Genomic DNA, 72089 nt, shown 5'->3' on the forward strand with positions numbered 1-72089 from the left:
TGATTTTACTCATTTGTGGATTATAAAAAAACAAAAACAACCTGTAGACTCTGACAATAGAATACCAGTGAGAAAGAATAATGGATAATAATGGGTAATGGATAGAAAGCATATATTCCTTAGTCACTGATGATGAGTGGACATTGGATGATGGGCGTGGTGAGAAAATGTAACCTGGCAGCCTATATAGCATTGTTGTAAACTGTTACCGCGATTTAAAAAAAGAGCAAAAGTAAGAACAAAAATGAGTGAACACACAAAACCCTAGCTCCCCACCCTGGAATTCTAATTAAGACATAGCCCCATGCCACCACTCTCCCTCTCTTCCTGCTACTTGGAGTGTCATATACCCTCCAGGAGAGGTGAATAATAAATCTTGTTTATTAAAGGTCCCTGACAGAAGGTGGAAGACAAGTACCAAATGAGTTCACTCATACGTGGAATATAGGGAAACAAAACAAAGGAACAGATAAAATTAAATCAAAATAAACCCTAGAAATCTAACTATAGAATTAAGCTACCAGAGGGGAAGAACAAAGTGTAGAGTTGGACTGGTAGATGATGGTGGAGGACTGTGGGTGGCTTGATGGTAGTGGAAATGTACATCTGAAGAGGTGTGAACCTGTACCTCTGAATCATATATATATATATATATATATGTGTATATATATATATATATATATAGCATATATGTAACATTGGTGTTATATACCAAAGCTATTTCAATAAAAATAATACACATTAAAGAAAAATTTTAAAGTTCTCTGATGATTTTTTTTTGCTGAGGTGTGTTCTACAAACATAATAAGAAACACAAAGGTATATCCAAACTCTAGTTGGAGAAATGCCTGTGGGATTTGCAAGTAGTACCAGCAGAGTTGAGTGTTTCGAGCCTTCCTAAACAACAGCATCACTATCAATAGGCTGAGACAGATGACAGTCACTGATGCTTAATTATTCTGATAGACACAATGCATACAAAATACTGATTTTTGTATTTTCTATAAACAAGATAATTTCATATATACTTTTGTGTCTGGTTTCTTTCACTCAATTTTATGTTTATATAACTTATAATTTTGTGCATTATAATTCATCTATTTTCCTTGCTGTATAATATTCCAATTTGACTAAACCTCGACTACTTATCCATTTTATTATTGATGGAGTGTTGGGTTGCTTACAGTTTGGAGCTTTCTCCTTCCCATCCTGCCATTTCTCCAGTCACTCCTGTAATATATTTTCCAAAATATAATAGGATTTTTAATATGTACTGAATGTAATTTTTTTTTAATTTTAATTTTGGGGTTATATGTTTGTTCTTCCATGCACATTTAATTGGATTTAAAAGAGGAGATGATGAAGGTTTACCTACACGCTTATGCATTTTTTCTGGAATATTATCTTCAATGAACTCATTTTATCAAATTTATCTTTTAATTGTGACACATGTAAATGATAAAATTTTGTAAAAATATGCAGTATTTGTTGTTCTGATAGCATAATTATTTTACCTTTTAAACCAAGTTAATAAGTTGACTAACATTAATATTACATACAATATTCAGCAAAGTAGGCACTATCATTATCACCATTTACAGATGAGAACACTAGACATGGAGGCAGCCACTCTGCTGCTAGTGATGTATCCAGAAGTCAACTCAGATGTGCAGACACCATGGCTGTGCTTTCAAATACTAAATTTCTTAACTGAGAACAATCATGAGGAGAAAGGCAAAATTCATAGTTCTAATGAGATTATGTTTGCAAATCATATATTTAGTTCTGATGAAAAACCAACATGCCTATTAAGCCACAATAACCTACATCAGGAAAAAAGTCTTGTTAGGTGGGTGCCTATGCAACTTGTCAGGACTCTTTTTAAAAATATTTTTATTTATTTATGCATACAAGAACTGGAATATAGGCCAGAGTTGAGGGAGGTGAGAGGATTCACCAGAGACAGAGTGGGGAGCAGAACAGGCAGACTGACTGAAATGCACTGCTGAGGGGAGCAGCAGGTAAGGCAGGAGAGGTCTGCTGTGCCATGTGGGTAGCTCCCTGGCTAGGGATCGAACTCAGGCCACAGTGGCTGGTGATAGCTTGATAGCACTGAGACTTAACCCCTGCACCACCAGGGAGGTCCAGGACTTTTCATTTTGTTCTCCTCCTGGACTGAGTGCTGCACAGGTAGTGGGGTCCAGGGAGATGACCTCACCCACACGCACAGGAGTGGAGCTGCAGTCTATACCCAGGATTCCCCAACTGTGGAATAGTCATTTCAGACTTGAACACAGGAAAAAAGCAAAGACAACCTAAGCAGAGGCATTTCATTTCATACAAAATCTTCAGTGCCTTCATCAGCCTGTCACCAACACTCAAGAAACGCCTGGTGAATGAGCTAGAAGATACAACACTGGCTTGATGAAACTGATTCCTCCGGTGGTTTGTGAGAATAATTAGAACGGCAGTCTGAACAAAACTGATTTTCCTGCTTCCCTCCTCTTTTATTCTTTGCAGCCTGAGGTGGGCATGTTATAAAGAGGGGGAACATGGAGATCCCTTCCAGAGACTGTTGTACAGTTGTACTGACGCAGGTGGAACCTATAGTACTGTTTCCTTGTATCCAAAAGCAAAGACAGTCAATTAAATCCTTGATTTATTTATGTAATTCCTCTCTTTCCTTCAGTTGAGTATTTGTTCAGAAGAATTCTGTTAATATGACTTATCACAATAAACAGCATGCTTCCTGCTTTAATTGATTTATCTTTTTCTCTGTGTACAATTTTCCCTGTATCTCTGTTCTGCACCAAATTTTATTGTTCTCACTCACCCAGCCCCCATCTTTGTTGACTTTGATAATGTCTACAGTGAATAGATTTGTTTTGTACAGTCTGCATTTTAAATCATTCATTTCCTCATTTTTAAAGTGCTGACTATAATCATTCCTTACATCTACTGAAATTAGTATGGGTTTTAAACCATTAGTCAAAAAAAGAAGAGGTTTAAAAAAAGCTCCCTGCTATTCTTTGAGGATGAAACAGTTGACGTTTTGTTAAGAGATTTTAATTTGACTTTAATTCTTCTGCTTTAATGTATTCTTAACAGTTATAAATGGAATGGTTTATCTTAAATGGAAGTGTATCTATGGTAGCATACTTACATCCAGTCTTTAAAATGGATCATTTCACTTCACACATGCTATAGAATCTTAAATTTCACCTTTACTCAACTCAATTTCTTTATTTAAAATGACTCTGTTGCTCCAAATTCCTGTATCAATGGCTTGAATATGCCATATGTAGTAGTAACTGTTCATAAATACATAATTTATAACATATACTAATAGAGTAATGAAATATATTGCAATAACAATATGCTCTGCCTGATAGAATTTCATCATGAAACTCCATTAACACATTCAGCTGGTATCAGCTTATAAAAATGCCTTTCATTGTGGTGGAAGGGAAATACTCTGTATAAGTCAATGGAGATGATGGAGTTCAAATTGGAATTCCTAGCAAGGGTGGATGGAAAACCCACAGCAGCATGAATGAATGCTGACCAGGCATATTTGACAGTGCTTGAAATTCTAGATGCTCATAACACCCCAGCCTTTCACCCTTTCCAGAGCAGCTGCTACCCTCTTGCCTGAACAACACTACTTTTGTAAGGTCACCAACAGGCTGCTACTGGTACCTCCTCTGATATCTTGCATATTGTATACATGGCCATACTGCAGTCTTCTTTTTCATGCAGGCATCAGCTCTTCTTTACTCCAGTTTCCCTCTTCTCTTGACCTTTTTGAGACTGGTCTGCTACCTCTCTGAATGATCCTTTTCTTTAAAAAAAAAAAAAAAGATTTATTTATTTATGCACAGAAGACCTGGGGTGCAGGCTAGAGATGCAGGGGTGGGGGGTGAGAGGATTCACCAGAGACAGAGTGGGGAGCAGAACAAGCAGATCTACTGAAATACACTGCTGAGGGGAGCAGTGGGCAAGATAGGAGAGGTCTGCTGTGCCATGTGGGTCACCTCCCTGGCCAGGGATCAAATCTGTGCTGCAGAGGCTGCCAATAGCTTCATAGTGCTGCCTCTTAAATACTTGTGCCATCATGGGGTCCCTGAATGATCCTTTTCAAGCACTGTTCTCCATGCTGCATAGCCCTGACTCTTCCCAGGTTCTGTCTGTGCCTCTGTTGTCACACTTCTTTGCTCTCTTTCCCTGGGAGTTCCTCTGCCCTTGCTTCTTCTCCACTCCCAAGATCCGTTTCTCCACTCCATGCCAATGCTGTAAAATGTAGACACCTCAAACTCAACTTGTCCAAAACTAGACAATATTTCATTGCTCCCCAATGAGGGCCAGCTGCCTTTGCTTTTTTGCTCAGGTCTGCCTTGATCTCTTCAATCAACACCCTGCTCGAGTCACTGAGTCTCCTGTCAACAAGTCTTCTGCTTTTGTTCCTGGCATTTCATTCTAGAGTTCAGTCCTCCTCATTTCTACTCTTGGAATATTGGGAGAGTCCTGAATTGTTTCCTGGATTCCGTTCTCTTCTCTGATTCATTATGGTCAGTACTGGAAATTGGTTCTGTTAACATGTCCTCAGCCCAAACTCCTATTAAAAACATATCCAGTGATTCTCAAAGGTCTGTGAATTAGAGTTTATTCAAGTTTCTCTATAACCATGTTTCTCATCCTATACTTATTTCCCACTATTTGTGGTAAATATTCTCTGTACTTATGCTACACATAATTGCTTGTGAACATAAATAATAGTTAATATTATCCCTACTAACTCCCAGCTGCTGCAAATATATCTACATATAAATGACTAAACAGAGTAAGAGGAACCACTTAATCCAGTAAGTCTTCACTTAAGTCCTTGATATGTTCTTAAAAACTGCAACTTTAAATGAAACAACATATAATGAATTAATTTTACCATAGGACTATTGATATAAACAAGAGTTAAGTTCCTCTGGCATATTTGTGGTCACAAAACATCTGCAAACTTCTAAATACCCAAAAACTTTTAAAATTAAACAATAATTTGTTCAATTTTTAAATGCATTGTACATCTTAAAAACCCTGAGCCAGGGCCTCCCTGGTGGCACAGGCGGTTGAGCGCTGCACTGTGAAGCTGTCCATAGCCTCTGTAGCACGAGTTCGTTCCCAGCCGGCCTGCGAGAATCCCACATGGTGAAGCAGACCTCTCCTGTTTCACCCGTTGCTCCCCTCAGCAGTGTATTTCTTCAGTCTGCCTGTTCTGTTCCTCACTCTGTCTCCGGTGAATCCTCTCACCCTCCTGCGCATCTGGTCTGTACCTTGCTTCTTGTATAAAAATAAATAAATCTTTAAAAAATAATTCTTAAAAAAAAAAACAACAATGAGCCAGAAACCCCAGCTAAGTCATTTCTATATTTCTGACCACAGAAGCCATCAGATAGTAAATATTGTTTTAAATCATTAATTTTAGGAATATCTTTTAATGTGGCAATAGTTATACAGTGCATAAAGATTTTAATGGTAGTGATGGTTCATCAACTAGTGAATGAATAAGCAAATTGTGGCATATCCATACAATGGAATGCTACTTAGCAATGTAAAGGAACAAGCAACTGATACATAGAACACAAACACCCTCAATAGCATCACGACAGGTAAGAGAATCCAGACATAAATTCTGGCTGATTTCAATTACGTAAAATTCTACAAAAGACAAAACTATGGTGATAGAAATCAGATCAGTGATTAACCTGAGTCATGTGTGGGAGGAAGAGATTGTCTAAGAATGGATACAAGGACATTTGGGAGATAATAGAAACACTCGATATTAAGATTGTAGTGATGGTTATGCAACTTATGCATTTGTCAAGGCTCATTGAACTTTGAGAGCACTTATTGCACATAAAGTGTAGCTTGATAAAACTGCTTAAAAGAGAAAAAAAATTAAGTGGCCATATAGCATAAAGAAGTAAAGTAATTCAAGTTCTATTTCATGTCTTTACAATCATAGTGTAATCATTGTTTATATTGAATCTATTGTTTAAATGCAAGAATAGGGCCTCCCCTGGTGGCACAGCAGTTGGGCGCTGGGCTGTGAAGCTGCCTGCAGCCTCCACAGTGCCGGTTTGATCATCAGCCACTGGCGAGGGTCCCACATGGTGCAACAGACCTCTCCTGATGTGCCCACTGCTCCCATCAGCAGTGTATTTCGTCCGTCTGCGTGTTCTGTTCCCCGCTCTGGCTCTGGTGAATTCTCTCACCCTCCCACGCTTCTGACTGCATCCAGTGCTTATATAAATAAATAAATAAATCTTAAAAAAAAAAAAAATGCAAGAATATGTAGGACCACAGTAGTTGGGATGCTAGCTGATACTGTGGGTAGGGAGTTGTCTGAATTACTTTCTGTAGTGCCAGCAGGCAGCAGGGCAGAGCTGGAAGGGAAGAGTCCTGGAGCCCACAGTGGCTTTTTCAGGCTTTTTATCATCTTTCTACACCATTTGCAGTGAGGTAACAGGGGGACTCTCCAGGCCCTCTGGGCTCATGTTCCTTACTCATCCCTCGAGGACAGATTCCTCAGCACCTCACCCTTGTTCAGACAGTGAACAAGACATCACACACAGATTATTTTAAGAGGCTCACCTGCCCTCTTTAGCATCCTTTGGCTGCTTAATCATGCAGGGCTTCCAAACCTTGGCACCAGCTTTTGCCTTGTCTAATGTGGCTTTTCTGTTACATCTCCTCTGCCTGGCTGCAGAGAACTCCACACAAGGCTTCTTAGGGTCACTGAGGCCCACTGGCCACCCTTTGATTCTCATTTCCTGGGGTGTACAAATGATACCATCACCCCCAGGTCTCATAGACATAATACCAACCAAAATTTCTCCTGCCTTCTGGTGGAACCGTCAGTCCCCCATCTATTTTTTTCCTTGCGTCAGCACTGGGCAAGCTCTGAATGACAAATGATGAATCGTGATCCTCTTTCATCCTCTGCGACTCTGCTGCCTCAGGGGTCATGGGCCAGTCAACTTGTATTATTGATCACCTACCACAGACTAGTGATTACTAGTAAGGTACTAGTAATTTCAGGTAAATGGTCACTGATATCGAAGACTTTTAAATTCTGATGATGTCATTTGACATTATGAAGGCAATCAACATAATCTCCAAAAGGTTAAAGCAGAAAGCTCCCTAAGTTACAGGTTGTCCTCTGTTCCCCTTTGATTATTTTCCTCATACTCCTCATAAACTTCAGGTGCAGGGCTCAGAAGCGAGAGCTGACAAGTGGGACCTTCTACATCATCTTAGATCTTTCCATGTGTCCTTCTTATGGGCTTATAACATTCATCTGCCAATGAACTCTTCAAAGCCTCTGTTGGATCCAAAGTGCTTCTGAGATTCTTGATGCAGGGATGCAGCTCAGAATCCAAAGCAGCCTCCTTAATATTCTGCACCACTAGCAAAGACTTAACAGCAAATATCCAAAAAAAAAAGTGATATTAAAAGTGCATGCAAGCAATTGAAAGGGATCAAAGCCCCACTGTGGAAACAATGGGAAGGTTTGTGCAGGCTCAGTCAGGAGTATCCAAATCTGTTCCCTAGAAGGCTACCCTATTGTTCCCTTCTATTTCTGTCTTTTTTTTTAAGTCTACTTAAAATTCATATAACTGTAAAGCTACATACAGTATAGGAGTCAGGGCCAAGATTTACAGAGGTCATAAAGCTTCTTTATGATCAGGTGAAAGAACCCCGCAAGGTCAGACTGGCTTTTCCAGTCAGAAGAGTGGACTACCCATCCTCCTTGACCCTCCCAAGGAAAAGTCAGCTGGGCTATCAGAACCAGTACTGGGAGTTTTACAAATGTTCTGACAACTTTTATATTTTTATGTTAATATTTGCAGAGAGAAAAATCATCCTCATCATTATTGAGTGATATTTTTGTTTCTGGTAATAATATAGCATCTTCCTTTCCTAGCAATGTCAGCATGCCCACTGTCAAGCAACTTTATATTCTATCTCAGCTCACTCCTTTTATGAGCCTGAGAAAGTTATTGGCTAATTTGAATGAGACAATGGAGATGAATATTTTGAAAATGCATTTTTATTTTGACTTTGTGTGCACATTGATTTTTAACACCCCCCCAAAAAAACGCTGGTGATGGAAAGAACTATTATATATAATTAATGCAGTAGTATATCATTTATATTATGATCTAACTAGTGTCATCTTATTTTTTGCTCCTTTGTATTAGTTGTGTGTTTACTTAACTCATTAAGGTCATAGCAATGTAAGGTTGAGATCAGTTCTTGGGACTATTTATTGTCCTGTTGCAAGTGTATCTGTTACCTATGTCAAGGTCAGTTACAGTTGTTTAGAAAGAACCCAGCTGTGGCAGGCTAATAAGTCCAAGTTTTAAGAAAAAACAAAGGGATTGAATCAGGCAAGAACTAGAAGACTTGGAGCCAACTTGAATGCTCTTGCATAATGGGGAAGAGAAGGAAGGATGTGGAAATTCATGGTCTAGTTGCTGCTGAGATGACATAGTTCTGGAAGCACAGCATGCTCAGGGTTAACTCTGTGTTTGTTTGTGTATTTTCAATATGTGTGGTGGGTGGGTTGCAGGGAATGGTCACCCCATGACAACTGGCAGCCTTTTTAAAAAAAAAAAAAAATTATTTATTTATGCATACAAGACCTGGGGTATAGGCCATTGATGCGGGGGTGGGGGGAGATGATTCACCAGAGACAGAGTGGGGAACAGAAAAGGCAGATTGACTGAAATACACTGCTAAGGGGAGCAGTGGGCGAGTCAGGAGAGGTCTGCTGCACCATGTGGGGCTGCTCCCTGGCCGGCCAGGAATCAAACTCGTGCTGCAGAAGCTGAGGATTGCTTCATAGTGTGTTGCTTAACCCCTGCGCCACCAGGGAGGCCCTCTGATGCCTTTTCCCCCTTTCATTGGTGATTCTAATTTGAAAGAAGCTTTTACTTTGAAAGTTTCAAAGACATTTTACTCCACAAATTGTATGTGCAGTGAAAGACTTATTTATTGTTAGTGCCATTGCTCTTAAACCTTCAACTTGTTCTTGCTAGTAAAATTTATGTGAACGGGGAGAAATTATTTCTTGGAGCATGGGGTTTGTATTATTCATTATCATTTAACAAATACGCACTAAGTACTCACTAGATGCTAGAATACAAAGGCAAACTGCCTGTTCACAGCATGTACAAAGCCTCACTTGCTGAGATATCGGAGCCCTGCACTCTGAGCCCTGAGTGGACCCACAGACACAGGTACTGCTGTAGGCCAGGTTCTCGTCATGGCAGAAGCCTTCCGGCGGATGGGTGTTTGAGGAGCTACCTTGGCGGAGGCTCTCTTCGTTGACTCTCTAAGCACAGCAGCACATGCCAAGACTTCCTGTTGAGTAATATAGCCTGGTGGAGAGAAATGAAACAGCAAAGTCAACAATTGTGTAAAACCAAAAAGCAGACAACCCTGCAAAGAGTCACATATTGATGAGGGAGGGTAGGATAGAAGCAATTGTGTTCAGCACACCTAGGTTGTATGATCTTTAAAGACAGGAGGGATATTTTCCTCTTTTGCATTTATCACTAATCAGTTCATGATGCAGAGTCAATGGTTGACATGACAAATCTTTGGTGAGGGACTTTGGCAATGGGAAACCTGTGTAAGAACTGCTTATATTCATTGGCAAAACTTCCTTCAAACCAGAAACATATATTCATTCTATTGTAGTGCTTTGAAAATGTAGTCTGCAGTCCACCTACTACAGAATTATCTGAGCATGGTCACATTTAACATATACATTTCTTTAATGCGGATTTTTGGCCCTACTCCAAAGACATTTTGAATTAGAAACTCAGGAATTTTTGGCCTGGAAACGTGCATCTTAATAGCCTACAGGGGCAAACTCTGAATATGCCTATTCTAAATGGGTTCTGCCATTCGCTGCATCAACACAAAACATATGAGACTTTAATGGGAAGGAACTTTAATAAAACTAGGAAACAATACAGGTAAGGCAAAGAGTCTAGTTTCTAAATGAAGCACCTAGAGTTACCCGTCCCCTCGTGGGTAAAACTCCATCCATATGGGATTGGCCCAGAGAAAGGCCCCAAAGCCTGCTACAAGTCTAAAGCACCTTCCAGTGGGGACCCACAGAAAAGGGTCAGAAACAACCAGACAAGCCCGGAAGGAAAAGAGCAAAATCAACATCAAGATAAAAGCTGCCGTTGTCACCTCCCCACGGGTCTCACCCACATCTGTGTCACCCAGTCCACGGCCAAAAGACAAGTGCAGTTTCTTTCCGTGTCTCTAGCTCCATGCGCCTCCTCCAGGTCTCCTGGCTCCATCCTGCTTCCTTCCTCAGTCTCTTCTGCAGCTTCTCCTCTCCCTGCTCAGCTCCACCCTCCCTTGGGTGGGGCAGGGAACCTGGAACTTCCCCCTTTCCTGGGGACCACCCTGTTACAGTTTCATTGGCCTCAAGCAACTTTACATTATCAGTGAAGCTACTAGATAAGGCAGCTGCAATTCTTCAATCATGGAGACCAGACAGAATCCCAGCCTCACTATTTACTATTTGCAGAACCTGGTCAAGTTATTTAACTGATCCATGTCTCAAGTTCTTTTCTGTAAAATGGGAGTTGTAAAGGCACCTGTAGAGGTGTTTGAAGGTTAAATAAGACAGAACATGCATAGTGCTTACAACACTGCCTGACACAGAGGAGGTTCTACTAAAAGATAACTATTGCTATTTTTGGTTTTATTAAACCACCTGCAAAAACCATGTCTCTCTTTTGTACAAATACAGGCACACAGTATGAAGTAGATGGGCTAATGCCAAGTGAATGGTTTATTAAAAAAAAAAAAAAGAGTCAGGACAACGGAGAAGGGAGCTGGAGACTGAAAACATTTCCTAGAAGAAAAGGGATTTAATAATAATTACATCTTCACTAGGCTGCTGCTTACATGTCATGAGGGTTTTGAACCATTATTTCCTTTGTACTTAAAATCCCATGAAGATGGTAGGAGAAGAGAAACATCATAGGAATCTGTACAATATTTGGAGCTTGATATCCCAACTGGCATTTACCACCTATATAATTTTATCCAGGTATCTCCCCTGCCTGAGCTGTAGTTTCCACAACTGTAAAGTAGGAGGAAAATGAGATATTATATATAAAGCTACTAGCACACTGTCTGGAAGATGGTAAACACTCCATAAATATAACTGTTATTGTTGTGAGTAAATCAAGCCTCTGAGTTTATACAACCAGCAACCGGCTGAGCTGACTTGAGCCCAGATCACCTGCCTAAACCCATTGCCATATCTACTAGGTCAAGTTCCTGGACAGCTTGGAGCAGTGCTGTTAACATTTTTTAACAATCCATACTCTGATTTCTTTAAAGAATTTACCCATAAGACTTCACTTTCTATTATTGAAAGGGAACTGCTAAGCAAATAAAATCTTTCCTGCTTCTTGCTAAAGAGTCATAGGCCTGGTAATGCAAAGTAAGTGTAAATAACAAGTTTGGTTCCTTAATAAGCATTATCTAAACAAGGTCTGGCAGCCAGTTAGGCTGATAGATCACCCAGGCCTTCCTCAAATATCTATATCTTTCTGCTTTTGCGAAGATTTGTATGCTAACTGACCAATGTTATCAATGTAAAATGGTTATGTAGAAAGAAACCCTTTGTCTCTAGACGGGTGCTCATGTAACAGGGTGGTCCCCAGGAAAGGGGGAAGTTCCAGGTTCCCTGCCCCACCCAAGGGAGGGTGGAGCTGAGGAGGAAGAGGAGAAGCTGCAGAAGAGACTGAGGAAGGAAGCAGGATGGAGCCAGGAGACCTGGAGGAGGCGCATGGAGCCTAGAGACATGTGAAGAAACTGCGCTTGTCTTTTGATTGTGGACTGGGTGACACAGATGTGGGTGAGACCCGTGGGGAGGTGACAATGGCAGTTTTTATCTTGATGTTGATTTTGCTCTTTTCCTTCCGGGCTTGTCTGGTTGTTTCTGGCCCTTTTCTGTGGGTCCCCACTGGAAGATGCTTTAGACTTGTGGCAGGCTTTGGGGCCTTGCTCTGGGCCAGTCCCATTTGGATGTACGTTTACCCACAAGGGGACGGATAACTTTGGGTGCTTCATTTAGAAACTAGACTCTGCCTTACCTGTATTGTTTCCTAGTTTTATTAAAGTTCCTTCCCCTTAAAGTCTCCTATGTTTTCTGTTGATGCGGCGGATGGCAGAACCCATTTAGAATAGGCAGGTTTGCGGGATTTGGGCTGCCCCTCTCCCTGTCCTATAACAGATTTGGCGTCCAACGTGATTTAGGACATAGCCATCCGTGGTTAGTCAGCCCCATGGGGAAATTGGGCTTCCCTATGGCACTGGCTACCATAAGCGCAAATGTGATTTTTGGTTTCTCCAGTGTGTTTGTTTCATATGTCGATTTGCTGTTGAAAAACTGGCTTGGGCTTTGTGAAGATTCTGTGTGTTTGTGTGTAATTTGTTTGTCGTGACTAGCTAAGACATTTTAATTTGTGGAAATTTTTTTCTGTGCCAGTTTTACTCAAAAGATAAGGCAGTACATTGGACCATGTGGCCAGATCAAACATGGCGTCTGAGGCACTTGGCGTGCTCTTGTAAAATTCAAAGGTTCTTGTTGCTAGTACTTTGGAACTTTTTTCTTTCTTTCTTTTTGCAATCTCTGCTGTCTCATTAGCATTTCTAAAGGCAATAATGGCTCTTCAGTGGTATGTTGCTTTGTCTTTGGCTACTTCCTGCTCTCTGCCTGATGGATTTTGCCAGCCAATTGTGGAGCAGTGGTGTTTAAATTAGCAAATGTATGCCTGGGTGTTAAGGAAAGAGTAGCCTTAAGCAGTAACTGGTAATTGCTGGTAGCCTTGATGGATTCTTGGAGATAACTTGAATTTTTGCAAAGCCTGGATCAGAAAAGTTAATAAGATTTTGTCTGAGTCTGAAAGGATTTGCTACTGTGAATTTTGTCTACACAATTTGTTTTGGGCATGTTTGCCATTTTGAATACTGGATTTGTTCAATTGCTGGTGTAAGACAAGATTCTAAGTTTCTGCTTCCTACTGAGGAAGGTCTGTTATGGAAAGCACTCTTTAGGGTGCATCATATAACTACCAGGTTTTCATACCTGTGTTGTTGCTGTCCCTCCCTAGTGTGGGGGAGGAGTAATCTGTGCTTAGATGTTTAATCTGCTCTTTCAGCTTCTGTCCCAGAGTGGCTAACAGAAGTAAGGAGATGACTCCTTTTAATTGAAAGTTAATTACTGATATTTTGATTTTGCTTTTTCAGGTTCTATTCCAGGAAACCCAAGGAGTGCCTGCTTGGTGGCTAACAAGAGATGACTCCTTTTGCTTAAAAGTTAACTTTTATTCTTTCAGTTGCTGTACAGAATACCCCAGGATTGACTTCTAATAAAAAGTCTTCAACACTGAAAACCCTAAGGTGATAAACAAGGTCATGTAACTCTTGTGATTAATAAAACTTTTCCTTCCTATTTCCAAAGTCTTAGGTTTGTAGGATGACAACTGGAAATTTTTCTGCCAGCAACACTCCACATTTTTTTTTGGACTTTGACGTTTTTTTTTCTGAGCCTATGGAGTAAAACTGCAGTTACATAACATATTCTACGTGGCATAACTAAAAAAAAAAAACTGTCTTTGTCTATATGTTGTATGTCTGTATGTCCTTGTGTCTAGCGGTCTTGACCTCCAGTGATTGACAAATTGGTATACATGGTGCCCATAGACATTAAAAAAAAAAAAAGAGTCTCCAGTTATGAGAAAAACAAAAGGTTATGGTTTGATTGTCAACATTGTGCTACTAAACTAAGCCGGTGCCTTCATAGAGATTGAACATTGTTGTTTCTGTTATTTTTCTGATATTTATGGCAAAGCTTCCCAGAAATCTAAATTCAAGTACAAATTTGGTAGCCTGTCATTTGGCTGATGCAAGGAAATTTTGTGGAACCTCAGTAGAGCTCCTGAGACACTCCACGAAGTTTCTCCCTTTCCTCCTGGGAAGGCATTAGATGAATTTGTTCTATTTGGATTTTACCTAATGAAGTAAAACTGGAAGGGAAGCATTGTCACTTGGGAAAATGGTAAAACTTTGGTATGTACAAAATGTTAACAGTGGTTCTCTATAATGTGTATAAAAAAAAAACCTCTCAGTATCTGGTATGTATGTAAATTGTCAATGGTGATTGTCACCTTGTAATAGTGTATAATTAAATTGTTTCACATCTACAGAAATTGTTTCTGGAAATATAGGGAGAAAAGGTCTCAACATATTCCTATTGATGGAACTGTTGAGAGTAAAAAACTTTCCTACAAAGGACTGAATAGACTTGGAAATACACCTCATATTTACTAAGTTTTCCTTGACATAATAATACTGATGATTTTTTTGAATTTTGCTCTAAATCCACAAAGTTTTCTTGTTTTGGTGACCAGGATCTGCAGCAAGGTTGTAATTTTTTTCCCCAACAAAGCTAACTTGTGTTTGCATTTTCTCTCCCCTTGATACCAACACAGCATAAAAATAGTGGTAGTAATCTTTTACTACTTATCTCAGAGTCTGTTTTTGCATAACTTCCATAGGAATTTTGTTTAAACTGAAAAAAATTGGACATAAGTTTCATTGTGTGGCTTTGTGTGGAGCTCCTCCAGAAAGTTGAAACAGAGCTGAACCAAGAAGAGGAGAACCTGTTTGCTTTGTTCGTAGTGTTCCACAGACCTCCAAAGAAGGTGAGGAAGCTTGCCTCCATTGGCAGGACTGGACAACCCGGCCAACGAAAATGCCCTGGTACTCTCGAGAAGAGGAAAGCGCAGGTGGAGTCTGATGAGACCAACTTTGTACCTGAAGCCTACATCGACTGGATGCCAATGGTTCGCTCTAATCCTGTATGGAGTATTTCAACAAAGCCAGCTAAAAATTGCTGTTACTTATTTCTGCCCTGTGATTTTATGCAAAAATAGAAAAAATGGTTTAAAAGTAGATTTAATTTGCAAACTTTTGCTATGCTGTTAAAAAGTTTGGGATCAAGGTTGAGAGAATTCGTTTTTGCATAAGTTGAACCAATTTTAAGATTTTTTTTCCCTGTGATTTTGATATATTTGCTGTCTTGTTTTAGCCAATGCTCCAGATTTTTTTTTCTTTTGGCTTGGATAATGGGCTCTTTTCAAGTAATGGAAAACTGTCATACTGGACATTCATGGACAATGCTGCTGACTAATTGTTGCTTCTCTTATACACATTGTAATCCTGAAAAAAAGACTGTCTCCTAAGATTACACCATGACATCTGTGCCACCATAGATATGGTGGAATAAAAATTAAAAGGGGGGATTGTAACAGGGTGGTCCCCAGGAAAGGGGGAAGTTCCAGGTTCCCTGCCCCACCCAAGGGAGGGTGGAGCTAAGGAGGAAGAGGAGAAGCTGCAGAAGAGACTGAGGAAGGAAGCAGGATGGAGCCAGGAGACCTGGAGGAGGCGCATGGAGCCTAGAGACATGTGAAGAAACTGCGCTTGTCTTTTGATTGTGGACTGGGTGACACAGATGTGGGTGAGACCCGTGGGGAGGTGACAATGGCAGCTTTTATCTTGATGTTGATTTTGCTCTTTTCCTTCCGGGCTTGTCTGGTTGTTTCTGGCCCTTTTCTGTGGGTCCCCACTGGAAGATGCTTTAGACTTGTGGCAGGCTTTGGGGCCTTGCTCTGGGCCAGTCCCATTTGGATGTACGTTTACCCACGAGGGGACGGGTAACTTTGGGTGCTTCATTTAGAAACTAGACTCTGCCTTACCTGTATTGTTTCCTAGTTTTATTAAAGTTCCTTCCCCTTAAAGTCTCCTATGTTTTCTGTTGATGCGGCGGATGGCAGAACCCATTTAGAATAGGCAGGTTTGCGGGGTTTGGGCTGCCCCTCTCCCTGTCCTATAACACTCAGACCTTATGGGGCTACCCAGGTCTGAGACCTCATGCATGAGTAATAAAACTTCTCCTGACCTCACCATTTCTGAAGTACCGCTTATTCTTCCCTTGCCTGGGTAAAAGGCTAGAATTTATTTCTGCAACATTATCAGGTATAATAATTTCCAAACTTGGTCTGTCAACTAGGTTGATAAATAGCACACTGGCAGAGGCCATTCTGCTTGAACCATTTATCTGAAAACTTGACTTCCAGATGCAGCTCACGTGTGTTCCTGAGATCCTGGTTTAGGTCAGGTAGTTAAAACTCACCCAGTTGCTGCTGGTGCAGAAGGGTGTGAACATAGCGGGCCTGCAGGGCCTCCCACTGGGGAGTGGGGTTGTAAATCCTCATGATGCTGTAGAAGTAGCGCTGCTGCCCTGGGGTAAGGTCCTGTCAGAGCACAGTAGGGAATTTTGATGGGTTGGTGGAATTGCTGGGGATGGAGAGACAAATTCCCCTCCTTTTCCCCCTCCCTCATCCTTGCTGACCTGTGTGATTATGAATGGGTAAATATAAAGATTCTTGGTAACTAGGTAAAAATATTGGGCTGAAGTATCCCAAGGATTTCCAATATCTTATAATTTTATTGATCCATTATAATTCTGAAAGGTCCATACAGGAGGCCGGAATGCAAAAACCCACCAGGAAGCCCACCTGGGAACAGGAATGCAGAAGCCTGCCTAGAGGATTCAGACAATGAACCTCCCCCGCCCTACAAATCTTTTCTCAGACAAAGAAACTCCCCCTCCCATAAACTTTTTCCCGCCATTGCAACCCAGTCTCCCACCTGATCTCTCCTCACCCTATAAAAGCCTGCATCCCCCTGACAATGTACACGGCTCCACTGACCCCTACCTTGGGTCTGTGAGGTCCACCCAGGGTGCAATAAATTTTCTCTTCCTTTGAGAAATTTAGCCTGGCTCTCCTTTTCTTTATCACGCCGAACCTTTCAAATTCTTCTTGAGAAATGTGGGCTATGAAAATCTACACAGTACCTAAAGTCTGCCAGACTTCTGAAGGGGTAAAAGACAGTTCTCCCTTAGCAGGGGAGATAGATAGATGAATAGATGGGTAATGTAAAAAGGGCTATGCTGGACACTGCAGTCAAGAAAGGTTTCCTAAAGGAGATGATCAATGTATCTGAATATTAAGTGCCAGGAGGAAGTCCTGAAGGGACTAGAATACTGATCTTGAAGGGTATTAGCACCTCCAGGGAACCTTTTAGAAATGCAAATTCCTAACAAGGGCTGTGGGGAGGGACCACAGTCCATTGTGCAGTATTTTGGGTGCTTTGCTGGTAACTGAGACCACACCTTAGGGATGGAAGTCCTATACCTACACTAACAAGGATGTAAACCAATAGTTTTTCAAAGGAAAAAAAAAACACTAAAACTTAAATAAGAAAAGAAATGCAAATTCCTTGCCCCACCCCAAACTGTTAAGGGGAAAAGTCCAGAAACTGAGAAATTCTGGGCAGTGGGAGTGGTCTGGGTTTTGATAAGCATTCTGGGTGGTTTTGATACATGCACACTAAATTTGAGAGCCACTGGATTAGAAGAAAAATAATAGCTTATTAAAGGAAGAAAGTGGCACAAACTTTCTTGTGTGGTACCCAATATCTAGATATACTGGAAACCAGACTTTTAAAAAACTTCCACCAGAACTTAGAGGCTGAACTGGAAAAGGATATAGTTTGGCAGAGGAACATCATGGAAGCTTTTATATGGTAAGAATTTAAAGATTACCTTTTATATAAGGAGTCATTGAAGGTCTTTATTTAAGACAGTGATTCTCAACAGGAGTGATTTTTAACCCTCAAAGGACATTTGGCAGTATCGGGAGAAATGTTTGTCGCAAATGATGGGAAGGAGGAGGAGAGCTATTTGCCTTCCATAGGAAGAGGCCAGGGATGCTGCTGAACATCCTATAGTGTGGAAGACAGATTCCCAGTCCCTTACAATGAAAATACCCAACCCAAAGAGTCATAACTTAACTGACCAGATTTCCATTTTAGAAAGCTCATTCTGGCCCCGCTGTGGAAAAGGGCTCAGGAGAAGACAGACCATTGGTAGGGAGAACATTTAGAAGCCTACCTGCCAATGTTATAGAGGAACAAGAAGGGTAACAACTGCTATTATGTACCTAATATATCTTAAGTGGCTATGTTAGGGGGAAAAGGATAGTATATGCAGATGGGGAAACTGACATAGTGGCATCAACCTTCTAGAAACATCAAGATAAAATGAGTTCACTAAAGTTAAAAAATTCAAAATTAGAATTTTCAAAGCTACTTGATAACCACATAATAAAAACTAAATTTTGATAATTACACCAAAGAGTAGAGAGACTTTTTTTCTGTTAGAAATTTTGTGGAATTGAAATCTGTGAGTCAGATTATTTTTTGATTTCTAAAAACCTTAAGCTTGATAGCATATATCCAGAGTGAAAGCAGCAAAACTCAAAACTTCAGTTTAAGATATTTCAGTTTTATAATTTCTGAATTGAATGTTTAAAAAGATATATCTGAAAAAGGAACTAGATTCCTAATTAAGTCTCTTCAAAAGATTGAGAACAATCTTCAAAAGTAAACTTCCAAAAGTAAAGCTCTAAAGTGCAATGGAAGTTTGCACGATATAAGATAAAATATTAAAAAATGTGGTTCTATTTCACAAGGAAAAAATGTCTACTTATTTTCCTTCACCAAGCTCTCAACTTTCTAAATGAGAAGTATGACTAATATTCTTATCCTGTTGTCATTCCATGTAGAAATGAAAGAGAAGGGAAATTTATACAGCATATGTATGAGATGGTGTTAACTGACTTTGCCAGAAAGGAGTTAACTTAAGCCTTTGGCAGAGGGCCACAGTGTGTCAGTCACTGAGTTTGCCACCACTGGTAGTGGGTCAGCAAAGAAGAGACAACCACCTACTGGAGCTCCTAAATGGTTCAGGGTAGGATGAGATAGTCCTTGCTTGTTTGTTGTTTACTTGATCAATTGCTTGCTCACTCACTCACTCACTCACTCACTCACTCACTCACAAACTCCTTGAACATGCACTGAATATCTATGTTGGAACTATTGTTCTCCCTGTTACTGGGTAAACAAAGATATTAAAAAGAGTTTCCGAGCCTTGAAAGAGAAAAGTCCCTTCATCTGTGAATGATGTGCTGTACCTTTAGTAATGAAGTGTTTGCAGCTGAGTGAGGGACTCGAATGCAAGGAATATGGGGGACATTCCGAAGCTTTTGTTGTCGTTTCTGTTTTTCTCCCATTCTTTATCCTAGACTCCAAGGAACAAAAAACATAGGCTAAAATTTCATTTCATTCAACCAGTTTGGGGATCTTACTGTGCATAACTGCTGTTGGCATTTGATTAGTTTCCTTTCATTTTTCTTTTTTCCCCTATGGGCATTATATGTGATTTTAGAAAAGAGAGATCATACTATTTCTGTTGTGCACTTTCCCAAATTATTAAATATCTCTTGGAAATATCATTTTAGCTGCAACATAGTAGACCTTACACCATTCTCCTTGTTTTAGATATTTAAATTTGCAGTTTTACAGTATTGTACTCTAAAAGGGTTAAACTTGCCCATTTCTTGCACTTGCTGGACAAAGATAGAAAATGAAGGAGCAGGCATCCCTGCTATGAGCAAGTCTCTTTTCCATGTGATCAAGGGTTTAAATCTGAAGTTCAAATAATAATAATAATAAAGTGAACAATCAAGAGTAAAAAGGCATATTGAGAATAAACATACAGGGTGGTAAAGGCACAGAGCAGAACCTCCAAGAATTTCAGCCTCCACGCAATCCTTTGCCCTTGTCAACATTAATCATTTGCTAAGCTGAGATCATGAATATAGGTTGTTCTCACTTCATGCCAGTTCCTTCTCTCTCTCCTCTGTTGTATGCTCTTGCACGCACACGCACAAAGTGCACATGCTTCAGAAGTACTTTAACGTGAGAAGACTCGTTCTGAGTTCACAGATCTAAGTTCACAGATCTAACTTCCAAAGGAGAAATTTATTAGGAAAACATCAGTCAACCTCTCTGTGTGTCCTGTTTTCACTACATAAATGAATATATTAAACTGTAAATATTTTATTTAACTGTTTTTCTTCAATGTGCACTCCAGAAACCACACCAACCAAAACACACTCTTTGAATATTCTATGTGACAGAAGCCTACATTGCACTGTACTCATATGGACCCAATACCCCTCCTCCCATTTTCTAGATCTGTGGAGCAGAGCATAAATATTCTTCAAAACTGAAAAGATTTCTTTCCTTCTCAAATAGCATAAAGAAATGACTGATGATCTTTTTTTATGGCAACAATTCCTATGTGTGCTTTTCTTGGGCTATTGCTGAGGAAATCTATCTCACCTATTCAAGTGATAAAGTTTATCACCTATACCTGATAAAGTTTGATTAAAATGCTTGGGGAATCCAGGGGGGGGGGAAGTCTACAAAGTAACTTATATCTGCAACTAAAAGACAGTTTTACTTAAAAGGAACTTACCCTGTATTGTAGTCTCCCCATTTTGAAAAGCTGGTTTTCACGTTCAATATAGTGTTCTTGCCAGTTCTCTTTCTTCAAGCTATGGCAGTGGCAGAAATTCAGTCTGTTGATAAGTTGATATCCAAGCAACATCATGTGATGAAACACAGAGCTGGGGAAACTTGGCTGCATGCCCTTCCCTGCTTTTGGACAACATTCAAGTGCACAATTTAATCTTTTTTTTTTTCCTCCCAAATTTGTGTCTATGGTCCATGTCTATACCATATCTACATGATATGCAGGATGGGGGATAAATGTGCATGGAGACAGAATATTAATGGTCAAGAAATCCAGTCCATCCCATGAATATTTCCCAGATTTGGAGTCAGTAATCCCCACTCTCATATACTCGGAGTGACAAAGGCATAATTCTTACTATACAGATATGGGCATGAATTTGTCTGTAGTCACCTATGGAATTGATCATAGGTCAAGATAATGTTGCTTTTTTTTTTAATTTTTAGAGGAGTAAGATACTCTCTAGTTTTGATCTTGGGTAGAGGTTACATATGATGATAATGAACCCAAGACAAGAAGATTAAGATCTCATCAGTATAAGCCTGACTCTTGAAAACAATCTTATCCTTTCCTGTGCTAATTTATTACTATAGAGTTCCTTTTTTTTCTTGAGAATCCCCCTTCTGAATGCTAGCTTATCTGCAAAGATGAAGCATTCCTGGAGAAATGGAAGAAGAAACAGCAAAAGAAAACCACAGATTCTTAGGAGACTCAGAGGAAGATAAAAACAGGGAGATAAGATTGATGAACTATGTGGCTTAAAGAAGAAAGAAAGGACAACTCAACAGACACAAAATGTTTGTTTTATTCTCTAATTTAAACACAGACTATCTGGGGAATAAATGTGGCACAAACAAGACTATAAATGCCAATGAATACCACAAAATCTCACAATGTTTCTGAGCTTGGTGGTTCTCTACTGAGAGATAAAGAACAGTCGTCTGCAGAATTGACATTTTCAGTTGACTCTTCCTTGAAAGCTTTCCCAGGAAATGATAAAATGCCATCTAGGGCATCTGCGGACTGTCACGGGCACAGTCATCTATACACTTTCCTCCCCCACATCTGCATATAACACAAATGCAGTAGGCTTAGAAGTTGAAACTTGACTAGACACAAAGTGTTGAAGAAAAAAGATTAATCCACGCAGTTGGATGTTGTACAGAGGCGGGGAAAAGCATGAGGGAAATTCACCTAGCTCTGTTTCATGAACATGGTGTTATTAGCTTATCAGCAGACTGAATTTCCACCATCACTACATACAGTATGAAGAGACCCTGCAAGAAAATTTGCAGAAACCTGGGAAATCCCTGATTTATAACAATGTTCATTAGTCCTTCCCAATCAGGAAAACAGAAATAGATCTAGGTGCATGACAGAAAGGAAATATGATGCATGAGATCAATTACAAAAGTATTGGAATGGGTTAGAAGAGTGAAACAAGAAAGACTAGTTTATCTAAAGACTGGTGGTCACACATCACTGGAGACAGAAGGGAAAATGACCTCACCTCCAGTGCACAAGCACTAGCACTGAGGTGCTCTGCTGAAACACTGCTTCCTGAGCCCGGCCTTGGACCTCACTCCCCAGCCAGCCTTGCTTTTATGTGCTTCTCTCAACTGCTACTATCTCTCATGTAATCGCCATTGCTGCCACTGCGCAGATGCCAGCAGAAGCTGTGAAAATTGCTTCTCCTTTTTTCTAGCCTTCCATTTCCTGCTTCCCATTGGATGCCAGTTGGCAAGGGATTCTGCCAAATTTATTTTGCAATGTCCCCACTACTCTGGTAAGGAAAAAAGTATAGATGGGTAAGTACTAAGCTGAGAAATAGTGGACACCATCCTACACATGGGAATACCATTGACAAAAACATAAGAGGCACTTAGGGAATCTATGAAGCCAGGCAGAGGCTGAATAACTTAGACATGCAATCAATGTTTGGTAATATGACGAAAATTTGGAATTTCTAAGAAAAACCAAAACGAGATACTTAGCTCTATAGATCATGTCAAAGAATGAAATAAGAATTTTTGGACAAGGATTTAAGACTGAAGAATAATGAAAAATGTGTATCACCAATTATGAATTAAAGATTATTTTTCCAAAGACTAACGACTTTTCCAGGGGAAATAAAACTGACTACAAAAAAAGAAAAAATAGAAACACCATAATCTAATCAGAGAATATAATGTTGACTCTTCGTAGTAAATATGCATACAATTTCATAGTTGAAACATTCATACAATGGGATAGTGCTCACATTAAATTGCTTATATATCAATGTTTAGAATGTGTGTAGTAAAGTGTTTTCATAGAATAGCAGAGTAATCGTGACCTCAGTGGCAGATATGACTACTTTCCTCCAAAGCACACAGATAACCCCCTTGGCTACCCCAAGCCCAAGTAACTTGCCTTTCCCCACTCTGAGTCTGTCTACCACCTGGACTGAGTATCTCTACTCAGTTTTACCCAGTCTTTGCTTTTACCCAGTCTGGCTTTGCTTTGTCATAGGGCTGCATAGTTCATTGAGCGCAATCTGGTCCAGTGGGAGTTGGGGTATGGGTTGATTATTTATGTTATCTTGGTTTTTTTTCCTCCAGTAGTCACAGAAAACTCCAAGATTGCAAAACAAAAGTAGGGAATCCAGTTTAGACACCCCGTAGGGAATCCAGTTTAAAGTAAAAGAGCCACTTACAATGAGTGAAAGCTATTTGGGACATTTATAAGCAGAGCTTATCAGTAACAGAAAAGCTGTATATAGTCATATATGTACTAAGGATTAAACAAATTCAGAAAGTTCAGAAACAAACCCTAAAATGGAATCTAACTAAAAAAGGGAAAATGTCCATAATTTAATTATTTACTATGTGGTTTTTAATTAATACTGGTTTACAACACTGTGTCTTATTTGCAGGTGTAAATTTATACCTCACCAGATGAATGTTACCATTCCACACCCACCGCCAAAGTACCCATAATGCATAGCTTATAGGCCTCCTTCCCCCTTTGCTCTCCACTTCCCTCCACCCTCCTGCTCTGGTAGCCTCAATTCCACAGATTTCTTGCATTTATTTTAGTATAATTTTGTCTGTTCCTATGTTTTGTTTATCTATATTCAACATATGGGTGAAGTCATATGCTATTTCTTTTTCCCTGACTTACTTCAGTTAGCATAATCCCCTTTAGTTTCTGTCCATCTTGTCACAAATAGTAAGATTTCATCTTTTTTCTAATAGCTGTGTAGTGCCAGCAAGCACTGGGAAGATTCTCTGTCAGTTTGAGCAGACGGGTAAAGAAGAGTCCTGGAGCCCCCAGTGGCTTTTTCAGGCTTTGATGCTCTTTCTACACCAACTGTGGTGCAGAAAGCCTGTAAGCTGGCAAGGCAAGGAGGCCTCCCCATCCTGGGAGAATCTTTACTCTTTCTCTTTGAGCTCTCTCTGGCATTCTTTCTTGGTTTCTTCCTCTCATCGCCGTTCTTCAGCAGCTATCCCTACAGCCTCAGCCTCCAGGCTCAGGTGTGCCCACTTACACATACCCACACTACACTCCAGGTGCCCACCATAAGGCATGCGTACCCCAAGCCCACGCTCCTAAATGCCTCCTGCATTCAAGGCTGCAGGAAGTATCTCATTGTGTATATATATACATCACATTTTCTTTTTTTATTTAGTAATAGTGGATTACAACGTTGTATATGCTTCAGAGATAAGTTTATACTTCTTCAGATGTTGTCACCATACCACACCCACCCCCCCCACCCCTCCAAAAAGAATCCTCTATGGAAGAAAGCAGTAATATAGTAAAAAGAAAACTAATGTATGTGGGATCCTGCAGACAATTCTAGATGTGTGACCAGGTTATTTTCTTAACATGTAAGACTTTATAAAAAAGTGTTCTCTAGGGAATAGCGATGGTCCTCTTAAAATAGATCCTCTGCCAGAGATTTTTAGTGAGCCAGGACTCAAACCCATGGTTACCTAGAGTTTGTGATGTTTCCCTTGGAAGCTGGAACTTAATGGGAATCCAAACAACACACATTGCTATAATAGAAAATCACCCCTCCTACCCAGCCATTATGCACAGACAAAATTCGTGCATCTTGATTCTTTCTGTCCTTGGGGTATATTCCATTCCCTTCTGGAATGTTACTTGGTTAAATAAGGGGAAGCTTCAGTTTCATTAAGACTTATGGTAATAATTATGCAATAGGATATTAGTCTTATTATAGCAAGTCATATGCCTTCTAATAAGACTCCTGGGAAGGAGTCCAGTAGACCAGTCTCATCAATCCTAAAACCTACCCAAGTAATTCTGAACTCACTTTGGATATGGATGTGAAGCTTAGGTCATTGTGCACACAAATGCTCTCCATCTTTATTCTTTTTTAGAAAGTGGATTGAATAAAAATACTGTCTACCACTTGCAATAGATTAGCAAAGCAACTTTATAAATATTTAAAAGATGAATACTGACAGTTATATATTTTCAGACAATGTCACTTCCTTTTGTTGTTACTGTTATTGAGGGTTGGGGCTTTTAGGTGTTATAGACCTGGTGTTTCTGCATTTGACTAGGTGCCTTGTGAAGTCCTCATAGATAGATGAGTACAATTTGAAAATTGCTAAAAATTTATAACAAAGGGTGCTTACTATGGGATCTGTGACAGGCTGTTGGTGGCATGCCTGATTTATCCCCCAGTTTGACCAAGGACTTGAGTGAAGGCATGGTAGACAAGTTTATTATGTTTTCAGATGACCTCCATCTAGGTAGGTGGGATGGAAAACACGGTGGGTAGCAGAATCGGGATACTAAAAGAACTTGAGAAGTTAAGGTGGTGGACTGCATCTAATACAATAAAAGTAAGATTCTGCAACAGAGCTTCAATTCTAATCAGACAAATACAGAAAGGGAATTTGGGGTTAGTAGCAGTTCAGACACAGGGGAAGTAAATGCAGAATGAGTTAACGAGGCTGCCAACAGGATTCACAAGTGCGTAGGCTGGCCTCCAGAAGAATAATTTCTAAAACCAGAGAAAAACCAGGAAAGTTCTGTGAGTTTTGTGCTGCAGTGTTATGTCCACACAAGGGGCATAGGCAAACCAGGGCATGGCTAAGACAGAGGTGCTATGTTGTAGCATAAGTGGCCATCTTCATAAAAGCTATTAATTCTGGAAAAGATCTATGGCAGAAGGTGGCAGGGATGGACAAGAATGCTTCACAAGATATTTGAATGGCTTACACATTTAAAGATTTATTTATTTATACAATAGCTGGGGTATAGGCCAGAGGCACAGGAGGGTGAGAAGATTCACCAGATACAGAGTAGGGAACAGAACAGGCAGACTGACTGAAATATACTGTTGAGGGGAGCAGCGGGCAAGAGAGGAGAGGTCTGCCATGCCATGGCTTACATATTTAAGAGAGACTAGAATTACTCTGAATATTCCTAAAAAGTAAAAATTAGGGTCAAAAAGTAGAAGATACTGGGATATAAATTTCCAATGAATTGAAAAACAAGTAGGAAAAAATGAATACTCCATTCTAGAAATCTTTAGGGAAAAAAAAACCACACTTGATGAGAATGTTGTGCAGTGTATTTAAGTGTAACATTGGGTTACTGACCCTATAATTTTATTATGTCAAATGCCATGGGCTAGTCAAAAATGTCACATCTTGCCAGCACCATCCTGCCCTTTCTTGATGCTGACCATCCTTCTCCATGAATTTCAGCTTTCTGTACTTGATAGGAAAAAAATTGGCCAATTCTTTCATCACTGATGCTAACTCTGCTCCATTCTAGGGACTTTGTATGCATAAATCCGTATAAACTCGTAATGTACTATGTACTACTTATGTTCTATGTACATAATAAACATGTACTGTGTATACTATGCACTATGATCACCTCCATTCTGCCCACAAGGATTAAATAACCTTCCCATATTCCCACAGTTGGCAGGTGACAGAACTGGAACTGAACTCAGGCATTCTCGCTCCAGCATCTGTGCCTTCGGTAGCACTAGTTTAGTTGTAAAATGAGGAGTCAACGGAAAAGGTTTGGCTCACCTACTCTTGCCTTTTGACTGAAACCTCACTTTTATATTTCCCTGGCCCAGATATGTTAAAAGACAGGAAGGATGATGAGAGTCTTTGGGAATGACAATTCAAAGTTTCCAGAAGAAGCTTCTGCTGCACATGGGTTGTTTCAGTGTGAAAAGGCACCCCCTGAGCATGAAGAAGGGCTCTCTGCAGGGAATGAAACTTTGTACCCTTGAAAGCAGTTCAGGTGCTACAGTTCTCCTGAAGGACAACTATATGCATGCCTATCCAGTGAATGTGTTGGCAATATTGACAGAATGCGCCAGTGAAGCCACAAATATGACACTGACCACAAACTAGAAATAATTCTGGGGATTACCAAATACGTCAGTTTATGTTATAAAAACTAAACATCTTAGGTAAGTCATTCTGGGTTTTAGTATTTACATGTATCACCTTGGATACATTCAGTTGCAGATAACAGAAGGACCAAACAAACCATATTTTAAACAAATAGAAATTTATTCTTGTCACTTTGCAGTAAGGGAAGCAAGATCATTGGTGAGACTAGTTCTGTGATTCCAGGCAGTGTCTGATTCTCCTGACCTCGTCCTCATGGTCTGAGCTGGCTACGTCAAAGTCAAGATGTGGCACTGAGCAGAGAGTTCATGTTCATGTTCCTTTTTCTTTCTTATCAGAAAGGAAAACTTCCCAGAAAAATCTCAGCCATTTTACCTAACATCTAAAAAAGCAGGTCTATGAATCAGCTCTAATTATTACACAAAACAACCACAGGATCATCTCAGGGACACACAACGTCATTGCATTCTCTCTCATGTGTGTCAGGCTCTTGGGCCATGCCCTGGGCTGCTAGTTGCCAGGATAGCCATGGCAGCTGCTATGGGATTTTTCTGTCTTAGGAAGGGCAACAACTCCTGGCAGAGGTCAGAAGCTCTTTAGAAGTAAGCCTAGGCTTGATATGGGTACACACTTTTGTAAAATTTCATGAGGCACAAAAAAAAAAAAAAAAATACTCTTCTTAGAAATGTCATGAGAGATAGTGAATCTTTCCTGAGAATTTATATATTTGCCCCAAAGGACTAGATTTAGGCCAACAATAATGAAATGAAGTGAAATGAACCCACCACTGCAGGGGTAGGAAAGAGGGGGGCCCATGACATCCGCCTCCCTCAGGGCTAAGTGGGGCCTCCTCTTGCTTTAGTGTAGTGAGGCAACCAGGCACAAGACAGGCAGGGTGGCCAGGGGCCCGGGAGGCTGACAGGCCTCTTTGCTCTTTGGGCTTTCTCTAGCATCGCGTCATGGTCCTACCTCTCTGTAGTCACTCATCCTCTCGTAGCCTTCATAGCTGTCCCGTTGTGGTAGCTGTCCTTGCAGCCTCAGCCTCCAGGCTCAGGTGTGCGCATGTGCACACCATTCTCCAGGTGTCTACCATCAGGCATGTGTACCTGGAGCCCACACTCTGAAGCCATCCTGCATTCAAGGCCGCAGGTGATAGCCATAGAGGCCAGCGGCGTAAAGGCCTGAGCAATCATCATTTACCCTACACTAAGGGAGCCCCCACATAAGACTAGGGCAGGGTTCAAAAATGAGCCCAACACTGAGGCTTGGCTTGGGGCGGGGCTCCCCTGCTTAGGGGAGCCCACACACAGGGTGGGCAGGAGCTATCAAATGTTTGTGACCTTAATTCCCATTTAATTTAAGATGTAAGTGAAACTAAGACAGGTATTGTAAATAGCTACCAACTGATACTGATTTAGTTTCTACTGGAAACATTTTTAATTCTTCTGGTGGGGAAAGGAAATTGAAAGTCTTTACCTGAATTTTTTAAACCCAGCAAGGATAGATTTGTATTTACTTTTTTTTTTTTTTTAAAGATTTATTTATTTATTTATACAAGCACTGGGTACAGCCAGAAGTACAGGAGGGTGAGAGAATTCACCAGAGCCAGAGCAGGGAGCAGAGCAGGCAGAAGGACCGAAATACACTGCTGAGGGGAGCAGCGGGCGGCAGGAGAGGTCTGCACGCCATGTGGGACCCTCCTCCGGTGGCCGAGGAGCAGCCAGGGATCGAACCGGCGCTGCAGAGGCTGCGGGCAGCTTCGCAACCCAGCGCTCAACCGCTGCGCCACCGGGGAGGCCCGATTTGTATTTACTTCTAAGGATTAAAGACAATTACTTTAACCTCAGTTTAGTATGTTCACTCTTCTTGCTAGCTTCATGAGAATATTAAACACCTGTGATGAAGCACAAGGTTAATGGAGAAATAGCAATCACTTGCCAATTGCAGTGGGCCTTTCTATAGGGCTCAATCCTGTTACCAGTGCTTCTGTCAATAAAAATAGATGATCTCTTAAATATATGAGGTGTTCCTAAGTAATATTCTAAATAACTTGAAGTTGTTCTTAGAAGAAATATTACAACATATAATATTAAGCAGGAAAGAAAAGTAAGTTGAATTGTGAAATCCCTTCTTAGAGGCTATAGGCAATTTACCCATAGATTATTCTGTGAGAATATCTGGGGATTTTTAAAGATCATTTTTAAAATAATGTCATTTTATCTGATTGGGTTTTATTTTAGCCATAATGCAAGTTCATGAGGATTTCTTCCATTATAAGACAGCAATATATAGACACATTACCAGTATACACGGAGAATTAGAAAAGTATCAAGACCTTCTGACACATGCCAGTCAAACTGGGTAAGAATAAAATACCTTCACTTAATGTCTTTTGAAATTAAATCTGAAAATAAGTGTATTTAGTACATTCTGGTACCAGAATTCTCCTTTGTATGAGAGATTCGGATATGAAATAAAAATTACCTAAGCCGGGCCTCCCTGGTGGCGCAGCGGTTGAGCGCTGGGTTGCGAAGCTGCCCGCAGCCTCTGCGGCGCCGGTTCGATCCCCGGCTGCTCCCCGGCCACCAGAGGAGGATCCCACATGGCGCGCAGACCTCTCCTGCCGCCCGCTGCTCCCCTCAGCAGTGTACCTCGGTCCTTCTGCCTGCTCTGCTCCCGGCTCTGGCTCTGGTGAATTCTCTCACCCTCCCGCGCTTCTGACTGTACCCAGTGCATGTATAAACGAAACAAACGAACAAATAAATAAATAAAACATGCCTCTATAAAAGAAAAAAAAAAAAAAAAAAAAAAAAATTACCTAAGCCATCACACTTTTTGGTAATTATTTTAAAGTCCAATAAGGATTGCTCAACTTACTGTGTAAGATGATCGTTTCCTGTCTCTCACTTGTGATTGCTTCCTTAGTATTTGCTCTGAGGGAAGGGAAATGTATTTTTGGAATATCTTCTGTGTATGGCGTATCAGGGGAAGGATACAAATTCAAGATGTATTACAATTTGGGAAGAAGGTTTTGAATGGAATTACAAATGCTAGCAATTAAGTAGGAATAGAAGGTAGAGTCACCTTCAATTCCATGTAAGACTGTTTTTTATATTTCTGTGAGAATTGTGTCATTTACATTGATCAAATTTGTGAGTAAAATGCATTCATCTCTGCAAGGGAAAGGGACAGATTCAAAATTTAGTTATATTTCCAGATTAAGTAATTTCACAAATAGACCCTATTCAGAAAGACAGTGTGATCATCAGACACTTACCGTGCCGCCTTCTTGATCTCATTGAGACTATGCCCAACCTTCAAGCTCTTTCTCATGTCTTACTCCAAGTCAAACAAAATGTGGTCATAAATTATTCTTTCTATTTTCCATCCCAAGCCCTGACTTTTCTCAATGCCGTCATTCCTGTTGAAAGTGTCTTTCACCTCTTAATTCTGTTGAATCTGCACAAAACCCAGCTCACCTACAACCAAACTCTCTCTCTTTACTAATCTTTGAAACCCTCCGAATTTATTCTAAGATATATAGACAAGTTATTCTCTTGATGTCTCTTTAATAATCACTCCTTTATTTTAAATACTCCAATATTTCAATTGGGAACTTGTCACATTTCATTTTTATCTTAGATTAACTACTGATATCTAACTTGCACTGATTTAAGGGATGTGAAAATATGTGTATCAAAGAATTGAAATAGATGGCATTTTGTGTTAGTATAGGATATTGAAAAACAACAGAAAACAATGTATAGCTAACTTCACCATCCAGAGATAACCTCTCAAACTTTTAGAGTATTTTTATATATCTCCACATAGATAGCTGTAGGGCTAGAGAAAAAAAACACAGTTTCTCAGGCTATTTTGCACCGTGACCTTCCAGCACAGGTCACCTAGCAGATAACATGTAACCTTGAGATGTCTGCATGAAGGAAAAGAATAAATAACATATAACCTTTCTTGCACCAATACATATTTATGTAACCTAAGGATAAATCAGCCCTGTGCCAGCCTTGTCCTTGAACAATATAAAAAAACAGGCGGGGGAGTCCCCCTGTGCCCCTGCACCGCCAGCACCACATGCCCTCAGCTGCTGCCACTGCATCCTCTGCTGAGTGTTCACCACTGCTGCCTGTGACCTTGTCTCCTGCTGCTTCAGTAAAGTATATCAGGCTTTTTTTGGTCATAGTTTCCCCAGATCCAGAATAAACCTGCATGGCACAAAATGCATGCCCAACTATAGCTTTATCTAGATAGATAAGTAGATGTATGTCACAGGAAAATGAGATGCTGAAGTATTGAAAATTTTATGGAAAGGAAACTTTTGGTAAAGTTTTCATGAGCAGCATTGTTTTAGTCAGTCTCAGTCTATGGGTAGTGATGCTATTGGGGAGAAAGAGCTGGGCACTCACCTGTGCCCCTACTAGGTATATCACTCACAGGTCCTAGAGGATATGCAACATGGCAGGGACCACAAAGTAAGAGGGGCAGTGGTGGAGAGAGAGAATATCAGGAAGCTGGGACTGTGTTTTTGATATGGTGTAGGGATAAGGTGGCTAGAGTTTGTCAGGCTAGCCATTTATTGGTGAATTTAGAACACAGGAATGGTAATTAAAGCACAGAAACAGAAAACAAATGGTCAAATGAAATGGTCAGTGTGTGTGTGTGTGTGTGTGTGTGTGTGTATCTCCCTTCAAATTAATGTTTTTGTATTCTATTATTCTTCAGGTAGATACTTAGGAGCAGAATTGCTGAGTCATGGCATTAGGCTTTGGCCCCGCCATCTTTAGGCTTTAGCAGGCACTATTACTCTCAGCCCCGTGTGTCATTAGCTTTGGAACCATGTATCATTACACCTCAGCCTGGGTGTCTTTAGACTTAGACTGGGGCATTATTTGGTTTAGGTCCCAGTGCTGTAAGCTCATGCCAGGGTGTTAGGCTTAGGACATAGCACCTTTAGTCTTATGCCTGGGAATCATTAAGCTTAGGCCTGGACATTACTAACTAGGCCTAGGCATTTTTAGGTTTGGTTACAGGCATCATTTTGCATAGGCTTGGGCATTATTAGGCTAGTCCCAGACATTAGCACATTTAGGCCTTGGTATTATAAGTCTTTGGCCCAGGCATTCTAAATCTTCAGCCCAGACATTATTTGTCTTAAGCCCAGGCAGCATTACACATAAGCTAGATATTATGTTTAATCCCAGGCATTAGGCTATATATAGTCCGTGCATCTTTAGGCACAGACCTGAGAATTAATAGGTTAAGGCCCAGACATTAGCAGGCTTATTCATGGGTATTTTAGGCTTAGATCTAGGCAGAAAACTTAGGCTTGGGCATTGTTAGGTTTAGGTCTGGGCATTAGGCCTGGCCATATTAGGTATCCCAGGGGATTTGGGTTAGGACTAGGCTTATTTTCAAAAAGTCTGAAGGTCAAAGGAATCTATGATTAGAAGAAGTAAGAGTAGTTGTGATACCTGGCTTGTATTCTCTGTACTCTGGTGTCTTTGGCATAGTGTGGGTATAATAGGGAGCCTTCAGGTCTTATTTGTCATCATCACAGCAGCCCCAAAGTAAGGGCTTACCTGCTAACAGTCTCCAGTGGAAATGAACCCACCACTGGGGTCTAGTGGGTCTTCCCCTGCCTTGGGGAGCCCAACTCAAGCCCAGGCAGGTGGTGGGGGGTGCCCAGGACAACCCTGGCCTACAGGAGCTCCCACTTGGGCCAGCATGGGTTCATATGCCATCATGCACATCCATTCTACTACTGATGCTTCCGTAGGGGTTCAACTTACTGGAAGCCATAGGGTATTTATCCAATTTTAAACAAATGTGAGTCACTACTTTCTGGGAATGGAGAGGCAAATGATTCTATCGGTGGGGTCTGTCACAATGTGGGGATTCACGCAGGAGGAATTTTTATAGTGCTAGCCACATCTTACCTACCTACTTTTAAGATATGGTGTTTTTAAGGGAATAATTTCTGTTATTGTTTTACATCTTCCAGGACAGGAAAGGAGATGAGGAAGGGAAGTGCCATTTATGTCTCTAATACATGCCAGAAACTGCACTAGGAGCTGAAGATAGATTTTTAATTTTTTTTCTTCCCAATACTGTTTCATTAATATTATAATAGCTTTATGGAGAAAAACTAATACTGAGAAGTATCTTGACTATTTCTACATATCATGTAAGCCAGGATTTATGCTACGATTTGTCTGCACTAAGCCTTTTATTCCTTCCATCATATCTTATTGTCTTTACTACATTTTGTCCAATTTGCTTAAGCTATTTTCTAGAACATTCTATATGAACTCTCATCAGAGCAACTTAATTATCCTCAAACAGGATATCCCTTTATATGTGTGAAATCAATAACTGTGTAAGTCATTTCTTAGTGTCAACTGCTAAATAATCATTTCTTGGCAATAGTGGGCACCTAGCAAATTTCATTAAATAAATCAATACATGCACAAAGGTTGCTAGATAATAATATAAGATTGTGGAATAACTAATAGTCAGTTTTAAAATATCTAGTGTTAGTGGGCCAAATGAAGGCATCCCAGGATCCCCAAAAATGCACACTCTAAATGGATTATGCCATCTTCGGCTCAAAGACAAAACCAACTCTAATGCATGAGACCTTCAATAGGAAAGAAATTTAGGGCCTCTCTGGTGGCACAAGGGGTTAGGACTCAACCTGAGGGGTTATCCGCAGCCACTGCAGCACGATTTCAATCCCCAGCCAGGGAGCTACCCACATGGCACAGCAGACCTCTCCTGGCTCTCCTGCTGCTCCCTTCAGCAGTGTAGTTCAGCCAATATGCCTGTTCTGTTCCCCACTCTGTCTCTAGTGAATCCTCTCACCCCCCACACCTCTGGCCTATACCCCAGTTCTTGTATGCATAAATATTTTTTTTTTTAAAAAAAAGAAGTTTAATACTGTTAGTGTGCAATAGAGAACTAGTGTGCACCAGAAAAGAGAAAGAATGTAGTTAAAATAGTTTCCCCATGAAGCACGCAAAGTAACCCATCCCCTCCTGGATAAATGTCCAGCCAAACAGACTTGGCACAAAGCAGGACCAATGAGGCCCAAAAGCTTGTCACAAGTCTAAGGCCCCTCCTGGTGGAGACACAGAGGAAAGAGGCAGATGGGGCCAGGCAAGTCTGGAAGGAAAAGGGCAAAATTAAAAGCCAAGTCAAGATAAACCCTGCCATTGTCAGCCTCCTCATGGGTCTTTCACGCCTGTCTTTCTCTTTCAAGTGTCTCCTTGCATGTCCTGTTCCCTAAGTCCCTGGTGCAAGTCTAAGGCCGAGAAGGAAGTACAGTCTCTTCTTCACATGTCTCTGATCCATGTTCCTCCTCCAGCTATTCTCTTAGTCTCCTTTCCTTCCAGTCTTTTCTTGCTTCTCCTCCCTGCCCAGATCTACCCTTCTTAGGGTGGGCAGGGAACCTAGAACCTGCAGCCCCTCCCCGCCATTACACTGTTACACTGGGAATATATTCTCTGAATGGGATCCTTTGAAGAAGCACTTAAGATATGAGACCTGAAGGCAGACTGGAGGAACAGCTGGAGTTGGATTTGTGGATGGAAATCTCCCTGTGAAGTGCCTTGAGGAATGTCTTTTTAGTTAGGTGGATCTAGAAGCTTCTCCCTGAGCTGTTCCTGAATTTGAAGTCTATACACTTAGACACTGATTCTGTGAGAATAGGAAGTGGAGAAATCACCCATGAGGTATTTTTCCGTTTAGCTTTTAATCTTCTGAGTGAGCTTTGCTGCTGGTCACCACAAAACAAACAGAAGCAGTTTTTCCCAAGTTCCCACATCTTGGGCGGGCTGAACACAAAAGGCCCTTGCCAAAAGTCCCTGAATTGAATATTCTGTTTGTAAGGAAAGAAAACAGAAATTCACAAACCATGGAGTTTTGACATACTGTGTAGGAAAAATTTTGGATCATACTTTTTCCTTTTTCTTAAAATATGCAGACTCTGGAAATCACAAAATGCAGTCTATTTTGTGAACATAGACAGTGAGCAAAAGAAACTTAGAAGATACAGTTTGTTGTCCCAAATGGGAAACCTTTGAGAGTGAAAGGGTCTCTATTAGACATCACGCTGGATAAATAGGCATAAACCCAAACTCTCCCAGACAAAATATATCATGATCCAATGTAGAAGAATAGTACTATGAAATGCATTGTACAGAAAAGCATAGGTAAAATTTAATAGCTTTCCTCCCACTGTCTATTCACACTCCTATGACAGTGCTATCCCAAAACAGAATCACAAAATCACAGACTTTTGAGGCTCAGATTGGGCACATAGATCATCTGTGCCCTTTTACTCAAAAGATGGCCCATGAGCCAGCAGCAGTGGCACCATGAGAAAGCTGGCTAGACATGCAAAATCTCAGTTCCTACTTGAGACCCACTGAATCAGCACCTGTGATTTGAAAGTCTCCTCAGGAGATTCTTATGCAAGTTAAAGTCTAAGCAGCACTGATTTAAGCCACTTGACAAGTAAAGAAACAGGTACAGGAAAGTTGAAGAGCTTAAACAAGATCCTTTTTTTTTTTTTTAAGATTTATTTATTTATTTGTTTATTTGTTTGTTTGTTTGTTTATATGAGCACTGGTTACAGTCAGAAGCGCGGGAGGGTGAGAATGAGAAGAGTCACCAAAAAACAGTGTAGTACAGGTGTCTTGATTAATTCCTTCCCAGAGGAAGTTATACTGTCTGTGATAAGGAACAGGAAGGGCAATTGGGAGAGAGAATGGCAGAAGCAATTGCTTGATTAGAGGAGAGAATATTTGGAGACAGCGGAGAGAAGTACAATGGGATGTTCAAGAAATGGAAAAAGGCAACTTTCAACTTCTTCTAAGTAAATTATTCTAAGTAAGTTTAGCCATGGCATTCAAAATAACCTTTAAGTTAATATTTTCTTTCAATTGGAAGGAAGTAGCTTCTGAGACTTTCCCTTCCCATCTTTGGCAATTATGGCTTTTACGTACCATGGCTATAGGAATTGTGATGGTTAATTTTGTTTGTAAACTCTTGTTTTACGAGAAGTTAATTAGCAACTGACTTTGTCTGATCATAGTTCCCAAGCACTGCTTGAAGAAGGCACGGTTCATTTCTGACTCACTAATCTTGTCACAATGCCTCGCAGGCCTTCCCCTTTGGAACTATTTTCCCAGACTGGTGCTCCTTGAAGGCTGGGATCGCATTGTTTGTTTAGTGCCATTCCAAATCACACCTTCCGGGTGGCCCAGAGAAAGAGAAATATGTGTCTTGGCACAATTGGGAGAGAGAATACAGGGGACAGAGTCCTGGGAAGGTGGAAGATATTAGAATCTTCTAATTTTAAAGCAACACCTCTCAGTTTTGCTGCTTTCTGGGATGCCAACATCCTTCCTGTCTCCTCTGTGTCTTCCCCCTTTCTCCCCAGGGAATGCACCTTAACGGCAGCTGGTGTTTATTTTCCCAGGCTGTCCACAGTCACAAGCCCTTGCAGACAATAAACAGCTTCTTCCATCTCTGCTACTACTCTGGGAATGGCTGTACTTCCAGAATCCGGAGGTAAATGGCAAGAGGATGGAACTTATTTTATTTCTTTATTTATGTTTGGTTCTACTAAAAGAAGCAAAATATTTTGTGTGGCTTCTTATTTCTAGGGAAGGTTTGAGGATTTGTTGTTTTTGTTGTTGTTGTTATATAAGTGAATGGATGAAGTTCTTTTTCTGCTTCACCATCAGAACAAAATTCCTCCTCTGAAAAAGATCAGGAATGAGCTGCACTTATCACCACATTCAAGCTTTCCTCTGTCAGCTCAGCAGTAGCCCTTCAGTGGGGTCCAGAGCTGCAGCTCACCCTGAGCAAAGGGTCGGTTCTCTAAACCAGTGAGTGTATTACAGTGTATATGGGAGAAAAATAGGCACAGGCAGGTAGATTGCCTAGAATTGTCACCATTAGCAGTTACTGTGAATGGGGCCTTTGACACAAGTGATAATGACAGAGGCACAGAGAGATCAGGTAACTTGCTCAAGGTCACCCTGTTAAGTGGCCAAAACTGATTGCAGCTTCAGAATTATTTGGATCACGTGTTCCTTCAGCCACTCCATGAGAGCAACCAACACCAGCCAGGAGGGCCCTTTACTAATACTAGCACTTGAGTATGCTACGTGCCACTTATTGTTCTAAGCACCTTATGTAATTAACTCCTTTAATCCTCATCATTTTATAGTAGACACCATAATTATCCAAATTTGCATAAGAGGCAATTGAGGTGTATAGATAAAAAATAAAGAGGAACTCACGCACACACAGGTAGCAAGTAGCTGAGTTGAAATCTGCCCTTTAGACCTTGGCTCGCAACCACACTATACCACGGATTCTTGAATGAGACAAAGGTTTAGGCTCTTAGCTCTTCCCCTTGTCAGCTGTGTGGTCTTTAGCAAATGATATAATATCTCTGAACCTCAACTTTCTTTTTTGTAACATGGATCTAATAGAGTTAATAGTGAGAAGTCAGTAAATTGTCGCCTACAAAATGCCTTGAAAAGTGGCCTAAACTAAATTATCAGGTACCACGTTTTCATAAATCAAGGCTATCATTCTAGTAGACCTAGAGTCCCTCCAGGTTTAAGGGTGAGTTATGGATGCTTAAATCTGTTTTAGTAATCTTTTTCTTACTAAAAAGATGCACATTCGCTAAAGAAATTGCACTTGAAGATAAAGTAAACATTCTCAAAATTCCAACAGTAAGAGAAGAGCACTGTTAACGTTCTCATATTTGTTCTTCTGGTCTTTTTTCTAGCTATCCATATAAAGTTGAGATTATATTGTACACTATGTTGTACACCACACTATATAGTATGAACATATTTATGCATCATAAATAGTCTGTAGATTGTCATTTTAAAGAATACTGTATGGTTACACTATAATTTAAAAAATCAATTGTCTATTGTTAGATATTCAGGTTGTCTTTATTTTTCCTGATTCTTTAAGTAAAACTTTGATGAAAATTCTTAGATTAGGTGTAGAACATAGTCTTTCACATCATTTGAGATTTAAGTATCACGTTTGAGATCTGCATTTGGGTTCCCTTCTGGACACATATTTACTGTGTAGCCTTGAACAAGCTCCTCCTCCTTTTAAGAGCTTTGGATTTCCCACTGGTAAATGAGGATAACAACATAAATAACTATGTCAGGAAATAGCGGTGAGGATTAAATTGAGAGATTTAGCACAGGTCCTCAGTGTGTAAGTGCCAGGTCAAATGATACACATATTTCAAGACATAGGATAAAATTGTTCTATTACCTTCTAGAACAGCTGAGCTATATATATATTCTCACCAGTGTAAGACAGTACACATTTCCTTCGAAACTTGACAACAACAAGTATTAACATTAACAACAACAACAACAACAAAACCTTTCGTAACCTGATTGGCAAAAAAAAAAAAAAAAATTCAGTGTTGTTTTAATTTGCATTTCTGATCATGTGAAATAAATCTGTACCTAGGTGAATCATGTAGTACCACTGACTAAGGACAAAGCTGATGAATGAACAAAAATACTCAGGATGAAGGATGGCAAAGAGTTATAAATATGTAGTTGATGAGGAGAGACAAGACTTGGAAGAATAAGCCTAACAATGTGCCCCCCGAGATCTGATCTCATATTTGCAGGCAACATTTTACCTAGCCTCATCTGGGAACCTGAGGCAGCCAAAACCTGGTGTTTTGAAATTCAGTCTTAATTGGAGGCCAGACAAGGGAGCTAAAACTTCTTTCCCAAGTTGGCTTGCATCTTGCCTCCAAGCACCCTCAAGCCTAGTCCTGCTCCCCAGGTCGCAGGGGATCAGTTCAGACCCCTGCATCTGGTGCCCTCTGCCCCTCAGTGTCAAAGTCAGGGGGTGAAGAAGCTGCAGGATAAGACAACTTGAAGGTGCAATGCCTCCGGAAGCTGCTTAAGAAAAAAGGACAAATCAGCCTCTGTCAATTAAGGAGCAGAAAACTCAGGGAGTTAGTCCTTGATTCATGGCTCGGAGGAAAATGAATGAGCAAGAAATGGAAACAGGACTGAGATCAGCCTTCGTGACCCTATTTTACCAGATGTCTAGGAGGCCACACATGCCTACACACACACAGTAATGAGAGGTATTTTCAGTTTTGTCAAGTTCATCTAATGATTTACTTGTTGTCTGGGGTCTTTTGCAGTGTACTTGTTCATCCTAGGACCTGGACTGCATTTAATCTCAGCCATGCTTGACAGGTGTGGAGGCAGAGATACGAAAAATATGGTCTTGTCCTAAAGTTGCCCTTAATGACTTTGGGAAATCCTCACCCACTTGCAAATGCTACCACCTCAGTGCTTTAGAAAACTTGTAAGTATAACTTTTCTGAAAAATTATACAATTGTGGACAAATGCCAGGGAGTTTTCAGTAACTCTTTCCCTCTTGCAGGACAAAAGGCAATGAGTTGAAGCTTAGGCCAAGTATAGTCCCTGGTAGAAAAGAAACTTTTCTGCTCTGAGAGCCACCAGTCACCTGTGACCTTCCTCACTGAACGCTTCTGGTGGCCACTCCCATACCCCAAAGAGCTGCCGGTGCTTCGCCTTCTCAGACCACCTCAACGAAGCACCTACTCCTTGACAGAGGAAGCCAATAGATTTCCTTTAGACAGGACGTTCTCTCTTTCCTTGCTTTACTCCACTGTTACCCAGGAAAAATCTTGGACCCCCTGTCTCCCCAAGGTTTCCCTTGACTAACCAGCCTCTCCACTCATGGCTCTTCCTCGTCACATTTGTCTGTCTTGCCACCTTCTCATTAACTTCCCATAGCTAGTCTATCCCCAAGTCTTTCTCATTTTACCTCCTAAGTATCTCAAGTCTGCTCCCCTCTGATCACTCCCAGCCTCCTCATCCTTTGTAAAGCTATGGTCACTCCCTAGGACTCTTGAAACTCCATCTCCACAACTTCAGTCTTATTCCTCTTCAATTCATTCTCTCCATGAACTTGAGGAAAACTTCAAATCCTTCAGTGACTTCCCAGTGCTTTGAGGAAAGTCACAGATCACACAGCTTCTGAGGCCCTGGTCCCCTCTTTAGCTTCATCTCAGTCCTTCATTTCCTGGACTCCTGGCCCCAAACCATGACATTCTTTCAGTTTCCCAAACTATCTCTGTTCCCTTCTGCCTCAGGGCCTCTGAACCCTTCATATTTTCACCCAGAAAACATCCTCACTTCTCTGACCAGATCAGATTTTATGTTGTAGCTCTCCATGTAATTTTTCTGTCATGGGCCTTTTCACAATGGAGAAATTTATATTTGTGCAATAATTTAATTTATGCCTGTAGTCAATTAGATTCCAAAATGCATGAAGGGGGCCTCCCTGGGCACAAAGGGTTAAGCACCGCACTGTGAAGCAATCCACAGCCTCTGCAGCACGAGTTCCATCCTGGGCCGGCAAAGGAGCTACCCACATGGCAAGGGTAGCTCCTGTCTCACCCGCTGTTCCCCTCACCAGTGTATTTCAGTTGGTCTGCCTGTTCTGTTCCCCACTCTGCTACTGGTGAATCCTCTTACCCCCCCACATCTCTGGCCTGTACCCCAGTTCTTGTATGCATAAATAAATAAATCTTAAAATGCATGAAGGAAGAGATTAGGTGTTCTTATTCATTGTAATATTTCTAGCACATATTTGGTATATTGTAATCAATAATTTGTTTTATTAAAACAATGAATGAGGAAATGATTCAACAGGGCTAGTCACCTTTATCAAGAAACACTAAGATTTGTCCTCAGAAATAAAATACACCCATTCTTCTGGTTTGGCCACATTTGGGTACTTCAAGGGGGCCATTTATCTTCGGGGTTCTATGAATAGTTTTTATCCTTCTATACCTACTTTGTAGTTTGAAGTGGTGGCTTATGGTGGGAGGGGGATAGGGGAATACAGTAAATGTGTTTAACTTCTCCACTAATGCCTCCCACTCTTCATCTACCTGCTCTCCAGGCTTTTTTGCCAGTTTACACAGGGATCCCTTCAGCCTTATACAAATATGTTCTCCTTGCTGCTCCCAGTCCAATCATTTGGTCATTAGAAAGGTATTTCTTGAGCATACACATGGGTAAAAACTGAGCACACACATGCCCAATAAGAAATAAGTACCACAGTCCTCCTGATCCCTTTGCTTAGAATAGGATCCTACATCCTATCTAAATACCTATCCATCTACCTCCCTCCCTCCCTCTCTCTACCTGTTTATCCTCATCTCACTTAAATTTCTAGGTTCAGCTAAATTTCTATAAAATAATTGTTCCCTTTATTGAGTAATTGCCATATTCTACACACTGTGCTGGACACACTATGGAAGTTATTTAACTGCATCCTTTGGCCATGATAGGATGCATATCATTTTCTCTATTTAAAAAAAGTAGGTAAGAAACCCATAACTTCAAGACTGAATAAATCATTCCATATCATCTACCTGGCTTCAAACTTAGGTATCACTGACTCCAAAGGTCACACAATGGTCTCGCTGAGCTCTGCTGGAAGGAAGCAAATTCACTATTCTCCAAGAAGCATTTCCAGGTCACTTATTCTTAGTGATGCCCCTCCCTTCCCAGAATTACTATAGTTCCTTCTGGCTATGACATTCAAATCCAGATTTTATTAGTCTGCACATACTTGTTGGAGTTTCAGGGAGTTCCTATTCCCATTGTGTCCCCAAATATCCTTGTGCAGTAGGAACATGATGGCTGCCCCCCTCTATGTGGGGCTGAAGCTGGACTATAGGACAGCACCAGGCACTGTCTGTAGTTGCTTACACTCCCACTGTGGCACGGAGCAGTGCAAAAGGAGCATAAATTCAACAGGGAATCATCTACATGTGCAGGAACATCCTGGAACAAATGGGGTGAACAGTGAAGCAGCCACATTTGCACATGTTCCAAGCAGCTAAATACTCATAAAAGTATTGCATTGATGGAAAAGGGAGCCCAGAAAATAAACAATGTGCGTATTACTTGGGGGAAGGAATTCCGCAAAAAAAAAAACTATGCTCTGTTGTAATGAGTTTTAAAATTACAGCCCAGAGCCAGTGCTGCCTTCACGCAGCGCAATCACAGGTGCTTACAGGTCTCTTTCTCTCTCAGCTGTGAGCCTCTTTCTATCATGCTTCATAGACTCACGCTGGTTTGTTTGCGTCATTACCTATATACCAGCACAGTATCTTGCTAACTGGTTCTCCTCACACATGCTTACTGGGTTCTGATTTGTTTGTTTTAATGACATGCTCCACTGCTTAACTTTTTCTTTATATTCAGTCCAAATTTCTACCTCAGCTTCTGGTCATGAAGTCTCCCTCTCCTAAGTCCTTGGGGTTGCAATAATCAAGCATTTTGTCTCTCTTCTGGACATTTTAAATGAGACTCACTCCTCTGAGTCCATTTTCAGAAAAGCAGGTCGACGTTATAAAGAATAGACTTCTTGAGAGGTGACTTTCTGGCTCACCATTAATCACTTCCTTGTGAACAATTGGGAAAATAAATTTCGAATGACTCTAGGCAGGTATCAAGCAAGAGCCTCTGCTGGGTCCTGTCATCATACAGATAATTGTATGGAACTGGAAAAAAAGAAGTTTTCCATTTTTTAAAACTGAGATTTGTTCTTTCATTTTAAAATCTAAATTGCCTCCATTTTAGTCATTTCAAGAAATCATGACAAATGATTCTGGGGAGTTTATTTGTATAGTTATGTGAAAAATAACAAAAACATAAAAAATAACTTTGGGATAATTTTAATATGGGCTGAAGCAGTCCCTTCAGGGAAAAGGCCTTTTAAACTGGGTCAGAACTCTGGACTGGGTCCAACTGTATATTGCAAGAAGACAATGAGAAAGAGAATATTCTTTATGAAAGGGTTGATAAAGGTGAACTTTCACTTTGTCACCTTCCACCCAATTGTTTTACCTGTGACTCCTTCACCTGATCATTTCCTCATCCATCTCATCATCCTTCATTACCTTATTATCCTTTTCCCTCTGTTAAAAAACCCTGACTTTTGTCCCTCCTTGTGACATATTTTAGGCTTTAACCTATTCTGTGTACCCTGGATTGCAATTCTTTATAATTCCCAAGTAAACACATTTTGACTTGCTTGCTAACCCTGCAGGTGGTCTTACTGAAGATTCACAGTTGGAAGAGTAAGAGTACTCCATTGAGGAAAGAACATAAAAATGTGCTCCCAGTCTAACAGGGTGCACAGTCTTTTCTCAGAAATAATTTTATTGCTTGAATTGCATTAGATTTATTCAATCCAGTGAGCTCAATTTATTTAACCCAACAATTGTTAAAAATAGAATGCAACTGAGTACATTTTAATGATATTATTGGCTATCTTCAATGATTCATGAAATGGACAACATCCAATGTAGCAGATAGAAAGGAATTTTTTTAAAGATTTATTTATTTTTCAATTTATACAAGAACTAGGGTACAGACCAGAGTCATGGAAAGGTGAAAGGATTCACCAGAGACAGAGCAGGGAGCAGAACAGGCAGACTGACCAAAATACAAAGCTGAGGGGAGCAGCGGGCAAGACAAGAGAGGTCTGCCACGCCTTACGGGAATCTCCCTGGCTGGCAGGTAATCGAACCTGCACTGCAGAGGCTGTGGACAGCTTCACAGTGCTGCGCTCAACCCACTGCATCACCAGGGAGGCCAGAAAGGAATTCTTAAGAGCTGCACAAAATGAACAACTTTTACAGGCATAAGGGAGTGGGAACAAGGATGTTAACGAGGCAAAACAAAACAGGTTATGACAAGGTCAATTTCCTTTACAGGGGAGTGTAGGGGGCTAGCAGTCAAATTACCTAACTAATCAGGTGACACCTGATTGATTGGTTTAAGATTCCCATCTCTAGAACAACTGAAACTGTGGTGACATGGGGCTTACCATAAATGACTCCATTTTGGGGCTGTTGTCCTTTTTTCTATGATAATTCTATGGCAAAGGGGAAGGTAATGAGCCATGGGGCCCCCTTAGCTCTAAATTGTTTTTACTTAATTGTGTCCAAGTTCCACAGGATGAAAAATCATTTGTCTGTAGTCCATAATAAAGAGGTATCCATACTCCAAATATAAATTCATCCCAGATGACATGTTATTATTACCATATGGTGTTAGAAAGGTCTGTGAGAGATTTTGACTTGCAATCAGTCTAGAATCTTTTCTTGGTGACTGGAAAATTGTCTTACATCTTTTAAGAACAGTGGACTTAGAAACAAGTTTGAATACACTACCCTTGACTTGGCATCTGGAAATCCAAACAGGGCTGAGATGCACAAGATAAAGTGCAGCTTCCACAGAGTAGTCTAACTATTAACTGATGGAGATCAGTTGCCTAATTACAGATGACATCAGAAACCAGGACCCTTGTACTGAGCCACAAACAGGAATAGCCTTAAAGCAGGTGTAGGGGAAATGGTTTTCAGGCTTTTCTGCCCTCCCACCATTAGGATTGCCCTGCCTGAGGGGCACCTGCAGTTGTTATATTGTTGTAAGCTGTCTTGTTTACTTCTGTAGGCCAAGGGAGGAGTATTGAGATAGTCACCAAGAGAAGAAGCAGGAGAGAGGTAGGAGAGAGAAGGGGAAAAAGAAGCCAGAGAAGCCCAGAGTAAAGACTTGCCAGTGGCTAGGAATTGGCCCCCGGCACCCCTGCCTGCCATGTACCTGGTTGCTGCAAAACATGTAAAGCTCAATAAAAGCCTGAGAAAGCCACTGAGGGCTCCATGACTCTCCTTTACCGGGTATGCTCGAATCATAGAAACCTGCTCAGTCCCCATCCTGGCACTACAGCAGGGAAAGCAAATGACTGAGCAAAGGAGTATGTATTCTCTCTGTAGAGACCCTGGTTCACAACACAACTATTTTAATGATGTCCTTATAGGCAGAAAATAGCATTATTGAGTCCTTCAAAAACAGTCACAGTATGCTAAATACAGGATGGGGCATGAGTATTTATTATCCTTCAATAGTTCACTCCAAGAAATTCTTAATAAAGGGGGAGGAGATGGAAATGAGCTATGTAATTTTTCCCAACCTCTAATTTGAAAACGTTGTCTGACTTGCCTCTGTACTCAGCTTAGGACATTGATTCTTTCATTCACTAGCCAGAAACCAGAGCCTGTGCTGGGCATTGAGGGGAACATGTATGAAATAGTCACAGGATGAAGAGAAGGTGAGTGGGAGTAATTTCAATACTGATTATGCTTCCTTTGAGGATTACCTTTAAAGTAACATCACTGTATTTGCTATAGTTTTCTGAAAATACTTGGTTAACTGAATGAAGAAATGTTTATAATCTAGAGATTCAAATTCAGTAAAAACACACCCTGACCAAGTGACATGCCAGAAATTTGACACAAAAGTTGTACTGGAGGTGGGAGCTACTCAACTGAAGAAAATTGTTCTTTGGAGAGTCTTGATAGAGATCTCTTCAGGGATAGTTTCTTGTATTGATGATAACGGATTGATTTTATTTCCAATAGAAAATCCTTAGGAAATTCATTATCATCCTTTAGGACCAATGGATAAAAGAGGGAGAAAGCAGGTTGGCAAAGTTATGGATGTTCTTTCAGCCCAAACAACGTGGTAGTTGTTCAGTCTCAGAGTGTCTCTTTTTTTTTTTTTTTTTAAATAGAGGCATGTTTTATTTATTTATTTGTTTGTTTGTTTTGTTTATACATGCACTGGGTACAGTCAGAAGCGCGGGAGGGTGAGAGAATTCACCAGAGCCAGAGCGGGGAGCAGAGCAGGCAGAAGGACCGAAGTACACTGCTGAGGGGAGCAGCGGGCGACAGGAGAGGTCTGCGTGCCATGTGGGACCCTCCTCCGGTGGCTGGGGAGCAGCTGGGGATTGAACTAGCGCAGCAGAGGCCGCGGGCAGCTTCACAACCCAGCGCTCTACCGTTGCACCACCGGGGAGGCCCTTCAGAGTGTCTCTTGTTACTTTAATGGGATGGAAAGAACATTCATGTGGGTGCAACAGGTGAGATGATGTGTAGATAACCAAGATGTAGGAAGTTATGTTAGATGATGGAAGCCTAGAGAGCAGGGAAGAAAGTAAGGCACATGCTTGTGATTATAATTAAAATTATAGCTCATTAACCAGTTTGTTTGATGAAAGTGATTTAACATGCCATATCTGACAATGGAAAAGATCGATGAAACTAAAGACTAGTGCTTTAAAAAGATAAACAAAATTGACACTTCATCTATACTTATCAAGATAAAGGAGAGAGAACTCAAATAAAATCAGAATGAAAGAGGCGATGTTAAACTGCTACCATAGAAATACAACATATCATAAGAGACTTCTGTGAACAATTATAATCCAACAAATTAGACAACCTAGAAGAAATGGATACATTCTTTAAAATATACAACCTACCAAGACTGAATCATAATGAAACAGAAAATTAGAAAAGAGTGATTACTAGTAAGGAGATTGAATCAGTAATTAAAAACCTCCCAACAAACAAAATACCAGATGGCTCTATTGATGAATTCTACTACAAAAAAAAAATTGATACTAATCATTTTGAAACTCTTCCAAAGAATAAAATAGAAGGGGACATTTCCATACACATTTTATAAGACTAGCATTACCCTGATACCAAAAAAGGGCAAAGATACTACAAGAAATGAAAATTACAGGCCAATATTCTCAATGGATATAGTTGAACTTTCACTTTGTCACCTTCCACCCAATTGTTTTACCTGTGACTCCTTCACCTGACCATTTCCTCATCCATCTCATCATCCTTCATTACCTTATTATCCTTTTCCCTCTGTTAAAAAACCCTGACTTTTGTCCCTCCTTGTGACATATTTTAGGCTTTAACTTATAGTTGTAAAAATCATCAACAAAATATTAGCAAACCAGGGCCTCCCCTGGTGGTGCAGGCGGTTGAGCGCCACACTATGAAGCTGTCCGCAGCCTCTGCAGTGCCAGTTCGATACCGGACAGCCAGCGAGGGTCCCACATGGTGGGACAGACCTCTCCTGTCTCACCCGCTGCTCCCCTTAGCAGTGTATGTCGTCAGTCTGCCTGTTCTGTTCCCTGCTCTGTCTCTGGTGAATCCTCTCACCCTCCTGCACATCTGGTCTGTACCCTGGTTCTTGTATAAATAAATAAATCTTAAAAAATATACATTTGCAAAACAAATGCTATAATACATTAAAATATCATACACCATGATCAGGGTTTCAAGTTACCTCATCTGCAAATCAATGTGATATATCACATTAGTAAAGGATAAAAATCATATGATCACTTCCTTGGATGCAGAAAATGCATTTGAAAAAGTTCAAATCCATTTATGATAAAAACGCTCAACAAAATGGGTATGGAGATACATATCTCAACATAATAAAATTTATGCATCACCAGCCCACTGCAGACATACTCAATGGTGAAAATGTAAAAGCTTTTTCTTATAAAATCAACAGTAAGATAAGGATACTCACTTTTCACCACTTTTGCTTAAACATAGTGTTGGGAGTACTAGTTTAAGGAAAAAATAAATAAAAGGCATTCAAATTGAAAAGGAATAAATAAAAATATCATGACAATATGATAGATGACATTATATTATATTTAGAATATCTAAAGACTCCACCAAAACACTATAACTAATAAAGTAATTTAGTAAAGTTGTAGGATATAAAATCAGTATATAAAATATGTGTACAAAAATTTGTTGTATTCTATACATTAATAATAAACTATCAGAAAGAGAAATTAAGAAAACAATTACAGTTACAAATGCATCAAAAAGAAAAAAGTAACTAGGAATAAATTTACCAAGTAGGAAAAAAAATACACTGAAAACTATGACATTGATGAAAGAAATTTAAAAAGACACAAAGAAATCTAAAGATAGTCCATACTCAAGGATTGGAAGAAAATAATGTTGTTAATAAGTCCATACTACCCAAAACATTTTGTAGATTCGATAAAATCCCTATGAAAATCCAAAGGCATTTTTCATGGAAACTGAACAAACAATCCTAAAATTTGTATGGAACAATAAAAGACCTCTATATATCCAAAACAATTTTGAAAAAGAACAGAGCTAGAGGTATCAATCTTTTTGACTTCAAACTTTACTAGAAAGCTCGAGTGGTATTGATATAAACACACATACACAGATCAATTAGACAGAATAGAGAGCCTATAAATAAAACCTTGCATATATGATCTATTAATTTATGAAAAGGGCACAAAAATATATATGATTGGGAGAGGATAGACTCTTCAATAGTTGGTTTTGGGAAAACTGGACACCACATGCAAAAGAATGAAACTGGACCAATATTTTATACCACACCACAAAATTAACTCAAAATAGACTAAAACTTGAACATAAGATGTGTAACAATAAAACTTCTAGAAGTAAACATAGGTAACAATGTCCTCAACATCATTATTGACAATGATTTTTGGATCTCACATCAAAAGAAATGGCAACAAAAGCAAAAATAAACAAGTGGCCTATATCAAACTAAAAAAAGTATCTGCACAGCAAAAGAAAAAATCAAAAAATGAAGAGGCAATCTACTGAATGGGAGAAAACATTTGCAAATCACATATTTATAAGGGTCTACTATCCAAAATATATAGAATGCACACAACTCAATACCCCCCCCCAAACCAAACAATCCAATTTAAAAATGGACAGAGGATCTGAACAGATATTTTTCCAAATAAAACATACAAATAATCAATAATCTCAAGAAAAGATGCTTAGCATCTCTAATCTTAGGGAAGTGTAAATCAAAACCATAATGAGATATCACCTCAGAGCTGTTAGAATGGCTACTATCAGAAAGATAAAAATAATAAGCATTGGTGACAATGTGGAGAAAAGGAAATCATTGTGCACTTTGGTGGGGATGTAAATCAGTGCACTTATGGAAGACACTATGGATGTTTCTCAAAATATTAAAAATAGAACCACCATATGTCCTGCAATCCCACTTTTGGGTATTTATCTAAAGAAAATTAAAACACTAACTTGAAAAGATAATAGGCCTTCCACATTAATGGCAGCATTATCTATAATAAGAGCATGTGGAAACAGCCTGAGTTCAATATAGATGAATAGAAATTTATGGTGTATATACTATAAGTCTATATGTGGTATGATATTGATAGATAAATAGACAGATGCACATATGCACAGTGCAATATTATTCAGTCATAAGAAAGAATGAGATCTTGTCAGTTGTGACAACATATGTGGAACTTGAGAGAGTCAAGTTCCATAAGTGAAACAAGTTAGAGGGGAAAAGACAAATACTGCATGATGTCACCTAGATGTATAATCTCAAAAATTAAAAACTGAAGGCCTCCCTGATGGCGCAGGCGGTCAAGCACAGTGCTGTGAAGCTGTCCGCAGCCTCTGCACCATTGGTTTGATCCCCGCCGGCCTCGGACCAACCCACATGGAGAGTAGACCTCTCCTTTCTTGCCCGCTGCTCCCCTCAGCAGTGTATTTCAGTCAGTATGCCTGTTCTGTTCCCCTCTCTGTTCTGGTGAATCCTCTCACCCTCCCGCGCATCTGGCCTATACCCTGGTTCTTGTATAAAATAAATCTTTAAAAAAAAATTAAAAACTGAGCTCATATTAGAAAACAGATTGGTTATTGCCAGAGGCAGTGTGTGAGGGGTTGGAGAAATAAATGGGTGAAGAAGATCAAAAGTACAAACTTTCATTTATAAAATAAATGTTATACACATATAATGTGCAGCATACTGACTAGAATTCATAATATTTTCTTGCATGTTTGAAAGTTGCTAGCAGAGCAGCTTCTTAAAAGTTCTTATAGTATTTGTGACAATATGTGGTAGCATATATTATCTAGACTTATTGTGGTGAGCGTTCCATAAAGTATACACATATCAAATCTGCTTGTACACCTGTAGTTGATATGTGATATGTAGACTAAAAATTTCTTAAATTTTACATTTATAAAAAGAGATAACCAGGAATATGGATAAGTCAAGGAAAACTACAGTAAATAACACGGTTGTGGTTAAGTTTTCCCCCAAATGCTACACTCCATATTTTTACAAAGTCGTCATCCAAACACATGGTAAAAGACAAAACTCCTGTCAATTTCTACTCTAAGTAAAAATGTGGGTTTGGAAAAATATGCACATTATGTGGTTCTCTCAATTGTATTCCTAGGTTAAAATATTGACTTAAACTTCAACAGTCACCATTGTTTGTTTTAGTGTGGTTGAGAAAGATGGAAAATCACAGCCATTTCCTCTTACAAAAGGTTTCTGGAAGGTTATGGTAATTACTTACCTTTGTCTGGGGGAAGGCTGCCAGGAGAGTTGTGGGCAGTATGACTGAAGAAGCTGTGTGAACTTTCACTTCTCTGAGAGAGTTCAACATTCACCCACATGTCTGCTCTAAGAAGTGCATAATCTTTCCCTCCCGTCCCTCCGAGACCTACCGACAGAGATACTGGCACCTTGACCAGACAAACTCCACATTGTATGGTTTAGTTGTGCCGGCTGGGATGTGAAATGCTCTAAACTCCTTTCTTGGTCATCTCAGAAAGATATTTTACTAAAGTGACATTACTATTTTATTGAGGTTAACCTCCATGCGCTCATACCTCAGGGCTCACACCTTGTCACCAAAATCTCATCAAGTAGAACATGTAGTCCCCCAGAAGGAGCACCCCCCTGTGCCCCATTTTATTCCCACCCCAACTCTGGAAGCAAGATGTCCAAAGGCTGCACTGATGGAAACAGACATCCCAGGGTGACTGACAGAGCTCTGAATATTTCACCTGGAGAATCCTTAGCCCCTCCTTTCCAACTGTGTGAGAATAGACACTTCACTGGCTGAGACTATAAACTTCATTCATATTTTTTTCTACATTTTCTTACCATGGTCTAATTCTGTAGGACAGGCAGAAACCAGAGAGCCTTGAGCACCCCAGGGGCACATGTTGGATGAGTAGCTGCAAGCATCATGAGACACCGTTGTCCTGTCTCAGAAGCCAGGGTGCTCTTCACTCTGGAGACCATGCCAACTGCCTCAGCATCTCCCCCAAGTCAGGCAAAATGAGGCATGACAGTAAGGTAGCTGGTCTTATTTCCCTCCATTCCAGGAGAGTGTGTTTGGTTCTGGCTGCCTACAAATGGAGATTGAAAACATGGGATTAGGAGTTTTCCAAATTTAAGAGACTTGGAGATTATTTAATCTAGTGCTTTCCAATGCCCTTAAGCTATGGAACCCTTTGTTTAGGGAAATCATGATAGAAAAACAATTGTGAAAACAGAGAAAGGCAGACATGTTCTGACTGAAGCAGGAGTGGGCAAGTCCTGGCCCATATCCACTGAGACCCCAGGTCACCCTCTCCAGAGCTATGTCCTCCAAATGGCAGTGTTGCGGGCATCTACATTTAAATAAATTAAAATTCCATAAAATTTAAAATTCATTTTCTCAGTCACACCAGCCAGATGTCAAGTACCTAACAGCCACTAATGATAAGTGATACCTACTGGGCAGCATGGAGGCAGAACATTTCCACCACAGCAGAAAGCACTACTGAATAGCACTGCTCTAGAGCACAGGAGATTCCTAAGGGGACCCTGAAATTTCTAGGACTCTGGAAAACCAGTGTCTAACCTGAGACTTGAATATGAAGAGGACTCCAAAGCTGGTGCAGTTTGCCGTCCCCATGGCTGGTTATTAAAGAACAAGATTTCAACCTCAGGTCTCTCACACCACTCTGCTCCCTCCTCAGGATTCACCACCCACACACTCTAAGCCTTTTTCTGACATTGATACTGTTTAGAGAGGGAACCCAGTTCTCAGCAGCACCGAGGTTTGGAAAGGGCTTTAAATTTAATACATTTTCAGTCAGCTTCGGCCACTTAAATAGAGACATTTAAACTCACATCAGGCCCAAGCAGATGTGGAGGGAAATACTGTCAATTAGCAAGAGGCTAATTAATCTTTCTTTGCCACAAACACTTCTGGCAGGATCTGGAAAATGCTGTTTTGCTCAGAGATTCAGGGTTGCTTGCTATGGAAACAACGCATGCCATGATTATAATGTTGTTTCCTTGACTTTGTACTGAAGGCTGCAGTGAAGGCAGATCTTGCTAGCAGTTGCCCCTATAGATAGAAAGGATAGGAATTAGAAATTATCCTGCATAGCATCTTTTTTTTAATTTTTTAAATTTTTTTATTTTTTTAATTTTTTTTTTTATTTTTATATTCCCCATACAATTGCAACCCCCTGATTTTGACACCAATCTCTCCTTTCTCTTCCCGTCCCCCTAAAAATGTGTCTCTGGTTCATAGTTATTTGTTGACTTTGATTTTTTTCTTTCTTATAGTTATTCTTTTTCCTGGCCCCTTTTTTAGGTTTTCTCGATTCCTGTAATGAGTGATACCATCTGGTATTTTTCTTTTTCTTTCTGGCTTATTTCACTGAGCGTGATCCCTTCTAGCTCCATCCATGTTGCTGCAAATTGCATGTGTTTATCTTTTTTGAACTGCATAGCATCTTTTAATTTAGTTATTTCAAAGTGATTTACTAATCACATTTTGTTATTTCTCAGTCTGTTGTGGATTTTATGTATGTATGTATATATGTACAATTTGCAATATAATATACAATGCAATATGTATACAGTAATACACAAAGCCTCACATGAGGGAGCTATTGCAGATGAGGCTTTTCAAGGCTAGGACCTTTGAAAAATTGAAAACTTTGTGCTTTTTCCAGAATTTACCTATTTTACTACAGAATTTACATATTCTTCCTTCAAATCCATGCTGCAACTACTTCTCAGATATGTCTATAAGAGGTCTAAAAGAGCCAAGTCAAAAATGGCATTTATATGTACCCAGTCAGTCAGCAGTCTTGGGAGGTATTCAAGAAGCCAGGAGATAGGGAATGTGAACTGTGTTGAGAAGGAGGCACTGGTGATTTTGAAACAAGTTTTCAGGTTGCTGCAGCCAGCCAAGAACAGTGCCCAACAGAGGGCAAATCACTGTGGGTTCTTACCCGTGCGCACAAGTACAAGGCCACTCAGGCTCAGGGAACAACAATGGGGTTCAATTAACAAACAGGGGAAACAAAGAGCTTCTAAGGCCACTAGTAGCTGGCTGTCTTACCTCAGATAGTGTCCACAGTGTCCAGAAGTCCCAAACAAAAGGTTGTTTATCCAAGATGGCGTTGTCCTGCAAATGAGGGCCTGGAGCCCGGGACATGCTGGTAAGCAGCGGGCCAAGATCCAAATCACTGCAGCTGAAGGCGGCCACAGGAGGGGCCACTGAAATGGCACCACAGCAGCCACAGCCACAGTCTGATGGTCAGGACAGACAGCACTGGACTCTGGACCAGACAGCAATGGAGGCAGCAGCACTGGGAGGTGGTGCTGGATGATACACTATTTTAGCACCAGCCAGTAGAGCTGGTCACATGGTCACCAGAGGCGGCTTTAGAAACACCAGTGTTACAGCTCTTTGTGAGTCGCTGGCCCACACCACCACAGCTCTTTGAGACAGCAGGCCTGGGCCTTTGGTGCTCCTTTCAGGCGGTGGCAGGGGCAGGATCAGAAGCAACTGCAGCTGCCCATTCTCTGAAAAGCTCTTTGCTTCTCTCTTTGGAGGTTAGCTGCTGGAAATTTCTTCTTTCCTTGAAGGCAGGTCATCTCAGCTGGCTTCCTGCCCTGCCTTCTATCTTCTTCCAGGGTTTCCCACCCTGGTTGATAGCTGCCTGATGGGATCATTTTCAATTAGAAGTGACGGATTGGGCCAGTTTAACCCAGCTGGCATGGGGGGGAGGGGCTGCCAATAGGCAGCAACTACTGGTGTGGATGGGGAAACCCCACATGTTTTTCTATCAAGTCCCTCTGCTTAGGCGGTGGTGAGAAAATGCCAGTCTTGCCCTGCAGTCCACACTACGGGAACCCAGTTTCAATTTGACAGTTCAAGAGGAGATGGCGGTGTGACTACAGAAGTCAAGACTGGAGTGAGGAGTCACAAGCCAAAGAATGCCAGGAAGACATGAGAAACTACAAGAAGCAAGGAGTGGATTCTCCCCTGGAGTCTTCAAAAGGAAACAGCTCTGACAACACCTTGATTTTAGCTTCCATTTCAGGCTTGTAGTCTCCCAGAAATGCAAGAGACTACATTTGTGTTGCGTTAAGTCACCAATATTGTGATAATGTTACAGTAGCAATAAGAAAGCAATACAGGGACTTTGCCATGAGTTGGATATATGTGTTCTTTTCACTTGGAAAAATGAGAAAATGGAATGATGCTTTTATAGTCAATACATTTACTCAAAAGAAACAGAATTCACACCCTAGTGAAGAAAACTGACAGGTCTGTGTGTTACGAAAGTATGGGCTTGGAAGTCGGAGACCTGGGGTTCAGATTCCCACATGTACACTTAGACTCACAGTGGGAGCAAGGACACACTCATACCCTCTCCGAGCTTCATTTCCTCCTCTGTAAGATGGAGAAGATATTGCGCCCACCTCCCAGCACAGGCATTCACTAAGTGTGAGCTGCACCTGGTTCTTTCCCCATGTCCCCCTCCATCCAGCACGGGGATAAGCAGCTTATTTTCCTGGCTTAGATGAAATCCAGGCCAGGTAATGAGCAGAAAGCCTTAGCTTGTCCTCCTGTTACTCATCCCTGCTACCACACACACACACACACACGCCCACACGCCCACACACACGCCCAGGGAAGACCTTGAACTCAAAAATAGTCATTGTTTGAAGAAGAATGAAGGAAGGAGTACCAACACAGAAAAGCTGATGATGCAAGAGGCCCCTGGTAACAGAAAGGCCTGCATCTCCACAGGCTCCTGTCAGGGTGTTGCAGGCCAGGCAGTGAGTCAATCCTTTTTTTAATTTGTTTCTTCAGAAACCAGAGATTGGCTACAGTAAGAGATAGCGTAGCTATATGTCTCCTTTTAATACTGAATAAATTAACTTCAATGGCACAGGATCATATATCACTTGTGTATCAGCTTCTGGTTACCACTGAGAAAGGCCATCATTGGTCACCACGGTTTTTTTTGTTTCTCCTTTGGCTCTACGCTGCCTGAGGCAACCAGGGAGCAATGATTGGAGTGAAACCACAAGGCCCTTCCCACCTTTTCACCTTTGAACCTGTTAGCAGGCAGGGTGAGTGATATCCCAGAACCCCCAAACCTGCCTTCTCTAAATAGGTTCTGCCATCCACCACACAAAGACAAAACACACGTAATGTGGTTTATATAAAGAAAGAAATGAGCAATAAATTCAACTACGTAAAAGTAAAAGCATAAATATTAAAATTTCTGCATGAAAATTTCCATAAACAGTGTAAGAAATGTGGACAAAATGGAGAAAATATTTGTAATTCATCATCAAAGGGGATGAATTTCTTATTATAGTGGAAAGAACTTCTATATGTGATACGAGAAAGAACAGTAGTTCTACAGAAAAATGACCAGATCATCTGAATAATTCACAGAAAGAACTCTAAATATGGCTCTAGACATTTGAAAACAGTCAACTTCATTTATCAGATAAATGGAAATAAAAAATACATAAAGAAGTCAATTTAACTCATTAGATTAATAAAGATACAAAAATAACTCTCTAGTCAAGGCACTCATGTATTGTTCATAGAGGATAAATGGGCACAAACATTTTAAAAAATAATTTCTTAATATCTTTTAGAATGTCATAGGAAAAAAACATTTAATTCTTGATAGGAACTTCTACATGTCTTAAATCACACACACGGCTAGTAATTATAGCAGTGTATAATACCGAAAGACTGAAAATAGCTTAATATCGTACAGTCATATATGGAATGGTCATGGAATGGTCATATCTGGTTCTTTCAAAGCAGGATGGAATAAAATTTAACTCAGTCATTAAAAAAGGAGTTCTACCTGTGCTAATAAATCACCTCCAACTTATATCGCTAAGTGCAAAAACAAGGTGGAAATGAGTAAAACTAGTTAATGCCACTATTCATGTTAGAGGGAGGGAGGGGAGAGAAACAGACACAGAGAAGATGCATTTATCTAGACTCATAAATACTCTGAAATTACAGATAACAGTAGCAACTGAAGACTATAATTGGGAGTTTGGGGGACAGGATATCTTTTTCTGTTTACCACTTAAAATCTTTACTTATGTATGTGGATTACCTATCCAAAATAAAAATTTTAAAAACCAAAACTTATGCTATGAAATATTGCCAATTTATTAACAATGAAAAGCTACAGTATTATTTCTGCAGCAGGTAAATATTGAGATTTAAGACTGCCTCTAGTGTACCTGTTTAACAAAGATAGCCGGACATTTGGGAGACCACAAAGCACTCCACTTAGGTTTTCTATGTATTCTGAATGAAATATATATATTCTCCAGAGTGAGTTAACAACACCAGTCTGAAGATTTAAGACAAAGAAGACAACCCTTGTTTGATGTAGGTAGTTTCCTGGTAAAATTTACTAGTAACCGAATCACTTAGTATAAACTTGAAGTACCCACTCTATACTAAAGTAAGTACTACATTAGAGTGTATGAATGTGTGTGGGTGAAGGTGAGAAGACTATAAAGGTGAGTAAAGCGTAGCCCTGCCCTTTCTGAAGGTATAACATACTTGACTAGACAAGACCACACACAAGAAGCACTGTTTTTCTGTGTAAAAATCATGCAATTTTATGTATGTGATTTACTGCTACTTCCAACTCTATTTTTAAATTCTAATTAGCTGGTAATCAAAGATCATATTTTTTTTTTTGAGAATTGAGATGTATGTTTATTTTAGTTAGCTTCTTTTTTTGTTTTGTAATATTTTATTTTATATAATTTTACATCATTTTTCATTTTTGCGCAATGTATGCATTTTCATTTTGGTTATATTCCCCATACAATTGCACCCCCCCCCTTATTTTGATCCTAATCCTCCTCTCCCTGCCCCCACCCCTGTAGTGTGTCTCTGGTTTATAGTTGCTTGTTGATTTTTACTTTGTATTAATTAGATCAGATAATTTTGAGAGTGTTGAAGTGCAGGATTTTGGGGAAGTAGAAACTTAACGACTGTGAAGACTGGAAAGGGGAGAAATGCATTCTGAGAAATGCATCATTAGGTGACATGGTTATTGTGCAAATGTCATAGAGTGTGATCACACAAACCTAGATGCTATTAGCTTCTAGGTTTTTCCAGTAGGGAAAGCTGGTTGGTGGACAGGCAGGATCTGGCTTACCTGGAGGACCCTCTTGCTCTTGCAATGTTCTCTTGTTTGCCTGGTAATATGCCTCCCTCCTCTGTGTTAGGCTGGCTAACATTCCACTCCTGTCAGTGAGCTCAGACAGTGTTGTTGGACAGTGTCGAGTGGGAGTTGAGTTGGAGAATACTGGAAGGTAAAGGTTATAAACAAGCAGGAAGGACTTATTGTAGTTTTATATTTTATTTTGGGGTCCTGAGTAAAGTCTCTGATGGGCCTCTTTTCACTTAATATGAATGGAAAAGAGTAAGACTCCAGAGCTACTGGGCTCAGTTCTCAACAACCTACTCTAGCACCTAGGGGCAGTGGGACCTGGGCAAGTTGCTAGTCTTCTGCTTCCTTGGTCAAAAATTGGAGGGGGGTGTTTATGCATGTGTGGGTACAGGGGGTAGGTGGGAAATCTAGATGGCTTCCTCTCCATTTTGTTGTAAATCAAAAATATTCTAAAAAAATGTCTTAGGAAAATAATTCCTTTGCAGCATGGTCATGTATCAATGACATTTCAGTTAAAGACATTTGTCCTGAAGTCTGAGCCATCCAATCTGGGTGTGTAGAAAGCTAATCGCATCTCGGTTTGTGTGATCACACTCTATGACATTTGCACAATGACCAAATCACCTAATGATGCATTTCTCAGAATTCATCTCCATGGTTAAGGGATGCATGATCGTATTATTATGAAGAGTAAATGAAATGAAGACAATGGGCATATATTAGATAGCTAATAAGTTGATATCATTCATTTTGATTATTATTTCTACTCTAAGCTCCTCTTTTCTTCCCCAGAGTAGGTTGAGTTCTCGAGGTAAATAAGCCCTTTCGACTATGAGGGTCTCCTCATCCTTCAGTCAGTACCTGAAATCACATCTAGATAGGTCTCTTCAGGTAATCCTGGCCTTCTCAATTTACATTAATAATAATGCTAACAAATACAACCACCGTTTATTGGTTACCTGCTGTCTGTCAGGTTCTGTGTGCTAAGCATCTACATAGATTAATATAATCGATAACCCCATGATATGGGTGAATGTCTTATAAATTTTTACTCAGATATTTTTATGCTTTCTTTATTATAGACAGCAAAACTTAAATAATTTGTGCTAAATCAAGTCATAATCAAAACATACATTCATTTTTATTATGTGTCCAGTCATGTGCTGGGCATGGTACAAAAGAAATTGATGAGAGATAATTCCTGTCACTAAGAATTTACTACTTTGAAGAAGGCAAATCAATATCTTATATCACTGAGGACAGACCCATAATTATGGGCTGCAACAGCCGGAGTCAATCTTGCAGAGATATAAAAAAAAAAAATTGAAAGAAAGAAACAAAAAGACAGAACATGTAAAACCACCATTAACAGAAATCTAACTAATTATAACATTCAAATAACAAGGCTCCCATCCTCCCTTGCCTCATTTTCTACTCTATTTTTAGGACAAAGACACAGTGACAGCAAAACTTCCTGTCAGGGAGTAGATGATGCTGTTGATGTTGATTTGAATTTCAGAGATGTGCAGATAGAGGGGTTGTCTGGGGGAATAATGACTGACAGAAAATTGCCAGCTGATATAGATTCCTTTTCTTAAAGAGATACAAACAAGAATTTAGCTGTAGAAGACTCCTGTAAGAAGCAAGAACTCAGCGGCAAAAAGGCTACATAAGGAGGAAGAATAGGAGACACCCCCTGTCCCCCCATTCCATGAGTTCATGGGTGGATATGCAGCTCCTGTGACTCCCATGTCTGCTGGATACCAGGACACACAACCAATGACACCTCCACACGGTGCTGATGGTGTGTTTAGGACCCTCCAGGCTGTATGCTGGGTCTTCCCAGGTTAGCTGGGGCCACAGAGGGGGAAGGGTGAGTGGGGGTGTCTTTATATTTCTGTGGCATTTTTGGGCAGTTGTGAGAGCAAAGTAGCAATGCTTTCAGAAGCAAGTTATTATTCAGTTGTACTAAAAGCAAAGTAATTGTTCAACTCTATCAGTGTAGGAATGCATTTTTCTTAGGGATATTTACATCCCTTTCATCAGCTGAGGAGTCAATCCTGCACTTTACTGGGTGGAGGATGCAGACTGTATTGAAGAAGTCAGTCCAGGAGTCTTTGAGATCTAACCTTCTCCCAGGATCACACTTTCATTCCACTTCTCACTGTTAGGCTCAACAATGCCCAGGACAGAAAGACACAGTTGTACATTGTTCAACTCCAGAAAATCTACTGATTTATTTAGGATTCTGCTCAGATTCTTCACCTTCTGCCTTTCCAGAATCACTATTCAATAGTCACTGATGTGCAGGATAACAGCCAAAATTACTGCAATATCTCAGCAATCAAAACAGAGTAAGATCTATTCTCTTTATCTACTTATTCAGGTAGGAAATGGATAAACACAATAAATATCATGTTCTGAGATTTCAAAATGAGTAATAGAAGAAAAAATATCTCAACTTAATTAAAATTTGACCCTATAAACTTCATTTATTTAGGAATTTTGCAATATACAATGGATATACACTTTCGTAATCATGGTGAAGAAAAAGTCCCTTAACCCCCACCCCTCACTGTATCCCTCTCTCCACATTGAAAGATTGTTTCATGAGGTGTTCATTTCAGTGAGAGTTGACTTTTGAATATCTAACATGGGAATAAAAAGACCTATTAGTACAAAGTGAGTAGTGATTTGGGAGGTTAATTTATAATTTATGCCTATTGCCCAATCATTCAAAAAAGTGCTAATGAAAATTATACAAGATATACATAGTATAATTACCTTTTGAAGAGAAATGTAGATTGAATTGAATTAAGAAGAATTTGACTATGCCTCTGTCTACTTGGGAGTGAGTAAATCCCACATGATAGTCATTTGATAAGTAAAGCAGGTCTGTGTTTGATTCTAAGACATAACTGATAATTCTTTCACCCAGATTTGATTTGAAAGCCTGCAGCAAAAACATAGGTTGAAGTCTCTCACAGTTTATGAAAGATTAATATTGACTTGGAATTACATGAACCAAAGTATTATCAATGAGCAGCAAAATTTCCATGTAGGATAATTCTTTCAGATTTCTCAAGTTCAGATAACACATGGTTTCGTACCAGTATCTCTCACCAATTTTTCCACAACAGAGAGTGTTTCTGCTATTGAAGCACCTCATGTAGGCAAGGAAAGGAGTCAAGAACTGAATGCCTTGAGTGCAAGGAAATGACAATTGAACCAATTCGCCATCTTGCATCCTCCTTCCAGTTTGAGGACAGATTTTGTCCTATCTTCTTTATACTTTGAAATGTATTACAAATGGTAATCATTATTCTTTAATCACATTAAATGCTTCCTAGTTTCTGAGATCACTCTTGAACCCTGAAAAACTGCAAATCAATTCACCTAGGCCATGGTAAACTTCATAAATTAGATACAATATGATGATTTAATGTGGAAACAGCTAAAGCCCAGTAGGGGCAGCTGATTACTTATGGTTATAAATGTTAAGAAATGAACAAGAAATGTTCTAGTAATTTCTCCTCTCTCTCTCTCTCTCTCTCTCTCATGTTTCATTTCTCATGTTTCATTGCTGATCAAAATAATAAAATCATAACTCAAATGGATTGAACATAAGTCAAAGATTTCTCTCTTAATTTAAAGAGGAAAGCAAAAATACTACTTAACAATTTGAAGAATTTGAAGATCAGGCAGTCTGGGATGTGGAAATGAATTTACTGTCAGATACGAAGAGGGTTAGTCACCTCTAAAAACAATAAAATGTGATGTTTGGGGTAACCTTTTTTATAGATCAAAAATCATTTGTATATTTACCCAATCAAATTCACTTATATAGCTATCAGTTAGTATGCTGTGCATGCTTCAATTTTCTATAATCCAGTCGATGGGAACCAACCAAAGATAGAATGGCTACAAAATGTAATAATCACCTGAAGGTCAGCCATTCCAGAGTGAAGGACACTTAGCTCTCCCTTTTGGCCATTTCTAGTACTTGCCTTTTTTTTTTTTTTTTTTTTTCTGACAGCTAACGTCAGCTGGTCATACTGCTGTTTCAGAGGAAGAGAAAGTATATGTAGAGAGAAATGCGGGGGATCATTGAAACCTACCCAAGCAAAGGCTAAATAAGACAAGACTAAACTTCAGGAACATTTAGAATCCTAGAAATTAAGGACTAGAAGGGACTTCTAGCAGGGACTTTGGGGGAACACTTAAGTCTTGCATTTCGTAGAAAATCAGCCTGAGACGACAGAAGATGTTACACCACCTTGCTTGGCACCTTAAACCCTATGGAGTTAGCCTTATAAATTCCTTTCTTCCATGTTTAAACAATTTCCCTTCCACTCTATTTTTCACAGTCTGCATGAGAAGCTTCTCATTTTATTCAGAAAAAAAGCAATAACTAAAATACACAGAAAGAAATCATCAAGGTAATTTTTTTATTCACCAACATACATTCTAAAATTTTTTTTCTTGTTCAATGGAGATGTGAGGCATATGAAATTGGAATTAAATATAATTTCAAACAAATGATATGGAATGATATTGGCAAATAGGCTTACAGGTGGGGACAGAATCCGAACCATGAAGCTCCTTCTTTGACCAGAAAGGTTGATAACCTCTGCACCTCACTGGACTAGAAGCTGATGGGCACCATGGCCTCCACTCTGGGTCCTCACCCTGGAATAGCTTTGCTGAGTTGGCACCTAACATTCCTCTGTATCCTAAACAGAGTCGCTAATCATGCAAAGTTTGTTACATGCTTGGAAAGAACAAAACATCCTTTTCTTGCGTGCTCTCTCTCTCTCTCTCTCTCTCTCTCTCTCTCCCCGCCTTTTAATTTCAAAAGGCACCCTTTTATTTTTTTCTAACTTTTTTTTTTTTTTATCATTGTTCCTTTTTGTGAAGTATTTGGCTTCTCCTCTCAGGTGTAGACCGGGCCGGGTAGTTTTCCTACCACCACAGCACCCGTGATCCATCACCATAGTCTCTTGTGCTCTTCCCTCCCCTGTTTTGACCCCTTCTTTCCCCTTGCTGTATGCCTGAGATCTATGGTCAACTTGCAAGTTTTGTCTTTTTCTTGACCTCAAAAGGTACACTATTAAAATCCCCTTTATAAATGCTTTGTATGTATAACTCATTCCCACCAAGGGTAGACTGTATATTATCAACTCCTGAGATTTCACATTGATTGAACACAGGGTAACATTGCTCTGTGTCATTAGATATGTGCTATCTAATTGGTAGATTAAAGATACTTGTTAAAATTACATGGATGTCAGAAGGAATAAATGGTTTCTCAAAATTCACAGTCTTCTAAAAAGTCAGATCCTGATTACTATAATTATTTCCTTCAAAATTTAAATATGTGAATTATTCACATACTTGAGAGAAAAACAGAAAAGAAGCAGGAATAAATAAATATTATGTGTTATCTGCCTTTGTCTTCAAGTCTTAGGCTATTATTTCATTTTGTTAAATTCAGCACATTTCTATCAATACTTTAAAGATGTGGATGGAATGAACAAAGCTGCATTGTCACCCCCAAATTCAAATTAGAAATTTCATAAAAAGAAATATTTATGTAAATGTAAGTTCTAAAGGAGCTGTTATCTGTCATTTTGCTGCTTGGACATTTCTAATGTTTTATTCTGAGCGTCTCTTACTTTGTCTGCACAACTCCCCCCCCCACACACACACACACACATATTAATAATCGTTACAAGGAACAAAGAACTGAGCCTATCCCTGCCTTCTTGGCACACATTCACCATCCTATTACCTTGCCTGAAGAGGGACTTCATTTACATAGCATTTTCTCATAAAAGTCTCCTTTGAACCTCACAACCACCCTGCTTGTGAGATAAGGCCATATCCAAGTCCTTCAAAAGAGGACAATGAGCTGTCCAGGGACAATAGAAGCCACATTTCTGGAAAATAAGCACAAGAAGTTCAGAGGGGAACAAAACTCCATCTTCTCATCTCAAACCCTATGCTCTTTTTAACTAGAGACTGCATTATTAGAAATTGGCATTAAGCATGGTTAAGTGATGAGTAAATCTTTGTTATTATTGACAGCATTCTCCAGCTTCAGTTTTTAGGATTCTACAAAGATTGATATTTCCTAGTTCCATACTCACCTTTGAAAACAGTATGATTGTTTTCAGTAACAACCCCAAAACTTAATGAGGCACTCAAAAAAATGGAATCCTGCCCAGTGAAGAGAACAATTTCCCTCACCAGGGATGGATAAGCTACTTATTGCCTAAGAAGAACAAATTTGTTCCAAACTCAGTTAATAAATGTAAATAGATATCCTCCAACCACTAAGGAGAACTCTAAGGAATACGATGAAACATGTTGGTTTTTTGTCTGAAAAAAATGAGCCCAATTCAAAGACAACAAAGATATTCAGTAGAATGCAAAATGTGCATTTACACTTTGAAATCATTGAGATTTTACATTGGATTAAGGAGCGAAACCATCTAGCATATTAGGAAACCAGCATAACTATTTTCTCCTCTTCATCACAGTTAAGATAAAAAGAAGTGCTGATCATCAGACATCAGACTGGCAATAATGGACAAATTGCTCTTGACTACGCAGCAGGGGCAAAGTGATAAAATTTTACAATGCTGGTTGGAAATATGTCCATTAGGACACAGAGTAAGATTGCTGGGAGAAACCACTCCTCTACAGGTAAAAATCTTATACATCTTAAAGGTCCCTGGACAAACAAAATTGTGAGTAGTCTGTCCCAAGAGAAGTCGCTTGTGTCTCATTCTCAGAATTAATAGAGGTTTTCTGGATTTCAGAGCTGCCTTTCCAGAGTATGTCCTTGGTCCATAAATGAAGCATCAATGCACATGTCCTGACCTACATTGATTCATTGAAAATATTCTAAATGATTTTAAGTTATGAAATAAATTTATGAAGCAAGTAATGAAGTAAAACTTATGAATTCATATTTAGTTTTGACTTCACTTCACTGCTCTATACAATTCCTCATCTTAATGAAATTGTGTTTATTTAGATGATGAACTTTCAGATGTAAAGAACAAAAATTTGTTCGGCTTACCTTGGTTAATGGTGTACATGAGGAGTTAAGGAAAACTGGATCCTATTTCAAAGCACACAGCAAGGGGTCACAGAGAATTGGGACACCGTTTATTATAGGAGCATACAACACCAGCCCTGCTAGCTTGACAATAGCCTGAGGCAAGAATTGAAAATTTATATCTGGGTCAAGTTTCTGGATCAGTTCCTGCATCTGCCTTTTCCTTCAACCACTTTTTGCTACTCTGATGTCAACTTCTTTCTTTCTCCTTCTCTGCTCATTATGGTCTCCACTTGCTCATGACTTCCACCCTCTCATGAGTTTGATGCTTCACAGCTCCCGCTCATTGCCTTCATGCTCTGTCTCTCCACACCTATATCCCTGCGCTCTCTTGTGACTTTGTAGATTTCTCATTCAGACACCTCCAAAGAGAAACTGCCCAACACCACCAGTCTTTATGCATGTGACAGACCCTGGTTGTGCAGAGTCCTTGTGCTCGGCACCTTAAGGAGCTTGGCCAGCTCACAGATGGCAGAGGCCTATCCTTGGTCTGAGCTGTGCGGCCACAGCGACAGAGACATACAGTGTATACCTGGTGGCCTCTATGAAAGAGAACATTCAGGAGAGAGACTTGGAGGTGTATCGAGCATGTGGACATCCCAGAGGAGGTCATTCAGGTCTTTAGTGATGGCATATCAGCTTGAAAATTCTTTACTCCCCAAATCTGTGACTTCAAAATTTTGAAGAAGGCAGAGACAAGGTCAAGCTAATTTTCAGTGATACTTTTCACCTGACTATGAACTAGCCATGGAAGGCAGAAGGAGCCTGTGGACTACTAATTCTGTGTAGTAGAGAAGTGTGCACTCCAGGAAAGGAAAAAAAAAAAAAAAGAAAATAGAACTTGCATTACTTTTCTAATGTGCTACAGGATGAAATCAGTATTTAAATATTTAATTTAGCAATTAATCAAATTGCCAACAATCTGTAGTGCCCTTTTAGGATAGTATAGTATAACCACAGAGTAGTAACACTTGAAAATGCACCACTAAGATCATAACACAAACTCTCCTTAGATATGGGCTTGTGAGCATTTATAACTACACTCACATGTACTAAGAATGCTGGACAATTTCAATTAAGATGGCTCTATTAGTGAAAACTGACTGACAAAAACTGTACATATGTGGTATGGTCAATTTACTGATTAGTACACTCAAATCTCATCTTATTTATCACATTGAGTTGTGTAGTTTTTCATCATTTTGAACTCTTCTCCAAAACTCACCATTTCCTTCTAAACAAGGAAAACATGCATTTGGTTGTTAAGTGAAGGGCACATCTTATAGAATCTTTTCCAATCTTGTCATATTTATTGACCCATAGACTACCCATGACACTTAATTTTCCCCCCATACAGGCCTTTAACATTGAAATAGAATCAAAATACTGATCCGATTTCTAAAAATTTGTGATAGCAATTTCTTTGCTGAAAAAAAAAATTTCTACTCACAAGAGATATTGTTCCCTCATGGGAAGTAAAACATCATGTTCAAGGCACTGATTTCCCTATAAAAAATAGAGAAAATTCTTCATTCCTGGTGACAGCATGCAAAATTGAATTATTTCATCAAAACAGGGTGATTGCTCAAAGCACTCAGAATACAATATACTGACTTTTCAAAAGGAAATTGCTTCACTATGTCATTGTAGGTTTTCATGTCAATGCTATTAGAAGTAATTATATTGAATACCAGGATTCTAAAACAAATATTTTAAAATATAAATATAACTTATAACCAAGAAATATTTCTTTTCACTTTACCCATGAATAGAAAACCAAATGCATTGTTAAATCTGTAACCAGAAAAAAAAATTTAAAGGACAATAGAAGATACTAGGAAGATGGGAGACAAATGCCATTTAAATCATGAGGTAATAGGCAAACCCTGCCAAGTGGCACAGATTGGGTAGATGCCAGCATGTGGTGGCCCAGATACAGCAGACTTCAGCAGCAGTAATGGCAAGACCTGGTCACAGAGGCAGTGGCCCTGCCTCCTCTTGTCTGACAGTGGCTCTCAGAGCAGAGAGGAAGTGTCCCGCTGTGAAAGTGGAGGTGCTCCCGGCAAGGCTGTGAGTTTCTTCTGGAGCAGATGACCCGGCCTTTTCCTAGAGCTGGACAAGAGGTTACCAGGATGGCAGTAGAGGGGGTTCCTGGCCTTACTAACAAGAATAACGTCTAACAGAGAGACACAGTGTAGAGTCTTAAAGCTAAGAGTGGGGCTCTTGCCTCAGAGTGGGGACCAGTGCATCAGAGACCAACACATGCTTCCACAGAGGTGACACTGAGATTAAAACTTCATAGAATGGGAGGCAGGTGAAGAGAAGGACCTGGATGTTGTGGTTTGGAAGAGCAGACTCTGGTGGCAGAGGGGGAACAGAGGTTGTGTGGAGACACTAATCTTTGAAGGAGGGGGAAATCTTGCAGGAGAGCTGGGGTGCTCCCCTTGGGCTGGATTCCTGGTAAAGGTAAGAACAGTGGAGATGTTCTGTCTCCAAAATATAAGCAACAAGCAATGATATAAACCAGTGTTAACTGGATAGAAAATTTTAAAAAACAAACAAAACAGATTTCTAGTCTCCAGAATCATGAAAGCAGAAACATTTTTGTTATTTTAAGCCACCCAGTTTGTCGTGATTTTCTTCAGCAACTCCAGGAAGCTAACACACCAGCCCTCTGCAGCACAGGGTGATGCCTGCTTTGAGTGGCTAGCAACGCAAGAATGGGGCATCCAGGGAATAGCTGCAGAGACATACAGTGCACAGGAAGCGAGATGCAACACGCCCATGCAAGCTCATGTCACAAAATGGAAATCTATGAAATTCCAAACAGTTGTTGCACAGGTCGGAGGCCGAAATATTATGTACGCACACACATCTTCCCGACACACCCATCTGTGTTTGGGCACTTGATATTTCCTTGGCTCACCCTAGAAAGCTAGCGATAGAACTGAGGCTACCAGAGGAGGAGGGGTGAGAATAAAGCTGGAAGGGGACACAAAGGACTGTGGTGGAGGACTAGGGGTGTAATGATTCTTCTGTATCATTTTAGAAAAAGCATTCTAAAACCAGTGCAATTAAAATCATTTTTAACTCCATGTTTCTATTTTGAACATACTAATTGACTTGTAGTTCAGGAATGAGAAAATCAGCAATCATAACTTCTTCCACTTTCCCTTACTTCCAGATTTACTTATATTTGTATTTTTACTTTGTGAAGGTTTATATAACATTGGCTTTACATTCTACATCCTTATTTCCATATAATTTTAGTTTCATTTCATATTTAAATGAACTCAATGCCCACCGCCACTCCTTTTATTACAAATTCTCTTTCTTCCCTACTTTGATTCATTTCCCATCTACTGATTTCATTGTTAAATGTTTAGGTGTTCTTTTTCTAGCTTTTTTTTTTCAAGGAGAACTCATGGTGCTATATTCTCTGAGATCTTACATGCTGACAATATCTGCCTTTTACCTTTGTACTTAAAATTGGCTTATTATATCATCCTTTGTCACCATTTCTTCCTCTCAGAATTTGGTCGACAGTGTTCTATTGCCTCTTGACAGTTTTTGCTATGTTGATTTTTCCTTCTCTTTCAATGTTTGGGTTTTTGCTAGTGATTTTTTTGTGCTCTTTTTTCTAATATTCTGTGTTTATTCCAACAGCTTCTGAAGGGAGTGTCGGATTTATTTTATTCTTCTTGTCACCAACTTTATCTGAATATTCTAAGCAATTTTATCTTTGCAATATCAAATTATAAGGCAATCCTTAGCAGAATTAAATGTAAAGTTAAAAAGAAAGATTAAAGCTCAATAGCAACCAAAGACTACATTTCACATGAATAAGACTTAGATATTTTAGTTGACTAAACATTCAATAGGCACATGATTTGCCTATTAGTATTGTGCCATCTGGGTCTAATTAATAGCAATATAGTGTTGCAAAGAAGGTGACAGTCATATTGAATTCACTTATTTGTCTACAACTGGGATATTGTGTCCACATCTGAGTGCCATATATCAAAACAGACATAGATAAGAGTAAGAGGGTGTCAAAATGAGAGAAGTCTTGCTGATGAAGAATCTGGAAAGCATATCGTACGATAGAGCTCATAAACAGAAGGTTTGGAGAAAATATGATAGTTGCTTCAAAAATACACTCTGCACATGGGACTGGGGGTGGGAGTGGAACAAGGAGAAGAGATTGATTGTTTTTTGTAGGTGACTGGATATTTGGTGATGGGAGTAATATGAGATACACAGTTTCCTAGATGAGAAATTGTATGCCCCAAATCCTCTACAGTGTGGTAAATAATAACACTGCAATTTAAAAAAAGTCTGTGTATGTTGTACCCACTGCAGACTAATCCTCTCCAATATCTTTACTTGGCTATCTCCCCTGCGCAAATCTCTTTTTGAATGCCATTCTTTTATTATTATTATTTTTATTATTATTAATTCATTTATTTATACAAGCACTGGGTACAGTCAGAAGCACAGGAGGGTGAGAGAATTCACCAGAGCCAGAGCGGGGAACAGAACAGGCAGACTGATGAAGAAATACACTGCTGAGGGGAGCAGTGGGCACGGCAGGAGAAGTCTGTCGCGCCATGTGGGACCCTCGCCAGTGGCCGGGGATCGAACCGGCACTGCAGAGGCTGCGGGCAGCTTCGCAGCCCAGTGCTCAACCACTGCGCCACCAGGGGAGGCCCTATGAATGCCATTCTTGTTATGAATGTCAAAAACCTTCCACATCAAAGTCTGATTTACATGACCTTCCATTGTTTCCATAACAAATTCTAACTACTTACCATATTGAATCATAATTTCATTATAATTTTCTTGTATATTTATGCCATAAGACTATACACCTTTATGGGTCTATATTTTATATCATTATCTTTGTATTTCCAACTTCCAACACTGGCCCTGACAAAGTAGCCACTCAATAAATATTTCTAAAAGTATTACATTAATGGATTAATTTTGTTAAGTGTTGGACTTATTCTTCATGAGAGTGTGCTTTCAGAAAGCAGAAGTATGACTAAAGAATAGATAAAGATAACCCAAGTAGGAACATCTGGGATATACTGAGCAAGCATAAAGGGGGCTCTGTGAGGTAGCATGTACCCAGCATTATATGCCCTAAAAAAGAAGTGCACCAGAGACAGTATTTGTGTGGTTCTCTGCTTTATTTACATGATGAAATATTCTCTAGGATCTGATTCTGCACTAAGATTTTGTATTTTCAAAATCCTAGAATCCTGCAAAAGAACAGGCATTGGTTAGTCTTAGTGACCTAATTCCACTAAATTTATTGACCACCTGTCAGGTAGTTTTGACCACTATCAACTGTTGGCAGCATATTTGCTACTACTAGAAATACTTAGATGAATAAGACCCAGTGTGTCCTTGCAAGAAGCTTATAATACCAAAGCATGAAGGTGAAGATGTTGTTTATGACCAAACAACGAACATAAAATGATATATGGGTGTTCATAGGAGAAAAATGTCAGTCATATATAATAGAAGAGCATCAAAGAAGGCAGAATGAAACAGATGGCTTTGAAAAGGACCTTGAGAATGGCTAGAATTTTGGAAGGCTTGAGAAGGGAAGTCTTTTATGGCCTGATGTTTCATATTTTGTTTCATGTTTTCTAATTTTTTTTATTAAGATCCAGTTTGTCTTTTATAAATTTTGTCTGAGAGTTAACCTTAAATAATCCTCAGCATTAGTCATTATAAAACAGTGACTTTGACTTGTGAGTAGGCAGTCATTATTGACTATGCAGTGGGACTTGGAGCAAAAACTTCCAGCCAGAAAATTATGTTCCCCTATGATCCAAGTAATTTTTCACTAACTCTTGAAATTCTGGCATTGTGGAGTCTTTCCTTTGACTTATATCAGTATTGTATATCTTCTTTCTCATTTTAATAGTTATTTTTATTAGCTATGTCTCTGATTTTTTCCTTAATCAGTCTTACCAGAAAATTTCTATTATTTTAATCTTTCTATGGAAAATATGTTGGTGATCTCCTCTATTTGTTTTCTCTTTCAGTTTCTGCTTTTAGATTTAAAATGGTTTATCTTATTTTCTTTGGTTTTATTCCTTGTTACGTAACTTCTTTATGAGTGCTTAGCTCATTTATTTTCTGTTCCTTCTTTTCTGTTATAATCTGATATTTTCTATGGAGATGGGAGTGTCTAAAGCTTATGAATAGGCAGTCAGAATAGAGAGTCGAGGTTGAAGGATGGTCAAGATGCCCTTTGTTTGCCGTGTCTAGTGAGGGTTAGTCCTACTGTCTGTAGAAAAGTTTTGTCTAACAGAATTCACAAATGTTACTTTTGTGATCCCTTATCTATTTGTGTTGGCAGGATTTATGCTCACAGTTTTCTTTTTCCTTAGTAAATATCCACATTTAATAAGCTACCATATTCTGAACTGCAAGTTATGGGCACCTGAAAGGAATGACATTAAAATGTTTTCTCCAGGAGATATACTATTTCATCAAAAGTAAACCTCTTGGGTCTCCCCGGTGGCGCAGCGGTTGAGCGCTGGGTTGCGAAGCTGCCCGCAGCCTCTGTAGTGCCGGTTCGATCCCCGGCTGCTCCCTGGCCTCCAGAGGAGGGTCCCACATGGCGCGCAGAGCTCTTCTGCTGCCTGCTGCTCCCCTCAGCAGTGTACTTAGGTCCTTCTGCCTGCTCTGCTCCCCACTCTGGCTCTGGTGAATTCTCTTACCCTCCCGTGCTTCTGACTGTATCCAGTGCTTGTATAAATAAATAAATAAATAAATCTGAAAAAAAAAAAAAAAGTAAACCTCTTTCCAAATGATCTGTATATATGATCAAGTACCAATATTTCTCTAAATAAAAATTAAAGCCAGGTGGAAATATAAACAGTAACATATACGCAGTCCAAAAATCATTCTAGTTTACTGTCATGCAGCATTGCCTAATCTAAGTTTTATGTTTCTACACAACTGAGAAATGTAGAAAAATTGTAATAAATATCATGTTTCATGGCATTTATTTATCAATAGATTATATCATTCAATATACAAGTTTCTGAGCTAGGTTCTAAAGAGGTAGCATATATGTATAAATCATCATTTCTGTTTTGAGATCTTTATAATCCAGAACAGTAGCTAAAATATTACCTGAAATATGGCATAAATTAAAAAGTGACAAATGTCAAACAGGGATATGGACAAGTATTCTGGGTTTATTGCTGAAAGCTGCCTCTTCTCAGTTGGTTACAACAGCAATTTTTATCCATTGTTGAAGGTCCTTGGAGTTCTAGGTATACAGTATTTGGTTCAGCTCCCTTGAATCTCTCTTTTTCTAACACTGAAAAAAAAAAAGAAATTTTTATCTCAGAAGCAGTAGTACAAGTTGGAACAACTCAAGCTATCACTTATGGTGGCTTGTGAAATGAGTAAGCTATGAATACTTCTTTTGAGCTATCATAACCATTAGGAACTATAAACAAACAAGAACTTAAATCAATAGTTAGCATCCCAGTGAAATAATGTCTTGTTTCTTCTTTTTTAGAGGAGATTGAACTAAACACTTCATTTCCTTTAATCTGCTCTAA

The 72089-nt window shown here is 39.8% G+C and overlaps 1 protein-coding gene across 1 annotated transcript; it reads right to left on the reverse strand.

Annotated features, from left to right (window-relative positions):
* Positions 1-9237: 9237 nt before the first annotated feature.
* FAM216B (family with sequence similarity 216 member B) lies at positions 9238-19298 on the reverse strand (the record flags this gene model as incomplete). Its single annotated transcript, XM_084234893.1, has 3 exons — positions 9238-9437; positions 16295-16415; positions 19200-19298. 3 exons carry the CDS (start codon positions 19296-19298, stop codon positions 9238-9240), a joined length of 420 nt encoding a protein of 139 aa, XP_084091019.1.
* Positions 19299-72089: the final 52791 nt, after the last annotated feature.

This window comes from Talpa europaea, assembly GCF_964194135.1.
Source record: "Talpa europaea genome assembly, chromosome: 6".
Classification (NCBI taxonomy): domain Eukaryota; kingdom Metazoa; phylum Chordata; class Mammalia; order Eulipotyphla; family Talpidae; genus Talpa; species Talpa europaea.